Here is a 60,948-nt window from a genome sequence, read left to right as displayed (position 1 = left end):
TGTATATCCTACAACACATTAATTATTTATATCATACTTGACTGAATTTTAAATAGAAGTGTAGTGTACTATCCCAAAGTTACATACAAACCCGGAATACTAGAACGAATATACGTACCCGGCCTAAACGACACCGTTATCTTTCTAGAAGTCTTTTGAGCTACGATATTGCAGCTACTGGAAAACGTAAGATCATACTAAAATATTTTTTTGTAGTCGACCTGGATGAATATGAGTACACATTTGAACAAAAAATGAAACGGACGATACGGTTTCTTGGAGACCACATTCTTTATTAACAACTGATTATAATGGTAATGTTGAAATGTATTATCTTCATTACATAACTCAGTACAAAATGCAAATGTTTACGGCTTTGAGTACACACATGCACATGCAGACGCCATTAACGATATCTAGATAATGTCATTACAATTAGGAAATTGAGAAAGAGGGACATTATCAGTGATGCTGCCATTTTAAATCTAAAAACATGTATTTTAAAGTATATAAGGTCAAATAATGAGTATATTAACTAAATTAATTAAACACTTTAAAGTGTGTCCTTTGGAAATATTGGCCTAAACTCGCCATACCCATGGGTAAATTTGAAATTTCATATCATTTTGCACAAAACATCAGTTTAAGAATTCAACGGATATCTGTTCCAATCGATTCGTAAAGAGCAGAACAGTATAAAGGTAAGGACATATTTGTACCTGTCGGATGAGGTGCTTCAATACTGATATGTTGGAAGACAATTGGACAAGGGAGTTCATACGTCCTCCATTGGATGAGATAATAAAATGTTTTTTAATTGTTTGATGGAAACAAATACGCAACAGTAATATCAAATATTGAGTGTCATACATTGTATAAAAATACACGATTTTCACGTATTCGTGTAAACGATATAAATTCAAAGACGAATTCAGTCAAAAACGCCTCATAGCAGCAATATCCTTGTTTTGGATCGAAGTAAAAAAAAAGTAATATAGTAATAACAATTGTAATAATAATCATTTAACAAAATGTTTGTTTATCATTATCAGTCAGCGCTTCTCAGATGAAAGTTCAAAATATCAAAAAGAAGAGGAAATGTCAACTGTCTGGCAAAGGAATGACTGTAACTCGTCGAAATAAGGGTGATTGTTTTATATTGTGACAAACCATTACAAGACACATTTAGGCTCTTCTTAATCACAGAATTGACCAGTCAATTATGAGGGATAAAAGAGTTACGTCGTCTCAATAGTATGTAAAGTCACTCATATGTTGTTGCTGTATGACTGGTCAACGAGATCTAAATCCCTTCCTTGATATTCCGTAAAAATACATGATGCAAATACAGTAATTTTCTTGGCAGGCGCTACTTAGTGTACTTGGATTTCACCAAATTGACTAAGTTTTGCTTCATTATTTATAAGAGACATTGAAAGCATGGACACAAATATGATATCTTTTCCACTTTCACACATACCCTTACAGCACGCCAACTATCAGCTTGGACAAAGACATTGTAAAAACATATACATATATACCTCTTATGAGTATAATAAACATCGTTGTAGGGATAATTCCTTTTTGAGCAATCGTCCTTCTTAAAGATGCTCCACCGCCGACAGAGCATAAATGATATTCATCATTCGAACAATAATTTGTGTTTAATCGTGTATATATATGCCTAATTAACACAAAAAATAATATAAAATAATTTATTTTGCCTTTGATGCATGCGCAATCAGTACTTCATTTCATATAGAATATAGTGCCATGGAATTTTTTCGGGATGCAATTAATTATTTTTCATATTTTTAACTTTAAGTAGAATCAATAGCTCAAACTTTTCAATGGTGGCAATAGTGTAAAGTAAGTAACTTTAGCAACAGAACAAAAATATTAAATCGTCTGCTCCTGTTTTTGATAGTGAAAAAATACCATTTGTCAGCGGTGGAGCATCTTTAACAGTAAAGATTTTATCGATAATTGTGCTATTTTATCCGCTATGGCCGCTCCTATGGTCAAGACGGTTTCCCGTTACTGTTGCCAGTCTTGTCCACAAATACCTCCATTTCCTCCCGGTCAGCCTCAGTCGTTTCTTCCTTCGTCTGTAAATGAAGTAAGTATATATTATTTATTCGCTTATTCTTTGTGTTCACTTAGACGCTTTGAATTTCTTGCACATTTCATTTCCAGAATTCCAGTTTGAATGGCTAAAGAACTTTATATACCTGATGCTACTGACTTATTAAAGGGAATGTTCTTATACCTTCCTGACTAGAATAGTCTGTATTGGTAATTTTCCACACATCAGACCGATTTTAGATTTATAAATGTTCATGTACACACAGCAATACACTATACTATTCTCCGTCATTAAATGAAGCAAATAAAATAATACCTCAGTAACTTTGAATTTCGCGTCTTTATAACTGATAACGCAGATATACTATTCATATATCAAACAACAAAAGCCTAAATATTTATAAATTTAATACATGCGTGAGATACCTTAGAATAGTCCACACCAAATCGTAGAGGTTTGCGAACCTTCTCAGGTAGGAAAGGTAAGAAGACATCAAATATTGGGCACATCAGTCTAGGATCTACGGACTTGGGGTCTGTCTTCCCTGTTAAAATACACATATGTAAACATAATGTTTTAATAACATGGTATGTAAATGTTTCACTATACCTCACCGATTAGTCACAGTCGCTGATTGGTCGAGAGACGTCACGTGTGCGGGCGACAAAACATCGTGTATCCCGCTGAACGCCATGTTCAAAAATCATGTTTCCCCCATGCGGAGCCGTCGTAGTTTTGCAAGAGTTGTCGTTCGTGTAACGGAACTCTCCAAGGTATTCCGATAAACAAAAACAAAATGGAGTATGAAAGCGTAGTATGAAAGCAGACGACGCTTTCATATCCCATAGACTGAAGAAATTTCTAAAATTCTCAAGACGCAGAAAACACGAAAAAAGCGACGAAATGTGCCGTGAAATGTTTTCGGGATTTCCTTAGTGAATGTGGTAAGGACATTGACTTTGAAAACTACAACCGTGCTGAGCTGGATGAAATATTACAGCCCTTCTATTGTGGTGCACGAAAAACTGACCAAACTTATTTCAACAAGTCGGCGCTTCAGAATATCAGATACAGTCTGAATAGGCATACCAAGAAACAATGAACATGGACATCATCAAAGACACAGAATTTAGAGGAAGTGGTCAGGTATTCAAAGCTGTTACTACCGACTTAAAACGCAAAGGTTTAGTAGTGTTGACCATCATCGCCCCCCCTTTCTGAATAAGATTTGAAGAAACTGTATAATGGAGACACTCCTGTGTTTAACACTGAAACTCTTGTAGGTTTACAGCAAAAATGTTGGTTCGAGATCATGTTGTATCTGTGTCTACGAGGCAGACTATCGACATAAATAATTACTCCAAATGATATGAACATTGACAACAATGTAGTACACATTCAAGTGTCACAAAGGATTGATATTTATTACCAGAATATTGGTTGTTATTCTTGTGTAACTGTTGAAATGTTATATCTATTGATCTAATTAATAAATTAATTCAAATGTTTTTCTTCTTGTCTGTCTTTTTTCGGTATAATAAACAATTTATTGCCCTGGCGGTAGGGAGACATGAAGATTTGTTTACCCGCGGCAAGTCATGTTTCCCTCGGGCTACACCCTCGGGAAACATGACATGCCTTGGGTAAACAAATCGTCATGTCTCCCTCCCGCCAGGGCAATAAATGTATAATGTACATCATCTGATCAAATATATCATCATTGTCAAAGAACACATCAACATAATTTGTTTAAACTTCATACGGTGATAACATAGGATGTGGTACTACTTTGGATTTAATTTAAGGTCAATAGGTCGATTATAAAGGTCACTGTTAATAAAAAAGATATTTCAGAAATTTTATTGCCCTGCGATAATTTGGGAACAACTGAATTGTTCAAACTTCATAAAATGGTAGTATAACTAAGCAATAATGATAACATAACATGCCATAAATTAGAAAATGTAATTGACGGCAGGGGACGTGTGTTGCTTGCTTGCTTTCTTTATCGCAGGTTTTACGTACGTGTTCGACAATAAATATCAGCATACGGGAAATGTGTTATGTAGTTAATGAGGATGACTACGTACCTGTAGCGAAGCTGACGATGAGTCCCACACATATGACATAAAGCATAGCAGTAGCACTGTACCACAGGTAGGAAAGGGAATACAGGCGGACGAACGGATCCCTGTGAGAGGAAGAACAGATCACAGTTAAATGGACCATGCAGCTCTACGGTTTAAAATCATACCATAACCTCGTTGGCTACTCTATAGTCGTTTTCATTATTTCGAGGAGTTAAATTTCGATATATTTAAAAGAATATCGTGAAATTTTCTCTTACGTATTATTGTATAGTGAAGATCGTTACACATTGTCAAATTTTATTTAAACTTATAATGATTTCAAATTTTTCTTGTGACGTTCTTTTTAATAGTTACCATGTGGAATACTCTGTGGCAGTAGCGTTAGTTACAATCTCGACTAGTGGCTCTGTGAAGTTGGTGTCAGACATATCTCGGGTTAGGTTCCAGTTACATCCCACCAGACTGGTGGCGGAGAAGGGAGCCACCGGTGGCTTGTGGACCTGGTAACCCACGCCGATCCACAACATAAAGATCACACCGGAGGAGACAGCCGTTAGTGCGCCCTGGTGACAGCAGGGAAAACTTTAATAACTATTGATTTCTTGATTTCTTCTTTCTTTTTAACTATTTTGTCTCAGTGTATGATGAAATAGTATCTCACAAAGAATTGTTAAAGCCAATAAATCACTAAAAACTTCAAAAATGTTTCAGTGTATTAAAAAGTGGTATGGCCGTATAAGCCATTGGACCCCTTTGTAGATAAGCATTTTCCATCAGTTTGAATAGCATGCTTCTCTTATAATTATATAAATACCCGGTATGTAATTATGCAACTACAACTGCTCCTTTCCACATTCGTAACGATTTGCTAGTTTATTGTTCCTACCTTTTGATTGGCCCAAGGAAATAGGATTCCGAGGGTAAACACACCTAGAATAGGTCCGCCAAGCATACCGAACAGAGCAAGGGCAGCCTGACAAATAAAAATACATTGAAATGTTGATATGTACATTTTCAGTAAAGTCATTTGTACAGCATTAAGATGTTGTTTTTTGAATAATGATTTTAGTTGTGGATAAAAAACATTTCAGAAAATATAAGATTATATGAAAAATGCATTAAGTTACTAGTTGAGCAGGACCAGGAATATCAAAATACAGATTAAGTCTTCTAAGATATAAATAACCATGTGTAAATTATTCACGTCTCCAAATACATTTTTCTGGTTTAGAATAAATGAGTACATTGCATGTAATTTTTCCAGGTATTTTTGTTTCGGTAGAGGAACATATTGTTTACATATACATATACACAACTAGTGCCCTGACATTGTCGCACCTGTAAAACACCGCCCAACATTGAGGCCACATACGTCAGTCCGAGACAGATAAATCCGGCCACCAAAGCTGTCGGATAAAATCATAATATCAATGCTTAGCCAGAAATTTATTATCATCCATATACCATAAAATCATTAACATTATACAATAAAAGTATATATCATATCTTAACACCCATATTTGCAATACCCTATTTTGCTGTTTGTTTTTGAGAATTTGTACTTTGGCAACAGTTAGAGTTGTTCCGAAACATCGGTTTTTAGAAGGAAAACAAATCATAGCAGTGTGTAAAAGAATGATTGAAGATTTCAGTTAGACTCACTCCAATTTCTTAAATACTTTATATTTTTTTAAACTTAAATGTACGTCATTTTGTATATTATATAAAGTGAATAATATTTTAATAGTTGATTATCAGGAAATACTTTTAGTACTTCCTCCCACTTAAAATGTTCTAAAGAGTCAATTTATGTTTTGGAAGTTATTTTGTATTAATTCACGATCTGATTATTTTAATCCTGCCAGAAATTCCTTCATCTACACATCAGTGTTTCTGTACCAAGGGAGGCCTACCGATAAGTTTGGATGCGTTGGTTGCCCTTTGTTCACTGATGTCGGCTACACAGAAGACCTTGACCACATCCTCCAGCAGTACTGCGGCTATAGAGTTGAGACCGGACGATAGCGTGCTATAGTAACACATGGTGGGAGACAGTTGAGAATGTAAGCGACATTTAGAAATGCTTATTATCTCTTAAAGTTGTAAGTAAGGCTAAGGATATGATTTATACTTTTCAAATGTTATCAAAACAACAATTAGTAAATAATAAAAATGAATGAATAACACCTAGTTGCCCAGAACAAAATGTAACTGGAATAGTTTGTTCATTATTTCTATAAAATGCTTTGTTCGTCTTTTGCGTCTATATCCTTATTCATGTTAACTTGATTTTGCTGTCAGGTTCTCCAAAACGAGATGTCGGCTTTTGGCCGTTAAGGTATAGCCACAGTTATGATTAACAATTATTAACATCATTTAAGCAAATTATGATACCTAAATTATTGTTCCGTATGATGTTTATGTACTCCGTGTTTAGCTTAAAGCAATATGTTTATACCTTAGGGCCCCACTGAATATACAGGAGACAAATATTCCAGGAATGCCAGGCATCTTCCCTAACACATCCATGACAAAGAGAGGCAACAACTGAAATAACAGAAAAACAATCATCGATTAAAAATAAAACAAAACATCAAATAGACGCATAAATATATATATATCGGTCAACCTTGTTTACTCAGAACTCAAACACTGTATGCAAATCAAAATGTTCTATTAGACAAGGTCATCGTGTTCACTGTAAAGTCAGTATGTTGAATTCGAATACTTTGTTTATTCAAAGTCTCTAACATGGTCTCATCGAATTCGAATTAAGAAGGTTTGTGTAGTATTATCGAACGTGACACAGTAGGACGTAAATTTAATGAACAAATAAAAAACAAAAACAAAAACCCAATCAAATCGTAATACAGAATACGGACATCTTGACTAAAAATATTTTCATCAACACAAAAATGATTTTGTCAGAATTGCATTTTCTTTGAATTTTATACTTTTTAACAGAGTTTTAACCAGTAAATCTATGATACGCTTGATTTTCATTGCTTATAATACGGTTTTTTTAATTCCGAAAATCTATGAAACCATTTAAGATAAATATTTAAAGATACTTAAGCATAAGTATAACAAAGGAGAAGGTATGTTAAGACTCGAATATGGCCCCAAAATTAATTCTTCAATAAAGAACAACATATTTTGCCATATAACTGTTGAAAACATTTGCTCACACATTACATCCCGAAAATATCCCGCATGTGCCAATTATGTTCACTATGACGTCATCAACATGCAGTTTCCCGCCATTTTTCACAAAAATCCTTGAGTGGTTTTCTCTAAAAATGAATGTGTCCGCCTTCGTGGAGCAGAAAGAGATTTTCACACGTTGTGTATCGTGTATTTACGGATATCCATGCAAAATATAAAGTTGCTCTAAGGTGGCGGCCAAATCCATTTCAAGCCTTTTCTAACCTAAAGATGATGAATTTGACGAGAAGAGGAAAATCATCAATTTGATTACGTCATAGGTGGAGCACATCGTGTACATGGTTATAAAAAGTATTTTTTGATGAATGGCAAGTATAAGAGTATTTATTGATGTGAAATTGATGTGGATCAGAGTTAATATTTTTCGGCCTAAACAATTAAGGCCAAATACTGGTCCTATAGTTGATTAAAACATCATTGTCTGACGTGGATGCGAACCTGATCAGAGGCGTTTATTAGTCCAAACGTTTTGGGATCACATGTCCTGTAGAAGGCGTAGGCGACGGTTCCAATGAAACAACACAGGTACAGGATGACACATAATCCAGGGAAGTTAAACCAGTAGGCCCTACAATAAAGGATACGATTTTATAGGCCCTACAACAAAGGATACCATTAGGTAGGCTCTACAACATACGATACGATTAGATAGGCCCTACAACAAAGGATACCATAAGGTAGTCGCTACAACAAAAGATACCATTAGGTAGGCCCTACAACAAAGGATACTATTAGGTAGTCCCTACAACAAAAGATACCATTAGGTATGCCCTACAACAAAGGATACCATTAGGTAGTCCCTACAACATAGGATACCATTAGGTAGGCCCTACAACATAGGATACCATTAGGTAGGCCCTACAACAAAGGATACCATTAGGTAGGCCCTACAACAAAGGATACCACTAGGTAGGCTACAACAAAAGATACTATTAGGTAGGCCCTACAACAAAGGATACCATTAGGTAGTCCCTACAACAAAGGATACCATTAGGTAGGCCCAACAACAAAAGATACCATAATGTAGGCCCTACAACAAAGAATACCATTAAGTAGACCCTACAACAAAGGATACCATAAGGTAGGCCCTACAACAAAGGATACCATAAGGTAGGCCCTACAACAAAGAATACCATTCGGTACAATATAACATATAATGCTTGGAGGGGGGGGTGCGTTTTCGTGATCTTTAAATTTCATTTTCTATTGGTAGAAATCTCTTGGTTAGTTAGTCTCTGTAACCATTGTTGCATTATTACGAAAACAACGAAAGTTTCTACATACATTGCACGTTATACAGTATGAAATAAAAAGTGACATTGAAAAGGACCTATAACCTTCCTTGTAAATTAAGGTCATGTAAAATACTCGTAAGACTAAATGACATTAGGCAGACCTTGTAAGAGAGACAAAGAGCACTTCCTTATCTTTTGGATTAACATTTATATTCTTTTAATTTATTATTGTTTTAATACTATCAAATGACGCTACATTCACTATCCAAGTTGACTGCAAACTATATACGAGCATGCATAAATGTACTGTCATTAATTTTACACAAACATGAAGGTAAAAGCTGAGGGTGAACATAAACTGTATATTAGAATATTTTATTTTAAAGACTTTCGTAGATAGTAATTATAAACTAGGTCAAGCATATCCATTTAAATGAATCTACTTGACGATCCAGCAATGTTACACTCACATCTGTGCCTTCCTAAGTGTGGGACATGTGATGGCCCTCTGAATTTGGGCCTGGTTAGCACCATACACAGCTAGCCATGTAATTGCACCTCCAAATACACACGACCAGACGCTGTGGCGCACGATAGGGTCAGGGTTGAAGCTGAAAAATGTTAGGTGTCAAAATATATTCATTTATATGCAAACATTATTCTGTGAGGATTCACATTGAAAGTCCTTTACAGTTATGAATATCGAAAATTCTAGACTCTCTAGTCAATATTGGACGTATAAATCCACGAAGGCATTATAGCTTTGTTTTGGATTCATATTGAATTACCTCTTGTCCATAAAACAATTACATTCATGAGCACTGTCATTTGTTATTGTTGTGGATAATATTGTACTTATTAAAAGTCTCATATTACTTTGTGCATAACCATTCATCGCTATAATCAATAAATTCCCCAGTACACATTTTCAGAGAAATACCACCTACTCGTCAAACACGATCCTCCCACTATCGTAGGATATTTGCCAGGCTTTGGCAAACCCTCCGACCTCTATGGACCCCTGGATGAGGATTGTGATTAGGCCAGCCAACATCACGCCAACCTGGAAAGTGTCGGTCCATAGTACCGCCTTCATACCACCCTGTTATATAATAAGAATTTGTGGGTGAACATCAACGAACAAAGCTTTATTACCTAACTTCAAAGCAGACAAAAGCAAATGAAGCTACATATTATAAGTACGAGCTGAGCGCCGACACTTTGACACAGAGGCCGCACAATATCATAATGATTTGATTACATATTCTAAGCCAAGGATTGGTTTGAATTTTAACGCTCTATTAACAGCCAGGATCGATCATTTGATGACATACAAGGTTTAAGAGGTGAAGGAAAGCCAGAGTACCAGGAAAAAACACCATCAATCAACGGTCAGTGCCTGGCAACTGCCCCACATGGGATTCGGACTCGCAACCAAGAGGTATAGGGTTTATGGTAATACATTACATATTGGGATATCTTAACTATTCGCGGCCCCTAAATCTAGGAAAAAGAGTAAGACATTTATAACTGTCTAAAATGATTTGTTGTGTAGTAATCTCTTCATTACAATACAAATGTTGTGTAAACAGACATATTGGATATTTGTGATTGATATGGAGAAAACTGAAATAGCTTTGAAATGCGTAGGCGTTAGGGGTACTTACGATGGTTGTGTAGAAGATACAGACAAGTCCAACTGCCCACACAGATCCCCATAATGTGAAACCAGTTACTACAGAACAATAAAAAGAGTAATTAATATTGATATTAAAACAAGCATACGCATTTACGTATATACCTTGTGGCTTACCTACCATTTCACGTTTGAGAAATAATCAATGATGTTGAAGAGGATTGATTATGTTTACTTTTGCGGAGCGCCTGGTCGTACCACTACTGTTGTTTAAAGTGACCTCACTTTCTGATAGATAGTACAACAAGAGGCCCATGGGCCTTAACGGTCATCTGACTCATGACACAAAACAACAAAGTCACAGTATAAAGTAGTGGTTAACAATTAATATAAACAATACAAGGAACTCCTTAGTTGAATGTGCAAGTTTCTGAAATAGGTAAATGTCATTTGTTGAACAAACTTGGTAGCCCTTCATCCATATATGGTTGTAACCCATTCAAGGATTATATATGGAGTCAGATTTTAAAGCCTAATTTCAGCAAAGCTCCCATTTTTTTGACCTCCGCCGTACTATCCCCATGGGTCTTAGCTCAGTCCTTTATTAAATATGATTGTCCTCACCTAAAGTTCCCCCTTCTGAATCAATTAAAACCCATATAGACCAATTTTCATTGAGATATCGGAGATTGAACCCGAACACAAGAAGTGGGCCAGCGGCCATCTTGGAATACCAAAATATTTACGAAAATGTTTGCATGTTGTTCGGCATCAATTATAACCCCTATAGACCAATTTTCATTGAGATCAGAGACTAAAACCTTAAAACAGGAAGTGGGCCAGCGGCCATCTTGGAATACCAAAATCTTTACGAAAATGTTTGAATGTTGTTCCGCATCATTTAAAACCTCTATAGACCAATTTTCATTAAGATCGGAGACCGAAACCTGAAAACAGGAAGTTTGCCAGCTAAAATTAAGAATATTTCCCCATTTTGGGCCCCACCCCTCAGCCCTTAGGGGTCAGACCAGGCTCATTTATATAAAATATAATTACCTTTCCCCAATGATGTTTCACACCAAATATGGATGAAATCATCCCAAGGATGAAGGAGGAGTAGGATTTTAAAGCGTAAAATAAGAAAATTTGCCCTTTTGGGACCCCACCCCTCAGCCCCTAGGGGTCGGACCAGGCTCATTGATATAAAATATGATTGTCCTTCCCCAATGATGTTTCAAACAAAATATGGATGAAATCCATCAAAGGAGGAGTAGGCTTTTGTATAAATAGTCTTACGCACGGCGGACGGCGCACGACGACGGACAAAACACGATGACAATAGGTCATCCTGACCTTCGGTCAGATGACCTAAAAAGTATAGGATCGGGAGGGGGTTGGTAGTGATGGATCAAGGACGACCAAGATAATGGAGTAACCATTACTCAAAATTCTCTCCGATATCTAATGAACGCCGATATTTTATAATACTGTGGCAACCATACAATGTCGGCTTGTTGGTTTCTGCCATTATGTAGATTATAATTTATTGAAAATCAAATACGAAACTTCTCCAATGACCTTAACTTAACAATGTTCGAGAAGATATCAGCTGGTAAAAAGTATCCAGGGATTTTATCAGCATTCCAGTGACCATCTACTGCGGTGTTTGATCAATATGCTAACTTCTCATGAGTGTACCTGGTAAAATTCACACCACTTGAATTTGACCTAAATTTACATCTCGACTCCATGATGACATTTACGTAAATGTATTGTATTTTCTGTTCTTCTTTTAAATATATCCGTGTAAGTGAGTTCCATTTATTACTAAATATATCATCAGAACTTTAACTGTTTATGTTATGATAAAACCAACGAATTATATCAGATTTATTTGAAATGAACGAGTGTACTTTTCACATTGATAGGCTTATAGCGCAATAGCACACATACGCATACTATTAGTAAACTTGTTTATATAAAGCCTGGTCCAATCATATTTTATCACTATTGTAATAATAAAATGATCTCTGTGATAATGATATAGAATATATATCCTTCACTTTAATGTATTGAATGATTAACGTAAACATTACCAGCATTCATGGCTAGGGACGGGGCATACAGCACAATTGACATGTACAGCACCTGGGGAAATAAAACATATCCTATATCATTGTTCCTGTGGTTGAAATTGATGATATTTCTTATAAGTATTTGTATTTTATAAACAAATATATATATGTGATTGCATAAGAATAGATAATACAGTAAAACACCGATAGGTCGGTGTCAGCGGAAGCTGACAAAACATTCCAATTATCCTATGCGATAGACCGTACAGATTTTATTCAATAACGGAAAATGCTTTGCAGCAGTTATATATAGCAAAATTAAAGATATTATATCGTCGATTGAACTAATTAAAATACGTGTTTTTTTTCTTCAAATAAACGAACTCACCATCTGTATGACGTAGACTATGGAGATCAGCGAACGTGTCGCACTTCCAAATCTCATCTCTAGGTACTATAACAAAGGATATAGGTTTAGTGAACGAATTGAAAAACACACATAGGATAGCAAAAAGGTTATTAATGTCAAAATTGTCATACTGACATACCAAAAAGAAGTTTTAGTAATCTTTATATGATCAATACAAAAAGTACAGATGTTTGTCAAGTACATGTATTATACATCTTTGTCATTGGTTTTCAATGTTTTCCCCAGCATATTTCATAAACACTCGAACTTTTAAATAGATTTCAGACCGGAAATCAAAAGGTCGATATTTCTACCAATTATGGTACATAGAGCTTTAAAGAGAAAGACTGCACAGTTACATTGATGCTGAGGACCAAACATTGGGCATGGTATGAGACGACCTTTTGTAATCTTAAGAATTACATAAGAAAACTACAAACTAAAAAATATCCATAGTTGTATTGGTTATAGTTATAAACATACGAGACTATCAAACCTATCCGCAGTGTAAGACGTAAGAATTGTATCTGCTGCCCCTATTGCATAATCGTAAAAGGCGACTAAATTTAGGATCTTATCTTTTCTCTTCTTCCTAACTAACTTGGTTCTTCGTAGCGTCTCCCTCGACACCGCCTCACTTTTGGCCTAGAGTTGAACGTTCGCCCCTGTGAGGAAGGCTCTGGGTTCTGTCCCCTGACCGAGACACACCAAAATCTATAAAAGTGGTAGTTTCTGCTCCTGCTTAGCGCTCAGCATACAGGGTGTGGGACGACTGGTTCGCCCGTTGTCAGTATAATGTGACCGGGTGGGGTGTGTTGCTTGGTGTCTTCGGCGGCATTCTTCAGTGATATAGCACTATAAAAAGGGAAACAGTTCCACAATACAGGAAGACACAACATGAATATACTGCAGTCTCCCAAAACACACACCCCTCACAACATACACACAACACGCCGCATACATGGGAGGCCGTCCTTACATGACCATAGCTGTTAATAGTTCGTTAATTAATCAAACAAACAAATAAACTGCAGTGTAAATATGAAATATCATGTTTCAAATTATTTTCTGCAGAAGGCCATTAAAAAAAATAAATTGCATAACTTCTTGTGGATATGAAAATTCAATTATTGGACATGGAATATGTACATACATGTTGTGTGTATGAATGTTTTCATCAACTACTTTAATAGGTCATCCTTATAATTTACAATGGGGAATAGTTCACATGTGACTTAAGGGAGGAAAGTGTTCAGTGAACAAAGTTTCAAACGGGGAGTGGGACGACTGGTTCGCCCGTTGTCAGTAAAATGTGACCGGGTGGGGTGTGTTGCTTGGTGTCTTCGGCGGCATGCTTCAGTGATATAGCACTATAAAAAGGGCAATAGTTCCACTATACAAGAAGACATAACATGAATTTACCGCAGTCTCCCAAAACACGCACCTCGCACAACATACACGCAACACACCGCATACATGGGAGGCCGTCCTTACATGACCATAGCTGTTAATTGGACGTTAATTAATCAAACAAACAAACAAACAAATCCTTATCTTAATAGGTAGGCCGATGTAATGAAAGCCAAATACCAAGCCATTATAAACTAAAATAGAAGTGAACCACACACATGAACTGGGAAAACATAGGGCGGGTAGGATGGAGTGAAAAGTATATAAATAGATTTGTAACATTATCTAAAAAACTTATGAATAAAGGTTAAATCTATCTCTGATATTGTTTCCTGATATGAAGATATAGAAGCATTTATAAAGGGTTGAATTACTCTGGAGCCTACGTTTTATATCCAACGTGTCCCAACATTCCCTTCCAAAGGTCACTTTAATTTTGAACCGTTACATGTATTATAGTTGTATGAGATAAAGCAGGCAGATGATCTCTGATGTTAGAAAATAGGTCTGGTTAGTGTGATATCAAAGTCTTAGCACAACTAAATGTTTTTTCAGTAGTAACTTATTCAGTATTTAGCATGCTCTTGGTGCATAAACATGCACACACAAATAATGTGTACACGTTTTACAGTCACATCGTTACTTTCCCATATCCAGCTTTGGAATTACACACTGTGTGAAAGATCTTTAAAAGACGTGTTTTGTTACGCAGGAGTTGAAATTAACTTATGCATATAGGAACAGAGCCGAAAACCTAATAACTCTAATGTCTTGAGATACATTAAGTTTCTATTTTAGGAGGAATATTTACGATAAAATTACATATTTAGTCGCCTTTTCGGACATGCTATTGCGGCAACAATCTAAGGCCCTACTTGTAGGTTAATATTAGTATAGTACCAGTGAGCCTATAATACATTTAGTGGATAGTGCCTCAATATCAACAGTGTGACAGAGTGCTGAGATTTGTTCCTGAAAGCAGAATATTTTGTTTTGAGTATGCCAAGAAGTGTATTACAATTAAACGGTCTTTTTTTATAAAAACGTTGTATGTAGCAAGTACTTGATGATTTCATATCTGCTATTGTAGACAGGATATACAACTTATCTAAATAACGTTATATCGGATACAAGCTGTGCTTTAATTTCATCTGTATCATATGGGTGTTTTATATTGTACTTCTGGAAATATTTTGATTAAGCTACAAAATTCCCTTTAAATAATAAATCCTTTTAAATAATAAAGATAAAATGGTTGAAATATTTCATGGCATTGAATAGATGTCGTATACTAAAACAACGTCATATTCGATGTATTATAACAGACACATTGTCAAAACCCGTAATGTTTGTATATACGGATGTTTCATGTATAAGTAATCCAAATACCAACATGTACATGTATATAAAAACTAGGCGTTCAATTACATATTTCCAAAAACTTCTGATAACAGGAAATTCAAATTTCCGGGGGAAATCATTCATATATATTTATGTCATCATATTATAACACACTTCTGATCATACGGAATTGTTATCTAGCCTTCTGTTACAGTATTATTGCAGGTAGTAAATTTTAAAATGATCATCGCGCATCGTCTAAATATTTCAGTAATAAACGGGTGGCATATTTATCCATCTCACTAAAAATGCACTCATATCTAATATAGGCTAATATTTAATAACAGATTATCGGCTTTATTACATTAACATGTACATTTTCTGCAATGAAATACAAAAAAACGTTTAAAATCAGCGTCCATAAGCAAATGCAAGCACCGAAACAGCCTACGAAAAAACGAGGATATGAATTGGTTAAAATAATGATTCAGCGTTTTATCATGAATACATTGTACAAAGTTACTATTCATGCTGACTTTAGTTTTTGATTTGACCATTATACATATATGAAAATGGATTATTTTAATAGGTTTGATGCCGTTCTAACTCCTGACACACTTTCCTGTAATTAGTTCCATAGTTTCACTGCAGTGCTAACGTCTATATTTAAGCTATAGTTCGTTGGTTTGTCATAATGGGATGTACTGGTCGTAATTTGATAAGAAGCAGAGTAAATATTGGTCCTATAAGAAAATGTCAATATTCGGGACAATTTATTTCATCGGCGACCTTCAGTTGAAGATTCGTCCAACTGAATGTCAAGACTGCACTTTAAGCGAGGCATGGCTGCACATCTCAAGGTCGTTACGTAATTTTCGTAATTTTTCCTAGATATGTAAAAATGTCATTCATCACACTCCACCAACATGACGTCCGTAGCAGGGATATGCATGCCCATATGTTTAATAAATTTCAAAACAGACAAATCCTAAAGGAGGCCTGAAGTAGAATGAAGCCCTAGCTGTAATTTTGTAGCTCAAAAGAATTTTAGACAGATAATGGTGTCGTACGTACCCGGCCGAAAGGTATAGTAGGCTGGGTACGTATATTCGTTCTTAATGAAGCCCTAATCACAATGGCCGATGTATTCTATATATATACATATGGTGGTTTGACAGACAACTGTTATCAGGAACACACAGTAATCAACTTCATACTGACACAAAAGTACTTTTCCTTTTAGCTTATCTCTCAAATCTATATATCGTTACACGTGGAACAGGATATTGGAGCGCTGCCTATGCGCCTTGACACACTTACAGAGCTATATAAATCTTACCATGCATCCGCCTTTATTTTGATTATATAACGAAATCAATGTCACTCTTTATTACAACTGCAGTCAAAGTGTATCTTCACAACATGTAGGTATCCTCAAGTGCAAACATTTCAGAGCAATTTTGGCATAAGGTTTTATATGTAATGTCTTATCGACCTATATAATATCTGGGAACGCCTTCCATGAGAAGTCCCTCCCAGAAGTGAGTTACCCCCTGGAATCGTGATAACAGTATGTATTATGCCGACTCTGGCAGATTGTTTGCAGGTCGTTTCCTCCTTTCGATGACCTTATCCATAAACAGGGTCATTCACCGCAGCGTGTAATACCTAAACCCGCTGTTCGTTAACATAAAAACAACACTCTCAAAACAGCCTTGTCCTCATAGTGTGTCGTCCTTGAACATAGCAGAGCACGGCAAAGTGCAAACTACAGCGTTAAAGCTGAACGTTGTATCCGTGCGGAGAGCATGTGTTTATTTTCAAAATATTTGAGATTTTTGGAAACTGCAAAAGCTTAGTGAGGAACTGTAACACGCACGTTTTATGGTTCTATGTTCAAAACGGAACTATAAATACACGCGCATTTAGGTCCATTTCATACTGCTTTGTATGAAGTTAGAAAAACTAGTGTGTCGATCCTGTGACTTCAATACCGATATATGGTCGCGCACATTAGGTTATTTTGCACTTTATAAAGACCAGTAACTTAGTACACTATGCCTAAAGAGTAGATTTCAGGCAAAAGATATATGGTAATCAAAACATGTAACCTGACTGATTCATTTACCAGGTGGATAAACATTTTAACTTTATTAGGAAAAAGTTTTCTTGAATCTTGGAAAGACATATTGAGTTGTACCCAATCACCAAGAAAATATTCCCCTTCATATTTAGGTACATGAGTGCTAACCTCATTTATGCTTTTCTTTAGAGATATGATATTGCTTTTTGTAACAATTGTCACTATACCCCACAAAAGTTATTAATGCCGAAATCATCTACACTCTTTCTGCTATCAACTTTGTGTCAGCAACTGACATTGACCTTGATTTACCTGATATGCGCTGGTCACCCGAAGTCTATAAAATACGGGTATATAAATGTGAGCAGCAGCGCCGATTGTGAAGAAGTAGCCAAGTCCTATCCAGTAGTAGATGGTCGTAAAGTTATACATCTCAGCTGGCGTCCCTAGCAACGTAATGGCCGACATGAAACTGGCCAGGAGGGACAGAGCCACAGGGATGGCGCTCATGTTCCCTCCCGCCAACAGGAAATCCTTAACATTCTGCTTCTTTCTGTCCTTGATGGCATAGAACAACCCAATACTTGCAGACACACAGAGAAGCAGTCCAAACAGAACATAATCCACTATTCCGAAAGTATTTCTCTCTCCCGTTTGGAAGCTGTATTTCCTTTCGTCTTCCATGTTGTCTGTACAGTGTATAAAATCACTAGTTAACTATCACAAATTATATATAGGCTTATCTTTATGAGCGTTGCACTCTAACTGCTCCCTTTTCTGCAGGCCTTAAAACCTCATTCAAAATTTCTCTTGTTCTCCGTTGTGCTTCCTACACGCACCAGTTTTACGTATAAATTGCACACAGGGAAGGAAGGAAATCCGACAGCCTCTCTAGCTTCGCACACTGACCTAGTCCGCGCGGGACGCATACGGCACGAGTTATTTATTGTTTTAGAATGAAACTGAATGATCTAGATTTAAGTCAGGGGTCGTGCTAGTCCATGTAACGGCAACATTATAGAACACACCACGTGTAAGGCAACGCTGAGTGGTTTCGGTATTTAGTCCGGAGATATGTAAAGTAATTTCGCTTATCATTAGATAGCTAGCGACATGTGTAGGACACCTTGTAAACTGCTGGGGATTATACTATAGGTATCATCCGTGGTCAGAGTGTCCGTCAAAACAAGGACGATAAGAGGGTTGTAACCTAGTATGACAAGTGACGAAGGAAGAGCCTTATATCCGGGTATCTCTTCTTTAAGATTATAATCTATAGCTTATGTTATATATTCTAATAAGTGTACGGTATCTAAAGCTTTGATAGAAGGGTTATTATAGGGAGATAATAGTAGGTGTAAAATGGCTAAAATAACATTATATATATATTTGTATCTATAACAGTTGATAATATATGTCGGCGACTCTCCATGGATACCACCAAATAAAATTATCCTTATAGATATTTGTATACATTTGGAACATCTAATGGCCAATATGATTCAGCGCAATGATTATGTGTTTGTTTATTTAACATATTTACAGTTCCTAAAGTCATGTGCTTATGAAATGACCATGAATTGCCATCATAAACTCTATTTCTTGTAAAATAAGCAGGTAACAGTGATACCAAACTCTTTATGGGACGAAGCTATGTGGCCCGTCAGTATTCATCACAGTATAAATTCATACATCAGTCATATGAATTTCCATACCATCATATCAGACACGTAGTGTGTACATACAGTTAAAGTTATTTCTCATGGAAATAAGCAAATCAAATCCTTGGAGATAAATTTTAGTAGACGTGAAAGTGCATTAAGTCGAATGCTGTAATTAATGAAAAAATCCGACAATTATGATAAAAACAGACCAAACTGTTTTGAGAGTTACTGTTAATTAATTAGGTCAAAGACTTAAGCAAGGAAACATGATTACTGAAAATACAAACAAACGTATGCTAGCCATTGTAATCTTAAAAAAAGAATCAAATTAACGTTGGTTGTTGCCTTCCAATGACCTCCTCACTTCTGCTTAACAGCCATAGTTCACCGGGGCTAATCGTACAAACCGGGCTACGCTATTTACGCTCGTAGAAACGCTTCTTTTACATAGAAAATGACTTACGGCCAATAATCCAAATATACAAGGTATCTACGGAACAGCAAAGTGTTTCACCAATACTAAGAAGCAAAATTGATGTTTTATTGTATTATATTTTGTCCTGTATTCCGTGCATAGTATAGCGGGTATCGTTAAAAAGTGTGAGTTTTGTCATATATTCAAAGAAATGTAGATATCTAATCGAGAGGAAGGGATGAAACTGGATTCAGTTCAAAAATTATCACAGATTTCAATGATAATTTGACTTATTCTAGTTGAATGTTACTAATATAACTATTTTTCTTAATTACGCATGCGAAAACGCTGCAGATTGGTATTGCTGTACGCATATGGAACATTCAAAAATAAACATGACAGTGGTGATTAATTCTTGAGATATAATTACTTCAGTTGAAAGTCATTTCCGTGAAAACAGCACGAACCTTACGTCAAATTGAATACGACGTTTCGTTGAGGTCTCGTTTGACAGTTTCAAGTTCTAATATGCTTATCATTCATGTTAAATACTTCATGCTTAGAATGTGGTTGGCTCACAGAGAAAAAACCCAGAATGTTCCCCAAAACTTTAATTTTGATGTTCACAGTTTTGAACTGTTTTCAGTTGACTATATAATCAGAATATAGGGTGAATTACAATGCGAAAACGTGAATTGAATTTATTCTTTATACACTATTTCAATTAAAAACTGTAAATCTTTACTCAGATTCTACTGAAAATGAGAAATGATTTAGGAACTATGACGTATCCACTGCCTTGTATGTTGTATATTGTACACCGACTAGTGTTTTCGCATGCGTAATTAGGAAAATATAGTTATAACAGTACCATTCAGCAAGAAAATGGCACATACTCATTGCAACATTAGATAATTTTATGACCTAAATCCAGTTTTAGCCCTGTTTCTCGTTTAGATATATATCTGTTTGAATATATAACAAAAATCACACTTTTTAACAATGATATGGCATACCCGCTATACTGTGTGCGAAATAAGGAAAAAGTATAATACAATAAAACATCAATTTTGCTTCTACGCATTGGTAAAACACTCTACTGTTCCGTTGGCAACTTGTATATTTCGATTCTTGGCCGTGAGTTGAACACCGACGAAATATTTATCACGTACGTTCTCCCAGACGACATTTTTCTATGTAAAAGAAGCGTTTCCACGAGCGTAAATAGCGTAGCCCGGTTTGTACGATTAGCCTTGGTGAAGTTTGTATTCTATTAGATTATATGGGCCATAAATGGGTGGAAGTTTTGACGTGTTATCTTTTCTTAAGTAATAATTAAGCTGTGAAAATCAACAGACAGCCAAACATTGATGATGCCATGTAAACATAGTTACAACACTGAATTTATGCACTTTAAAATTCTTACTTGTTATGCCTTATGTATGTTTAGATGGAACCATACCTGCAGAAATCACTTTACAAATACCAATTACACTTTAATGAACTACACAACTTGGCTTCATGGTCTGACTGCATGCACTCATTTCACTGTACTGTTGATTTAAAAGTTATTAATTTCGGCAGTACTGCAATCTCTAATTTGTACTTATAACATTAAAACCTTTTCGTGGTGAAGAACATATCAAAAGTTCTTCTTGATACGTGGGCATGAAGATTAGGAAGGCTTAGAAAGAAAAGGGTTTTAAGTAAAATCTTAGTAAAGCGTCCTATGTAGACCTCTCCTTTTGGTCAACTGAGTTCCATTATTGGTGTGAACCGTTTATCAATTATATATCAAGTGTACTGATATTCGACAGCTGTGGAGGAAAGTGAACGCGCAGAGCTGACACTGGAACGTACGCACGGATATAACAGTTTATCAGATTCAATTTGGGGTATAATTCTTGTCACAGGTAAAACAAATCAAAAGGAAGATAGGGTATTGTTTATTTGAGGTGGCCATGCGCTTTAACATTACTTGTTATGTGTTGATAGATATATACAAATAAATCTGATTAGGAGCTGGCCGCGAAAACAATTAATCGTACTTTCATATAAAATATTTATAAACCTGAATAATTGAATACCTTATCTAGGGCCTTATAACTCATAATGTGTTTACGCATTTGGAGTTATCCCTCTTAAACACCAAAAGTGTTTCGTTTACTTTTCTATTCACATACAGAAATGTATTTCACCGCAGCAGATGTATTATAATTGATATTTATTCCTATGTCACAGGTCGAAAACAACTAGGCTTCAGTAAGCCTACGGAATATAAGCACGATGACAACTGCGCTTGTACTTTCGATTTTAGATTCGTAATATGTGATAACTTACAAATTTTGAATAATTTGGATATAATACGATGATCTGGAAATTGGTTTTTTTTTAGGAACAACCATCTCGTTACTCAGCCTCCCGTGTATATGGTGTCTTGTTAGATTGAAGTGTGCTGCAGGTAGGACTTTTTAAAAATTTTACCTGCTGCCCCTATTGCATGATAGTAAAAGGCGACTAAATTTAAGATCTTATAATTTTCTCTTCATCCTAACTTAATTTGTTCTTTCTAACGTCTCCCTTCATACCACCTCACTTTTGGCCTTCTGTTGAGCGCTCGCCAATGTGAAATAGACTCTGGGTTCTGTCCCCTGGCCGAAACACACCAATTCTATAAAAATGGTAGTTTCTGCTCCTGCTTAGCGCTCAGTATACAGTGAATAGGACGAATGGTTCGCCTGTTTTCAGTATAATGTGACCGGGTGTTTTTCAGTTCTATTCAATTCTTTTATTTCCTGAAGTTTACAAATTATTGGAATTGTAAGACATACCAAAATACACGCACACACATATGTTTATTATACAATCACATATTAATAAGTACAATATCAAAGACAAGTTACAATTCTAATATACATTGAAATCTTAAATTTGTATTTGTCCATCGGAGTTGTATGAACATATTATATGCAGACACTTCGTATGATTTAAAAATGACCTCAAATAATACCAGTTTACTATATAAAGGCTACACAACTTACAGGTTAAGTATACAATACTAAAATAACTATACTGAAATTATTGGAGGCGGGATGGTATTTTCATGGCCTAAAATGTAAATTTTGCTAATTTACGTAGATCACTAATGTTTTCGCAACATAACAATTGTATCAACTTGTACATAGATGGTTTATGCCAATAAAAAGGTTTTACACATTTCTTTCTTAAATCATGATAATTTATACATATCAAAATAAAGTGATATTCGTCTTCAACATCTAAATTGCAACCAGGGCATAGTCTAAATTCTCTCGCAATATTGATATATATCTACCTGTTTCGATGGCCAAATTATGAGCAAATAGGCGAAATTTGAATAAAACAATTCGGTATTTAGGAGGTGTATATTTGGTTAAATAGTATTGTATAGTAAAATGATTCACAATATGCTCATATGATATGCATTTTGAGGAGGAACCCAATAAGCCTCTCAAATGTTTCACTGATATAGCACTATAAGAAGTGCAACAGTTCCACTATACAAGAAGACATACGATGTCAAAGGTGAACATTAAGCCAATATTAGAGGGCAAAACGGTAATTTCTATTCATCATGTAAGTAGGACATTGTATTTAATTCCTACCCCTACGTACATCAGTGACATATGCGTGGCAGTTTTATATATGGCTTAGTGATACTTAGTGGTATGCTTCGTTACAGGTTGGACGGCGTTTTTGGCATCAATGTAACAAACTGACGCACTATTGGGGGCAATTTAGCAATGCATTTTAACAATGCATTGACGTTATAGCACTGACAAAAAATAACAAGTAGCAACTTGCATTATCAGGTACGGTACTTCATTAATAGCGTTACAATAAACGAAGTCTTGATATAAATTAGGCTTGCTGAAGCCGCGTCGAATGGAAATGATAGTATTATCATGAAAACATGTTTGTACAGTACACATTGATAAAAACGTTATCATGGCAGCAACAAGTACACTGCTCCCCCTTCCTGTTCACGTGCTTGTAACGTGCAACTAGATTTATCCCCCTTGCTATATAAGACGTTTCTGTTTCTATGCTTTTGCTTTCTTTGAAGATTTTCATTTTTAAATGTATAAACTTTAAATATTTTAGGACCCCAAAGCTGTTATATGTGCCATAAATGAAACTTTTGATAGTTATTTTTTTCTTCATTAATATATTGAAAGCTAAATGAAATAAGCTGTTGTCTAAATTTACACTCACAAACATTGTATTATTCTTTATTCTTATTGAACATTAGTGACGCAGACTTTTCACAATGTGAAGTTCTTGTTGATGATACATGTATTCTTTTGCATGTTAAGATAATTTTTAAAGAAATCTGTTTTGAGGGGTGTTTACACGTTTTATTCCACAGTAGATATCGATGTAAATATGAATTTTGACAATAATGTCAAGTTTCATATTAAAGCAAAGGACTTGTTTGAAAATATCAATATACAATGATAACTTTGAGTGTTGTGTAACGCATGAACACATTCTTTAATACATGTATTAAGACAACTCTGATAAATGCTTTATCACACATTAACATGAATTTGGAAATCAAAGATCTAGCTGTCATTATTTACACCGTTATAGATTCACGGGAGCATATAAAACTCGACCATTAAATCGTTATGTCAGTGGGTTCGAATAGTAAATTTTAATGGAATCTCAGAAGGCACGATCTATTTGTGTTAAATTGTACTGATAAAGTAAATAACGCAATCTGAAAAATGATAAACAATATTATAACTTAACGGATATTTTGGAAGAAATATTTCTCTTATTGATTAACTAGGTTTATTGGCAATTTGCTTATTAATTCATTTAATGACAGCTCCAACAGATTCTTATGTAATTATGATGCGTGTGTGACAATAATGCGTGTGCGATTTTGTAGATTATTATTATGTGCGTGTTTGATAGGGTAAATTAAAACAGTACATCATATCTAGTATTATAATGCACATTGACTTTATACTACATATATTGTGTTGCTGTTTATTTTTCAATATATATTTTAAAATGGTGTTTATGACCATTTGCTCTGTTTACTGAATTTTATTTTTTAATGTATACCTTTTACTTATATTTTAATGCATAAAATAAGTTGAGAGGCAGAAGCTAAAATACATGTTCAAAATAACAGTTCTATCTTGGTCAATTGTACGTTTTATTTACCTGATATACACTGGTGATACGAAGGTTGTAGAAGACTGGAATGTAGACATGAGAAGCAAGTGCTAAGGTGAAGAAATAGCCCGCTCCGATCCACCAGTACATCGATGTGAAGTTATACATTTCTGACGGCGTCCCTAGCAACGTAATAGCCGACATGAAACTGGCCAGGAGGGACAGAGACACAGGGATTGCGCTCATGTTTCCTCCTGCCAGCAGAAAATCTTTAAGATTTTGCTTCTTTCTGTCTTTGATGGCATAGAATAATCCGATACCTGCAGATACGCATAGAAGTAATGCGAACAGTACATAATCCACCACTCCGAACGTATTCTTCGTTCCTGTCTGGAAACTGTATCCTTCATTGTTATCCATGGTATGATTCAGCAGATTGTTTGTAAATATTCACGCGTCAAATATATAATTCTATCTCATTTCTAAGTAATTAGAAAGTAACGGTTTAGGCACACATGGGGTATGTTTGCTAGTGTAATCGGGACTAAGGCAATAAGTTACTTGCGCGCGAATGTTACCTATCCACGTGGTTTAGATAAAATGTATGTCACTGTACTAAAACCCATACAGATAAACGCACGAGAAGGGACTGAATGTCAAAGTAAATAAGACAACATACCGATCTGTATGCAGCCTGCTGTTATGTACCTCAGTCATAACAGCATATCAACTATATACACTTGGTACTATAACCGATGAACTTATATACAAGTACCCGTTCAAAGGAAAATATCGCTACGTATCATGTATTGCGTTAACAATGATTACCTTAGTCAATTAAATACAACGAAATACATCACAAAGTTATAAATAAAAGTATGAAAAACAAACAACGGAACACTATATTTGTCATGTAGACATACGTTTGGCAAGTCTTGTGCCTTATAATTACAGTAACAGTCAACACGTAAAAACAAACACCGCGACACTCTAACCATGACATTCATTACCTCGGCTATCTGACCTTGGCCTCGACGGTCTACGAGTGCCTACGTGTGATAAGACAGACCCCAGTTTAAGAAAAATACAAGTTTTGTTCCAATACCTAAATAGGTGTGATATGTTACGGGCTTTATTGTCCCATCAAAGACAGTGTTATAGGAACATCTATGGAATAGACCAAGAAGAGCTGGGAACATTAGTTTGAAAATGACTCTTACTTTGATTGTGTTGTGGACAAAGAGCGTTGATTCTCCAGGCGCTCTTCCCGATATACTTCGTTTGTAATCGATCTCGAGTTTGAATAATGACCTCTGACGTCCCAATTATTTGCGTATTTGATACAATAATTGTAGTTTCTGTGTATATATAACAAGGAAATTAAATGCACTCAAATAAAACATGATCAGGTAAAAATATTATTTAAGTGATATGTGGATTCATAACGAAATTATTTTAGAAGCCACCAAAAAATTCAAAGTCCAATTGGAAATGTAGAGCACTTGGATTGTCACTCTGAAATATACTTAAGTTATGTAGATTCGTGGAAAATTTATTTAAAATAAAATTACACACCGCCAGACCTAATCATACCAGTTAAATCATACAAATATACACTAGTTTAACTAATTGTCCCTCCAACATAGACATATGGGATCTGTGCACAATGTGAACGAATCAACACACACAAATCATTTATAATCTGGTCGTCACATTCAAACAATGCAGAATTTGATAACTGATTGAATCGCCCCACTCAAACACACGGTACCGATACACACGTGTATTGTCGATGTAACATGCTGTTTGACAATGTAACGCATGCACATGATGAACCTGCATCCATTTACATACGTATGGTTCCGTCATTGCTCATACACGTGTTAGCCTTGCGGACAGATAATATGCTTTGTGTTTTGCGCTCTCAGCATATTTCCGGGTAATTTCATTCAGTGCATCTATGACAAGCATGCCGATGTCTGTTGTCTCACAATAAACGTCGTCCTGTCTCATTACCCTTGGTGTGGATGGGTATACGAGTACAAGTTTCCTTTACTGTTTTGTGGTTTATAATGATACATACGTTATACCTATGATACAAATGTTATTAAAATATGATTTTGTAATTGATGTTGTGAAGCAGGTTTTTGACCTAACATTATCTTATTTACCCCTAAAAATTCATAATGAACTCTTCCAGCATTTAAATTGGAAGAGTTCAAATGTTTTTCAGGGGTGAATGAGTTATAATCAATAGTTCTATAGACGTTAAATTATCACGAACTATCAAATAGTGAAATATAATTTTATTTTAATTCTTATTATACAAAAAGTAAGTACAAAAACAGAAAATGTTTTATCATGTGCGACAACGCGACGATAGATAAAAAACAAAATATAAATCTTTTAACTCATAATACATATTAAGAAAGCACGAAAGAATGTTGTTTATGTAACAATGAAACAATATAGCGGAACAAAAATAATATATTAAATGTCACACATCACTGTCAGATTAGCACGTCGTCCCACCGGACTGTTAATGAAGCACACATAACACCTGGTATTGGTGCCTCTTTCTACATGAATGGATATTTAGATATCGCATTTCAAATAAACAACAACATACAGGTATTATGTTGTTGAGGAACTTGAACATCAAAAACAATCATCTGGTTTCAATTAGTTCGAATAAATGTTTAAATGACGAACTATAGTATTAAAAATTGGCGTTGGGAAATTTAAAAGTGTTTTGAGTATCTTTTCAACTTTATTACAACTAAACGACAAACTATCGTTTTTTAACACTGTACAATTAGATGTAAAAATGATAAAGTTCTATCACAGATCGGTAAACAATTCAAAAAAATAAAAATATCTGGGAAAACAAATGATCTGTGTTAGCCAATAAGGAGCTTGTTCAAACTTTCACATTTGTCTATCCTATAACTATGCATGTATTACAATGAAACACATGATAACTCATAACAGGTTATTATTATCGTTTATGTTTACACAGCGCGAACTACTTTTTGAATTGAATTTATTACAGGTAGATTGCTTATTTCAAGTATAAACAAGAGAGTATTGGCTCTCTATTTAGGATCTATATTTTATGGCAGGTTTATATAATGCAATATGTGGTGGTTAGTTTCCAGGTATATAGACGAAAAACAACTGATCACCACGGTTAAAAGTATGGGTTAAACGATTCTCCCCACAAGTGACTGTTATTTACCAGTTTATCTAAACTCTCGTTAATTAATTTTCATGTTTTGAAGAGACACTCTCTAAAGTTCGTGTCTTTTTGATTGATAAGTTAATAATTAACTTACTAAGGTCTGAAAATCATCAGAAACAAGTGTCACTTGTTGGGGAACCTCAATGTATTATACACTACAAACAAAAATTATCACTTACCAAAGTTATCAAAATTGCATGCATGGAGTAATGATACCTTTGATAAATGAGTACAGTAAAATGAACACATCTGGTTATTTCCGGAATCTACAAATATAAGTATTACAAAATATACTCAATACATGTAACATATTATGCGGATTTCTAACACTTTACGATATGTTCTGATTCATAATTTAGTAAATCTTGGATGAGCATTTTTCTCGTCACCGGAAATGACGTATGCCTGGTTGCTGACGCCATTTTCTGTTTGGTACGTTCCATTTTTAGTTCGTGGTGCGTCCTTATTTACTGCGAGCTCTACATCATTAACAGGTTCGTCGTCTTTCACCTGTCGATAAACAAATAGGACATTATAATGATCACTTTCTTATTGGAATATGATGTTAAACATTACATTTGCGTATCTTATCAGACATAGTAGGTTTATTATTTGGTTTGTCGATAATATTGAACGCCAACCTGCATACTAACCACTAAACCCCAGAACTATAGTTCTCATAAAATATTTTTGCTGATTATGTTGCCGTAGGACATGCTCAATCTGAATCTCAGTGAAGGCACATCGTGATCGGAATATCTTAATTAAGGAATCAAATATTCCAGATGACCGCCACGAACGTTGTCGAAATATGTTTCAATAAATTATGGCTCACTGTTACTTAATAAGAGGCAGCAGGTAAAACATGCTAAAGTTCTACCTGCATGGCAAACGTGTTTAAACTTTGACAATGGGCATTTTTTTATTTAAAATAGATTTGTAGAATTCTCAATAAAATAAATCATTTATAAAGGATAACCCGTACTCTACATTTAAGTTTTGAAAACGCTAACGAATGAGCAGTGTTATCAATAATCATGGCGTACCTCGTCGTGTCTGACACCGAACCACAGACGGCGCCTCCATCTCTTAGGCAGGAAGGGCATCAACACATCAAAGATAGGACAGATGAGTCGGGGGTCGAGCGTCTTAGGATCAGTCCGACCTAAACATAAGACAGGACTCGATAAACAAGAACACAAATTAATTTTATTTTATAACGGGGATTCAAAATCAATCATTTTCACCTTCGATTATGTAGTTGAGGAAAGTAAGCTTAAATTTTTAATGAGCTCCATTAGATTTTTGTCTTTGCTTTGTCTGAGGTCAACCTTAGGACGAAAGCAGATTATCATAGACAATTATGATTTCTTCTAACATCATTTCAAAATACGCCGATTCATCTGCCATGGAACTGATATTGAATCTTACCTGTTATCAAGCTGACGATCAGACCCAATCCTATGACGAAGATCATGGCTGTTGCACTGTACCAGAGATAGGATAGGGAGTACAGTCTCATTAAAAGGTCTCTGTGTAGAAATATAAGAGACAATTTTAAATGTTAACACTCGTGTTGATTAAATAATAAACAGATGCGAAGTAGTCTTCTTTTTATATCATACACATGCATCTAAGTTTTACAAAATGTAGTTCTTTTCTTAATAGTACTTATGTGGTCTGTTGTATGGAAGATTTTACAGAGAGAGTAAAGAACGCTCGATATTTCAGAACAGCTGTGTCTTTTCAAGTGTTCCTTGCTTGTTTTCCTAATATAAAATCGATACCAGTTTAAAGTTTTGATTGGTTTATCAAATTATTAGTCCCTTTCCGGTGAATTCGCACTATAAAAAGGGCAACAGTTCCACTATACAAGAAGACACTACATGAATATACCGCAGTCTTCCAAAACATGCACCTCGCACAATATACACGCAACACACTGCATACATGGGAGGCCGTCCTAACATGACCAAAGCTGTTAATAGGACGTTAATTAATCAAACAAACAAACGGAGGGGACTATAACTTTTACGTCCGTTTATCTGTCCGTCTGTTAGGATGTTGGTTTCCAGACTATAACTTAAGATCGGATTGAAACATTTGGTTCGGTTAGATTTGGTTTATTGTATTTAAGTCAAGGTCATTAAGGACGGCCTCCCGTGTATGTGGTGTGTTGTGTGTATGAAATACGAGGTCATGTTTTAGGAGACTGTGGTATATTCATGTCTTCTTGTAAAGTAAGACGCTTGATCTTTATATAGTGCTATATCACTGAAGCAGCATATCCCACCGAGTCTTCATACAATGGTACTTTATGAGATAACGCAGTTTGGGATTAAGTTTGGGATCAATATTGCATCTGCAAAGGTCAGTGTTATTAAAAATATATTGTTGTGGCAAATGTTGGCTTCCAGACGATAACTTAAAACGGATTCATGGATTTCATAAACTTTATACAATGGCACATTGCCTGTGACGCCGCTGAACGGCTTGGCTTGGAGTCCCGGAACTTCACACGCCCGGGTCTGGATTTTACTGGATTTTAGAAAGTTCGCATGTTTTTAATAACACACGTCTTAAATTGCATCTAGGATGCCTCTATTGTACAAATACGGGACATGCCACAACGATGTAAGTAAAATCAATTGTAATTTGTTTAGGACATTTAATTTCAGTGAATACTCCCTCTGTTTCGTCACAGCGTCACACTTATGACCTCTTTGTTAACATTTCTAAGAAAATTTGTTTTTTTCTTCCTGTACTTTCAGCATTTACAGCTATCTACGAATAAAATTACTGCGAACATGGAGTGTGTTTTTGGTAGAAGCGACACAGTAAATGATTGTTACCAGACTGTCCCCAGTGAAAACCCATGTTGCGACCGCAGGTAACAACCCGTATACAGCATCAGATGTACAATTGACCTAGCCAGCCCACAATAGATGTAAAGGACTTCATTTCGGCTCTTTGCAAAACTTGAACGAGTTTGAATATAGACTATGTTACTGTAGTGGTGACATCATATGATAAACACCCCCCCCCCCCAGATGTGAACTTTGAATACAGTTCAAGAGACTGGACTCTGTGAATAATCCAAGAGTTGACATTTCATTTAGTAAAGCTGATTAAATTTTAGAGATAATTATCAGCTACATAATTAGGGAATCATTTCTATTTCAAAATAACAAGGCTTTGATTTCTGAACAAGTTTAAATTTAGAACTTAGAAATTGAACTTTTGAACACAAATCAGAACAAACATTTCCATTATTGCCCAGTAGGCAAAGGTTTCATGTGTTGAGCATATTTTATCGAAATTGATTTGTTGTGTCATTTAATCATTTGATCGATAGGCAAAGGTTTCATGTGTTGAATTTGAGAAACATTTTATATCCTTTCATTGTGTGTTTAATTGTACATACATATCTGCATAGAAAGACTACTTCATTAATGATCAGTCACACAAAGAACATAGTTAAAAGTAGCTCACAGGTTCAAATCCACATTTGAATTGAAATCAGAATAAGGTATTTCATGTGACGACTTTGAATTTCATTGCAATTTATAATCATTTATTTATCGATTAGTGGTTTTACAGACATTGAGTTATTTGATTTTTAGTGATATTATTACCATTGAATGTTGAACTTTGGTTACTATGTAAATTTATCATGTTGTATGTTTAATGCTTAGTTACTATAGAATTAGTGTAAATTTGTTGCCTATACCTTTAGTGTGTACATAAATAAAACATTCGAAAATGTCTCACGGTAAGCCCGAAATCGTGATCGATCCCTCCGACTCGATAAATCAGGCCGCATCAAATGATGATTTAGGTTCGAATGATAGAATAAGCTATTCTGAGACTTCGCGAGTGCGTAGGTTAACTGAACAAGTTTAAGAACTATTTCGACAGAATTTAAATGAATTATGTTATAAAGCTGACCAAAAACGGTTCGTGATAGAAAATATTGTATTTGATTATAAGGAGTCCGAACTAGAAGTCAGAACATTACGACAAATGAAAACTGATGTACAAAAAGTGAAAAAGGAATTTTTGGATAAGTCTAACGCAGTGTCGGAAATTCTTAACAGAATTAGGTTAGAGGAAAGTGTAGATGAACTTAAAACACACGAAGAACAAATGGAACGAAAGGTAAAGATAATTGCCAGACTCGCTAAACGAATAGAGGACGCATTGTTAGACAGGACGGAGACTGCCTCAAGAAGCTCCAGTTCATCAAAGGTAACAATTCATAAAAGGGAGGTAACACTCGCGAGAACACGATTAGATTTTCTAAGTAGGGAAGTTGAAATAAAATAAGAACAACTGAAGCTCAAGAGTGAAATGGAAATTTTAAAGCAAAGCGAAGTTGTCGCGCGAGCTGAAATTGAGGCTGAAGACGCTGACGATACAGATAACAGTAGTCACTTTATTTCACCAAGGGTTGAAACCATGACTGGACATCAAAAGGTACAGAGTTATTTAGATGAGCTTCCTCCCATTAGTCAACCTACAGTCACGGAGCAAACTGGATTTCCGTTCAAAACTATTCTCATATAACCCCAACGCAACGACATTTCAACAAAAAAAAGCATTTTAAGGTACGCGTTGCCTAATCCTACGCATACTGTTACGACGGCGCCAACAGGGTTATTCACCATTCACCATAACGTCAACCGTTAGTAATCCAGTTAAACCGATAGACAATTGAACTGTATTCTCAAACTACCTCATGAAGAAAGAGTTGATGATTTAAAGATTTACAAACTTTACCAATGAACCAGAATCATAATGCATGGAAAATGAACTTTCAATCTATTGTGCGTGATCGGTCGGTTTTTCCGTTCGAAGAGCTACAACTTCTTGTCCGGTAGCTTGGACCAGTTCGCGTGCAATATACGTCAAGCTAATGTGGAAAACCCGTCTGAAGGGGTTCAAATGATTTGGAATCGACTGAACGATAGATACGGAGCTCGTAGACAGTTCCCTAAGAAGTAAATTGGAAAAGTTTTCGTCGCTGACCGTCAAAGATACTAAAAAACTTTTCGACTTAGCCGATATTCTTACCCAGATTGATGAGATCAAAACAAATCCGCAATATGGCACTATGTTCTCGTATTATGACTCGCCTGTAGGAATCATACCAATCATCTCTAAGTTACCTCACCCTTGGCGCGAAAAGTGGACGACAAGAGCTTCCGACTACAAAGGAAAATACGGAGTGCCATATCCACCGTTTACCGTCTTAGTTCAGTTTGTATAAGACCTCAGTCGTACCTGCAATCGTTTGTTTTTGGTAGAAGCGACACATTGCTTATGATTACACATAGTTTGGGATTGATTGGCCCTGTAGGTAGGGCGTTAGAATTGTACCTGCTGCCACTATTGTATGATCTTTAAAGGCGACTAGTTTTAGGATTTTATCTTCTCTCCTAATGCCTTCCTTGGCACCGCCGCACTTTAGGCCTTAAGTTGAGCGTTCACCCCTGTGAGTAAGGTTCTGCGTTCTGTCCCCTGGCCGAGACACACCAAAATCTATAAAAGTGGTAGTTTCTGCCCCTGCTTAAAGCTCAGCATACAGGGAGTGGGACGACAGGTTCGCCTGTTGTCAGTACAATGTGACCGGTTAGGGTATGTTGCTTGGTGTCTTCGGCGGCATGCTTCTATGATATAGCACTATAAAAAGGACAACAGTTCCACTACACAAGAAGACACAACACGAACATACCACAGTCTCCCAAAACACGCACCCCGCACTCCACACACGCTACACACTGCATACATGGGAGGTCGTCCTTACATGACCCTTGCTGTTAATAGGACTTTAAAATAAACAACAAACAAACCAATCTAATTAAAAAAGATCCTTATAACCTCTATGTTTAATAAAGGATCTGACTACGTCCCATCAGAGGTCATGTTCGGATGACCTTTTTACCACGTGTTACAGATCAAATTCATTTTCTTTAGCTCACCTGGCCCGAAGGGCCGGTGAGCTTATGTCATGGCGCAGCGTCCGTCGTCCGTCCGTCAACATTTCCTTAAAATCGCTACTTGTCTGAACATGAGTTCTGCATGGATTCAAACCCAATTTGGCCAGAAACATCCTTGGGGGAAGGGGATCATAGTTTGTATAAATTTTGGCTCAGACTCCCCGGGGGCAGAGCCCAATAGCGGAAATAGGTAAATCCTATAAATCGCTACTAGTCCTAGTGTTCTGCATGGATTGAAACCAAATTTGGTCACAAACTTCCTTGAAGGAAGGGAAACAGGCTTTGGATAACTTTTGGCTCTGACCCCCGGGGGCAGGAGGGGTGTGACCCAATAGGGGAAATAGAGGTAAATCCTATAAATTGCTACTAGTCCTAGAGTTCTGAATGGATTGAAACCAAATTTGGACAGCAAAATCCTTGGGGAAAGGCGAACAGAGTTTATATACATTTTGGCTCTGTCCCTCCGGGGTCAGGAGGGGTAGGGGCCAAATAGGGGAAATAGAGGTAAATCCTATAAATCGCTACTAGTCCTTGTGTTCTGCATAGATTGAAACCAAATTTGGCTAAAATCATTCTTTGGGGAAGGGGAACAGAGTTTGTAGAAATTTTGACTGACCCCCCGGGGGCAGGAGGGGCGTGGTCCAATAGAGGAAATAGAGGTAAATCCTATAAATCGCTACTTGTTCTAGAATTCTGCATGAATTGAAACCAAATTTGGCCAAAAACATCCTTGGGGAAAGAGGAACAAAGTTTGTATAAATTTTGGCTCTGACCCCCCGGGGTAGGAGGGGCGGGGCTGAATCGGGGAAATCGAGGTAAATCCTATAAATCGCTTCTATTCCTAGAGTTCTGCATGGATTGAAACCAAATTTGGTCAGAAACATCTTTAGGGGAAGGGGAACAGAGTTTATATAACTATTAGCTCTGACCACCTTACCCCCCCCCACCCCAAGGGACAGTAGGGGTGGTGCCTAATAGTGGAAGTAGAGGTAAATATTCAATTTTCTTTCAGGAAAGAACAATGAACCTGTATTCAGAACATTGCAAACCAGGCGAGCGATACAGGCCCTCTGGGCCTCTTGTTTTGTCAATTTCGTCCCAGTATACATATACATTAAGCTTTGTTGTGCTCTTTGAGCGATATGACTATATACAGGAATTAATTCTGGTAGCTTTTTCAAACTATTTCGTCTCTAGTCAAGATTCTTGCAGCAGCAATTTGATTGGTCATTTCCAAAGGTCACCAGAATGTCCCTAATGGGATGTTGTCATATCCTCTTATCAATGTAGTGATAATAAGGATCTGTATTTTTGTCAGATTGACAAACAAACAAAATTATTGATTGGGGTCAAACTATGACGGTCACTGTTACTAACAGTAGCTCAAGTCAATGTAATAACATGTGGGAACCGGCAACAATAGTCTCATAATGCTTCTCATACAAAACAAAAAACTCACGTTCCAGTATCCTGTGCAGCTGGTGTGGTTGTGGCTAAGCCCGCGACTGTTGTTGTGACGATGGCGGAGGTGACGCTGGCTGGAGTGGTGGTGAGGTTCCAATTACATCCGGTAACGTTTATGGGAGAGAAAGTTGCTACCTTCGGTTTATGGATCTGATAACCGATACTGATCCACAGCATGAATGCCAGACTAGTGACCATTCCTGTGACAGCACCCTTAAATTTACAAAAAATGTCTTTGTAAATCTACGCTTTTCTGAGAAATAGCCACGATATCCACAAACGCCAAGCACTCACTGATCGTATTCAATCAAATTCCGTGACTTTGATATTTCACTTCATGATGTAATATAAATTTAGGCAAGCCTAATAGAAAGCGAAGATATAAATCAACTGTTTTGGTTTTGTAAATTCTTACCAAATAGTAGGATATAATTGGCATGCTTCAGTGATATAGCACTATAAAAAGGGCAACAGTTCCACTATACAAGAAGACACAACACGAATATACCGCAGTCTCCCAAAACACGCACCTCGCACAACATACACGCAACACACTGCATACATGGGAGGCCGTCCTTACATGACCATAGCTGTTAATAGGACGTTAATTAATCAAACAAACAAACAAACAAATGTAAATTCTTACCAAATAGTAGGATATAATTGTAATGAATGCAGTTTAGATGACAGATAAATATGGTTTCCAATAACTGTCAGATGATTAGTTTCTTATTAACGTTAATGCTAATTGCGGTGCATTGAATTACTGCTAGAGCTAGAAACCAATCCTAGCCTTGCGAATTCGTGACATTGAATAAATAACCCAAAACAACTACATGTATATACCATTAAACATTTTTACTTTTACTATAAGCGGAAATAGGCGACTGTGTTTATATATATTTCAACGTCATTCTTTGTTGATATGCAGAAAATTACGAAGCGGTAGAGTCACCTAAAGTTGAGATTTAAAACAAAAAGTCAATGTAAAATTACGTTTACAATCATTTTTCAAGGTTTAGTTTCTATGAATGTTTTAGTTTTAACACGGATCACGTGGGCCTTAAAGGCCACCTGATTATGACATATGATACAAAGCTGTTAACAGGATTGTTTCAACAAATTTTTCACAGGTTTCTGACATGTTTGTTTGTTTGATAAATCAAACAAACAAACAAACAAAAATTAACGTCCTATTAACAGCTATGGTTATGTAAAGACGGCCTCCCATGTATGCAGTGTGTTGCGTGTATGTTGTGCGGGGTGTGGTTTTGGGAGACTGCGGTATATTCATGTTGTGTCTTCTTGTATAGTGGAACTGTTGCCCTTTTTATAGTGTTATATCACTGAAACATGCCGCCGAAGACACCAACAACACATCCCACCCGGTCACAGTATACTGACAACAGGCGAACCAGTCGTCCCACTCTCTGTACGCTGAACGCTAAGCAGGAGCAGAAACTACCACTTTTATAGACTTTGGTGTGTCTCGGCCAGGGGACAGAACCCAGAGTCTTCCTCACAGCGGCGAACGCTCAACTCAAGGCCAAAGTTTCTGACAAACCATTTACGAACTCCTTTGATCGGGTGGTGTTTGTGGTTAAGCCGCACATCTTTCACCTAGCCTGCCGGGGTTCGATCCTCGGCAAGGACCTCAAAAGGTTACATGAGTCACCTGCCTGATTAAATCCGGGCAATCTAGAGTTGTATAACTTGTTTTGCAATCGATGTAAAGTAATATTTATTTATAAACTCTTCCAAGACGCTACTGATGTTAGGCAGCAAATTATTGTGTTGACAATGTAAAACAAATTATTATTTACAAAAGGCTACCTATAGAGTTTCATTAAGCTCGATAATATCTTATAGTGAGGTCCAAAAGTGTTTATTATTGCAAAGCAAAATAAACTATCGAAAGTTATATTTTTGAACTCGTCCGAGATCTTACCAATGTGAGTCTGCATACTTAGTTTCATTCAGCTCGGTGAATATTTACCCAAGTTATCGTATTCACAAGCAATAGTTAATGGAAGACGACGGACAACCAATTATCACAATAGATCACCATGATTTTAACCTTATTTCTGATTGGCCAATGCAACGCCAGAATGGCATTTCCTGTTTGATCACTAATGCAATTACGTAACGTATTTACCTTTTGATTGGCCCAAGGGAACAGCATGCCAAGTGTAAACACCCCTAACAGTGGTCCTCCAATGACCCCAAAGAGGGCTAGGGCTGCCTGAAAAATCCCATCAAAGCAAAACATGGTGTGACAAGCGATAACAACATGTTTTAATAAAAGGTAAGAACTTTACCAAATTGATTTGAGCCATCAGAGATTTAATCGCTGACAGGAACACAGAATTATTTCTTAGATAAATACACTAATCTGGGATTCTGTATCTCAGTCTCGCTTGGTTTTCTTGACATTAAACTCACAGAATGCACGGCTTCCTTATATTTAATCTAAAGAAACCAATGATAATCATAAAAAGATACCTATAATGATGCTTACCTGTAAAACACTTCCCAAGAGTGAGGCTACGTACGTCAATCCGATACAGATAAACCCGAACACGACGGCTATTAAATGTAAAGGCAGATTATCAAATGTATTGTTTTAAAACTTGATTGCAATACGTGATTTTCAAACAAAAAGACATAAATGTTCTATTTTTAATATACATTATCATTACAGTACGTGGCTGAGAACACAAAAAGGCAGATAATTAAATGTACTGTTTTTAATATTCATTATGAATATATAATTCCCTCTTTAGAATATGATGAGATGTTAAGTTGAATGTTAATCTTTTTGTTCTTGTCATACATGAACATTTCATTATTATTTATGTTTTTAAAAAAAGTCATATCCCAAGATAATGTAAGAGTGTAAATAAAGTATATTATAACGAGATGCCAATATGGCTAAATATATATGTATTTTATCATTGCAATCGCGTTTTGTCCGTCACCATCCGTTATGTGTCCATACACAATTACATTTTCGAACTCTTCTCAAAAACCGCTTAAGTCAATGAAATTTCAAATCAACTAATTCAGTACATACCAAGAATCTTAGAAGCAAATGTAGCTCTCATCTCTGACATTTCTTTGAAACAGAAAAGTTTTACACAGTCTTCCAGAATGACAGCGGCGATGGAATTTAAACCGGAGGAGAGGGTGCTGCGACATGGGAATAACATTATGTTTAAAATGGAATGCAGAAATTCGAGAAAAGATGTAGTATTGGAAACGTTTAACTTGTATGACAAAACATCTACTCTCAGTAGATTACTGTACAAATTCGTAGGGTCCATTTATCACAGTTTCGGTAACTGAACCAATTTTCGGAGGATTACTTTCGCGGTACACTGATTCATCTATGCAAATATGGTACTAACGTAAGAGTCTAATATTTCCCTAGTGTTCTGAATTCCTTGATTTCAGTCAAACATAAAATAAAACGCCAGAAATATTTGCCTGCTACACATGCATTATCAGTTATGGAATACAATTCATTGTTTAAGTTTGATTATTCTATCAGGAGTTTCGCAGAGTAAAAACTCACAAGAACAGTTATGGAATTAAAACTCTCTATATTATTGACGGTTATTTCATTAGAAGTGACAATGCCTAAAGTAGTAGGGTGTGTTGCTTGGTGTCTTCGGCGGCATGCGTCAGTGATATAGCACTATAAAAAGGGCAACAGTTCCACTATACAAGAAGACACAACATGAATATACCGTAGTCTCCAAAACCACGCATCTTGCAAACATACACGCAACACACCACATACATGGGAGGCCATCCTTACATGACCATGGCTGTTCATAGGACGTTAATTAAACAAACAAACAAACAAACAAAGCCTAAAGGAGACTGGGGAAGGAAATGATCAATACATATAACTATAATATGTAAAACTTACCTGAGGGCACCACTGAAGAGACATGATATAAAAAGTCCAGGAATACCGGGTATGTGACCGAGCACGTCCATTACAAACAGGGGAAGTAACTGCAACATCAATGGTATATCATTTAGACAATCTATGAAAGATTAAAGTAAGATGAATAATCTTCACATCATGTAATTAATATTTTTAAAACAAATTTCTTTATCCCCTAATTGATTTGATTACAGACAGCAAATTGAAGGCAAAAAACCAATTATGTTGTTATGAATTGAACCCCTGATAAAGGATACAACCACTGAAATTGTATAAATGAATATAACGAGAAGTTATTGGGAGAACCTCCTTATGAAACATGTGGTTTGCACTAAATAACCTAAACATTTTTATATATTTCTTTAAACTATATCATATAAAGCTGACTCAATACAAATCTATATCTCCCAGTGAAATAAATATAGGGGATGTGGATGTGGCACAGTGGTAGAAGGCGCATGTCTGTTTGCCTAGGCGACTGGGTGCCGTAGATCGTGAGTTCGAGGCCCGGAGAGGGCACGAGTCAATAAATTGTCATGCTTTGTTAAATTGAGTTTCTTTCTATATATATATATATACTTGAATTATGCCCCTTTAGCTGTATGAACTTGGTTTGTGCAAAAATCTCTTTCTAAACAAAAGTCTGATTTGTTTTTTTTCAACAGAGATCTTTGTATATAAATTCTGCATTATATTATAATAAAATTTCAAAAGTTTAGCAGCTAGTTGTCTGTAGGTTTCATTATCGACTGCTATCATTTGTCAATACATAATTTCATGATACAAATGATTGCATAATTGTTGCCATAGAACCAGTTTTATTTCTCTTTCAACTGCAATCTGGACATGAAATTCTTGATGGCACCTCGGCAAAATGCATTGACAAGATCCTCAGAAATGTCGAGGATAGGGGAGATGCTTTATAAAAAAAAAAAAAAAATTTAGAATGATCACTGATTGGCAATAGTTAGTAAACTGCATTTATACGGAGCTGATTCAATGCAAATATAATTAGAAATGGAATTATTAAGAATCACGTATAGGCAATAGTGCAAGGTGTTGCGGCCTGTGCATGTCTGTTTTTGGGAGGCTACGGTATATTCGTGTTGTGGCTACATGTAATTGTTGAACTCGTACCCTTTTTTACCAAACTTAATGCTTTTACACTACCATTAGTATAAAGTATCCATACTTCAGGCATATATACCATATATTGGAGTTTTTCTAGAAATATCCTCACTTTAAGATTAGATTTGAGAAAGATACATAGTACAGTATAAACCGCATTACATAGTTGAGACAATTAGTATGAAATCAATTACATATCAAGTATTTTTGTTTTGCGTATGAATTCAGAGACACATTGTATGATACAAAGGTTTAATTTATCGCTGCAAAATTTCCTGTATAAGGCGATTTCTAATTTAAATGATCATGATCCACTGATAATTATAAATAATATAAAGTTTTAGTTCTTCGATCATAACGATTATACTAGTTTTTATTGATATGTTGACGACAAGGACAAGCTGGATATTCTCTATGGTGGTAGTGATAAAGATATAATTACTGGTTTGGATACGTAATTGATATTAAAATGGTACATCTTTCCATAATATTTAAATATCGTTGAAATATTTGCAGTAGAAAAAATGCTGTAAGTTTGAATGTTGTCTTATTTCGAAAAGCAAAACAGAACTAAGTAAGAATGCATAAAAAAGAGTCTTTCTCTTACCGCGGACAGGGATACCCGCATTTTTTCTATCTCGCCCTGTTATGGTAAAGATAAAATACACGAGATCTTTGCACGTGCTCACACAGGGCAAGATAAAAAGAATCATTCGCCCTCTCTGGGGTGAGACAGGAGGTCTCAACACTCGGGACAAGATCCTTAAGCTGTGAAATACTCGTCATAGCCTCGTGTTTGACAACATAAGAATCTTACCCTCGGACTAAGATTTCGAGTTCTCTCACGGGAGAGCTCGAACGCGAATTCTAAATGTTTCGCGAATAATAGTACAAAATACATTTATGGATACACGATTGTCAGTTAGTAACTGTTGTAAATAACGAAAATGAGAAATGTTGTATATCATAGTATATAAACTCGAGTACTTACCTGATCAGAAGCGCTGGTTAGACCGAAGGACGTGTGCGCTCTAAACACGAGGACTTACCTGATCAGAAGCGCTGGTGAGACCGAAGGACGTGTGCGCTCCAAACACGAGGACTTACCTGATCAGAAGCGCTGATTAGACCGAAGGACTTGGGATCACAGGTCTCGTAGAAAGCATATATAACAGTACCAATGAGAGCACAGAGAATGAGGATCACACACAGGCCAGGGAAGTTAAACCAATAGGCACTGTAAAATATTTAATACAGAAAAAATATAACTTAGAGCACCCCAACACACAGACCAGGGAATATAAACCAATATGGACCTCGTACAATACATAATACAGAAAATATATATAGGATCTTACATGAGGGTTTATTTCTTACGAGATTTTTTGAAACGGTTCTAAGAAATTTTTTTGCGAGCCTTGGCGAGCAAAAATTAAAACTTCGAGACGAGTTTCATAAAATCTAATATGAAATGTACACAAATTGGAGATACTTTTTATCGTATATGTACAGATACCTACATAACAAAGAATTCCACGTCAAAATGTATTCCGAAAATCGAGCAGAGGCCGCCTTTTAGTCCTGACGTCACGTCATTTTTTCTGACATTTTATTATTGTTGTTGTCTGACGTCACAATGATTTCTAGCCAATGAAAATCGCCCAGGTCATATTACACTAGTGACATACACAAAAATATTACACGGGCGAAATCACTGGCGGATTATGTGATAAAACTTTTTTTATGTGATAAAAATTTGAGCATATCTAAATATATATCCTAGGAATTTTAATAGCCGAGAAGAAAATATAAAATTATTGAGTGTGTGTGAATTGTAACGAAATGAGATGCAGAAATCGACATTTAAAAAAGGAACATTGCTATCAAAGGATTACACAAAACAATAAAATTCGATGTTTAAGATCTTTTAATTATAAGCGGTTTATTAAGTACATTATATGTTTTTTGTTATATCTCCATAAAACAGTTGAATATATTCAATCGAATACCGTACAATTCCAGCTTCCATGAGAGACTATTTTTTCATTGAAATCATTGCAACGTTCTATTAGAGGCGACGTTACAAATGACGTATGTATTTTTTACGCTATTGAAAGAAAATGCTCGATACTAGCAAAGCTTAATTATTTAATAAGTTTTATAAGCGTTTTATTTGTCCTATTTTCCTCCAATATGATTATAGCGGTACTGCACGAACTGCATCCTCACTTGGTGATTAAGTTAAAAATGGTATTTAAAGACATATTTGTATTTGCATTTAATGTTATCGCAGTCAACCTGTCTAAATACCACATATGGAACAAAAATAACTGTTTCTTAACGTCTACCAAGGCAAGTTGTTTTAATCCTTTAATATATGGCTATCGAAACGTAAGAGAGCGTAATATTTGCATTAAAAGGAATTACATGTATTTATTTCTTTATTGCTGTTACCTTGATAACGAAATATTTCATAATTAAAAAGTCCTTTACTTGATATTATCGCAAAAAAGTTCTCAACATGATTCGATTTTCATTTGGTTTCTAAGCAGTTTTATCTCTTCAGTTAAGCATGTTATATTAGTTTTTTTTCATAATATGAAGTCAATGAGAATCTAGGTCAAATTTTTGTTGAGCCGAACTCTAAAAATAAGAATTAGCATCATAACAACACATTACAGATTTATATCACAATACACGTGATACCTTTTATCGGATTAGATTAAGAAGTAATATCAATACTCACTATTGTGCCTTCCTCACAGTAGGGCAGGTAATGGCTCGTTGAATCTGAGCCTGATTAGCACCGTAAACAGACAACCAGGTAAAGGCACCCCCGAATATACACGTCCAAAAACTGTGGCGCACGATCGGGTCAGGATCAAAGCTGTAACGTAGATATTTCATATTTGAGAAGGATAATAATACTAGAAAAATAATATTAATAGTTTGTTTACCCCGTTTACCAATGCATTGAGATACTTGTTGCCAATTCTGTTATACGTCGTTGATACTAATGGCATTTCACGTGGTAAATGCAGGTGAGACCAAAAAATTGAAAATCAATTGACCAAAGATCAAAATAAGGAACCTATATATCACATATTGGTCATACATATGATAGAGAGTCGCCAATATTATGCTTAATTTAAACTTTATGATCAAAATTAAAACAGAAATGTAGTCAGAAGTCGAAAGTGATATGCAACCAATCGAATTCAAGAGCTGTAGATGGCAAATGAGGTGCTGTAGGTGTTAAACTATTATGGAATTTAGCGCTTGAGTTTCCATGAACTATATGTATAGTTATGGGATAACGAAGAATTTAATTGGATAATAGTAATATCATTTGTTAATCAATAACAATTAGTCTCATTTTACTTTGAGAATAGTTCAGTGCAGGTGAATATTCACTAAATTTAAAAGTTGTTTAGTAAATGTACTCACTCTGTAAACCATATTCTTCCGCTAGCACGAGATATCTCCCAGGCCTTGCTGAATCCTCCTACCTCGATAGAGCCTTGGATAAGGACAGCCAGGAGCCCTGCTATCATCATAGTGACTTGGAACGTGTCGGTCCATAACACCGCCTTCATACCACCCTGGTCAAATAAAGGCAAAACAACATATTAACATACAAAAATAAGTGTAAACATACAAATACATACAATTGTTTGCTTGATTAAATTAACGTCTATCAACCGCCAGTGTCATGTAAGGACGGCCTACTATGTATGGTGGTGTGTGCGTATTTGAAGTGCGTGGTGCGTTATATTAGTGTTGTGTCTTCTTGTATAGCGGGACCCCCCCCCCCCTTTTTTTTATAGTGCTATATCACCGAAACATGCCGTCAAGGACAGCAAGTATAACATCCCATCTCGGACACATTATGCTGAACACGGGCGAACCAGTCGTCCCACTCCCTTTATGTTGAGCAATATGCAAGAGAAAAAACGGCCACTTTTTATAGACTATGGTGTGTTTCGGCCGGGGGACGAAACCCAGAGACATGCAAATACAAACGATCTATGAGAACATACAAACGATCAATGAGAACATACAAACACATGCAAAAGGTATGAGAACATACAAACGATCAATGAGAACATACAAACACATGCAAAAGGTTTACATGTTTGGTTTGGTTTGTTAGCTTTAACATCCTATTGACAGCTATAATCATGTAAGGACGGCCTCATATGTGTACAATGTGTTATGCATGTTTTGGGAGGCTGCAGTATATATCCGTGCTGTTTCAACTTGTCACAGTGGAATCATTGATTTTTGTATAGTGCTATCTCACTGATGCATGCTGCCGAAGACACCAAACAGGTACATCCAATCCGGTCACAATACACTGACAACGGAAATTTAAAAAAAAACCGAGAAAATGCACCAACATAACAACGAATAAATAACACTAGCTTTATAAATTTTTAGGTGTCACGTGAGAATCGACATGATTAATGAAATCACAATCACAAGCCAGAACCACGGCAATGTTAACAGACATCAATACACTTTGTGTAGACATCATCGTATGCACTACACCTACTGTAACGTTTAATATAAGTGAAAACTGACTTAAACTATCACAAAATGGAAGGAAGAAATACAAAAAATATAAATAACAACTAAAGAAAGGGAGATATAATAAACAAAAAAGAAATTAAGAAAACAATGAACAATAATATTTAGTACAAGTTACCGCTATGACTAGTTACGACGCAATGCTCCTTGTGATTATTGTGTAATATGCATGTAGGCGTATTGTTCTCATCACATGATCATTATACGACTCATCCCGTGTTATCATATGTCAATTAAAAAGTCTAATACTAATTATTTGATATAAAAAGCAAGTTAAGTCTTATTTTCTAATTATATTTCCTTGTAAATGCGATGAGTAATACTTGTAGTAAGAAAGGAGTTAATACAGGACGTTATGCGTAATTTTAACACCTCTTACCGTTCATGGAAGTTATCATCTTAGTTTTAAAGATGCTCCACCACTGACAAATGGTATATTTTCACTATCAAAAACAGGATACGATTTAGTATTTTTCTTCAGTTACAAAAGTTTCGTACTTTACACCATTACCACAATTGAAAAGTTTGAGCTTATAATTTTACTTCAAGTTGAAAAATGAAAAATAATTAATTGCATCCCGAAAAAAAAATCCATGGCAATATATCCTTAATGAAGTACTGATCTCGCATGCACTAAAGGCAAATTGATTGTTTTATATTACTTTTTGTGTTACATATATATACACGATTAGACACCAATTATTGTTAAAATGATGATTATCATATATTTTTCGGTGGAGCATCTTTAACTTAAATTCGGGTCCCTTTTCCGCTATGTACGTATGTATGCTGGGAAGTAGTGAATATTGGTATAGACATATTTTATGATGACACCTATTGTTGTGTACAGTATTGTTATACTTACCAATGTTGTGTAGAAGATGCAGACGAGTCCAACAGCCCAAATGGCGCCCCACAAACTAAAATCCGTCACTATGGAAACAAAGAAATAACGATGAATTGATTGCTGTACAGTCGGTTTTATTCGCGGGCGATAATATTTCGTTAAGTGATTTTCGCCAACTTAACCTGCAGACTGTATATTTTATTACTGTTAAAATAGGCGGTGCGCGAACAATGCCTTCCACGAAAATAAACCACTACACCGCATTCTTTTAAACATTGGAAGATGACGATAAAAGTAAAAAATATCGGAAAACGGAATTCCGACGGATTACGGAATTTTTAACGACTTCGCAGTATGTCTTGTAACTAACCTGCATTGATGGCAAGGGAAGGTGCGTAGAGTACAATTGACATGTAGAGAATCTGTAATTATATATAAAAAGGGATTTCAACTTTATTGCATAATAGTCATCGTCATCCATCTGATATTTTATTTCTATTTACATATTTTACTTCCTGATAACATACTTGTTTCTAAATCGTTAATCGTATCGTTATATGCTTTGATGGTGGAACTCGGAAAAACCGGTTTTGTAATTCTCTTGTTATTTTTAGATAAATAGACGAAACATGGAACGTGACATAAGTCACAGTGCATGAGATTGTCAATATCTCCTGACACACACCCCGGTTGTTAAAGTCAGGTGTAAATCTTTCAAGGTCATGAGCACCTGGATTGAAGGACAATCAATTGCTCAAGCACAAGATATTATCAACAAATTACGCAGCTTACCATTTGTATTATGTAGATGATGGAGGCGATACTTCGTGTCACCAAGCCAAACCGTATACCAAGATACTAAAACAGTAAGGTGTAAACATACATCAATGATAACATTCATAACACTTAGGCAACTTCTTGAATAATAAAATATGTATTTCACTGAAAAATCATGGGAAATCAGAAAAATTGTGTAAACAGATGAATAATGTATTACAAAGCTACATTTTGATGATTTATTCAACTCAAAATTAAACATACAAATATATATTGGAATTGTGAAACTTCGGTTTTTGCAATATGTTGCGATGTATGAATGCCAGTATGCTTTGGAGACTGTGGTATATTGGTGTTGTATCTCGTTGTGATAGTGGAAATCTTGACCTTATTTATAGTGTTACCTAACTGAAGCATACCACCAAAGACATCGGACCGCATACCTCATCCGGTCAATTGATAATAAGAAGGGGCAAACCAGACGTCCCACTCACTTTAACTACCAATTTTATATACCGTGGTGTGTCTCGGCCAGGGGATAGAACCCAGAACCTTCCTCAAAGGGCTGAGGGCGAGAGTCGGTCTCAGATTGGGCGTTAGAAAGAAGAGAGTCAGTTAGGAAGAAGAGGTCAAACAAGATTCTAAATAAATCGCCTTTTACGATCATGGCATAGGGGCAGCCGGTACAATTCTAACGCCCTACTTGCAAGGTAAAGTATAATGAATCAATCAGTTATCATTGTTGACTACTATTGTTTTTAAGTTAATTGGAATAACAATAACAAGCTACAAGTAAATAACTGCAGCTCCAATTTTTCAAGATGACGGTGGAATCGTTCAAAAGATTATATATTTTAACAGGAAAAAAGTGGTATACATCAACAGGCAAACAAAAGGATATACGTCTTAAATCCTTTGTTGTAACGGGTTCTAACCAACACTTCCTGATATGCGATAAACCAGGTCGTAATAGATAATAGATTAACAGTACAGATACGCTTGATGAAAGCCGTAAGCGACATGTAATAATACGTTTTGTTTGTTTGTTTGATTAAATTAACGTCCTATTAACAGCCAGAGTGGTCATGTAGTGTGTGCAATGGGAGACTGCGGTATGTCGGCTTTTTCACTGAAAGTTCTGACAAATCAAAAGAGTACAAGTATGCAAATATTTTTATTTTTAAATAAAATCACCCAACTCACTTCTGCTCAATAAGAAACGTTAAATAGGTTAATCAATATGGTAATTAAAGAACAGCCTATAGTGTATCGATGTTGCGTGTTTGAATGTCTGCATATTTCGGAAGGCTTTGGTATATTAAAATTCCTGTTGTGTCTTCTTGCAATAATGTTCTTCTTGGTTTTTTTTAATGTTCTATCTCACTGAAGCATGCCGCCAAAGCTTTTAAGGTTACTTGATGTCTTTGGCGGCATGCTTCAGTAATATAGCACTATAGAAAGTGCATCAGTTCCACTATACAAGAAGACACAATACCAATACCACAGTCTCCCAAAACACGCACCCCGCCCTTTACACTCGCAAAAAACCACAAATACGGGAGGCCGTCCTTAAATGGCCTTGTCATGACTGTTATAGGACGTAACTATAATAAACCAAATCAAAGTGACATCCCATCCGACGGATGGTCTCTTTATTCCATAGAAAAGAAATATGACCGACGCGACAATTAATGTACAACTTACGTAACCAGAATAATGAAAACAGACCCAGATGGTAAACAGGATATTTACATGTAGACTGACGCTTTGATGTAAACAGAGTAAAGACGTTTTATGCGAATTGTCACCAGGTATGAAGGTACAGTGTCAGGTTTGGCCTTGGTGTAAGTAGGTGGAGGCACATGGGTACATTGGTATAAACAAGGGAACATAGTAGTCATTCAGACGACGTCCAAGAATAGGACGATCGGTCTGTGAACATATTGCTTAATACAAAGCGGGTAGGTTTGTATGAATATTTAGTATTCCTAATCACAGAAATTCCCACTTGAACCGAACAAAACGATGTGTATAATGTATTACTGCCTGTTGGGATGTAACGCTTAGTGTCAACACTCTCCCCACCAAAAAACTGCAAGGCAGGCTGGCAGATTTAAATAAATTAAAATGCTATTCACATATGTTACTGTCAGCTAAGTCTCCGAACGCGTGATTACGAGATAAACTTATATTATGTACATGGCGATGTCTTTTAAGAGTGTTAACTTTATTTATTGATCGAGAATGAGTGACAAGTGGTATATAACCTACTCCCCATTGCCCACTCATGTAAGACGGGAATAAGAGTACAGTGGGAGAAAAGTGAATAAACTGGAGAAAACCAATAGAACCATTTGCCTTATAACGGTCATCTGCATGCTCTTCAAAAATGCTTCTTTATACAGTACATGCATGTTTGTTTGTTTGATTAATTTACGTCCTATTAACAGCTATGATCATGTAAAGACGGCCTCCAATGTATGCGGTGTGTTGCGTGTATATAGTGCGAGGTGTGTGTTTTTGGGAGACTGCGGTATATTCATGTTGTTGGAACTGTTGCCCTTTTTAAAGTGCTATATTACCGAAGTATGCCACCGAAGACACCAAGCAACACACCCCACCCGGTCACATTATACTGACAACGGGCGAACCAGTCGTCCCACTCCCTGTATGCTGAGCAGGAGCAGTAACTACCACTTTCATAGACTTTGGTGTGTCCCGGCCTGGGGACAGAACCCAGAGCCTTCCTCACAGGGGCGAACGCTCAACCCTAGGCCAAAAGTGAGGCGGTGCCAAGGGAGGCATTAGGAAAGATAAAGTCAGTTAGGAAGAAGAGAAAAGATAAGATCCTAAATTTAGTCGCCTTTACGATCATGCAATAGGGCAGCAGGTACAATACTTACCGCCCTACCTGCAGGGCATGTAATCATGTGGAGAGGGCATATAAAGGCTTTGCCTGCTGGCAGATTCAAAATTGATTCTTTGATTTAATAAAATATTTTGAAATGAAATGTATGTTTGTCTGACCATTTGAACGATTTTCACAACCTAATTGATTATTCTTTATAGATTACCGGAAAAAAAGACACAAAATTCTCGTCCAGTTACGGCACATGAATCTTTATGGCTGAACTCTGAGCAGGAGCAGAAACACTACCACTTTTATAGACTATGGTGTCTGAGCCAGGGGAAAGAACCCATAGTCTTTCTCAAAGAGGTTGCTTTATTAGACTTAAAATCCTTTGAAAAGTTCCTTAGGTCATCTCAAGTTTGTCTCACCTGTATGCAATATGTAACGTGTGTGTACGTCGGTATGTTTTGGGAGGCTGCGGTAATATTCGTATTGTGTCTTCTTAAACTTCACTTTTTATATCACTATGTGACCAAAGATATCAAACACTCACTCGGTCACATTATACTGGCTAGGAGTAAACCAGTCGTTACACCGTCTTTATGTCCTAAGAAGGAACACTTTTATAGACTATGGTGTGTCTCGGCCATGGGATTGAGTCCAGAGCCTTCAGCACAAGAGCGAGCGTTCAACTCAATACCTACATTGATGCGCTATGTCTTAAGGAAGACGTTAGGAAAAAAGAAATGATTCCACATTTAGTCACCCTGTACCTTCATTCGACACCTTACCTGCCTTTTAAAGTGTTATATTTCTGAACCGTCTTAAGGAAGACGTTAGGAAAAAAGAAATGATTCCACATTTAGTCACCCTGTACCTTCATTCGACACCTTACCTGCCTTTTAAAGTGTTATATTTCTGAACCGTGCTGCAAAATACTCCGAAAAGCACATCACATCCGGTCACATTATACTGACAACTATCAAACCAGTCGTCCTGCTCTTTTATGCGTTGAACATGATAATAATGAAATATACTACATCTTTTATAGACGTGTTGCTTATGCGTGCAAAGACCAATTGTTTTTATAATTCTTCTGCATCCAAAGTTGTATACAAAAGATCTCCGAAATGGTAAGAGATATGACATAAACGTATTGCCATATTTTAGGCGTGACCTCACATCCTGTTTTAAACTAACACTTTTCTGTCAAATATCAACCTCTGGGTCAAAGTTCAAAAGTGCAATTTTTCGAGAAAAAATTCATTAGAAATAGTCTTAGCTATACATGTATTAAGGAGATAAGTCTCAAACTGTATCATATGTATGAGAGAATACAACTACGAGGTCCACTAACTGTGTTTTAAGAAAGGCCTAGAGATCTGGTATTGGGTATGCTAAGACAACCAAGTTTGTTAATATGAATGACGTTGATCTACATACGAGATAACTGGGGCCAAAACACTTAAATACGACTTCTTCATCGTTCTAACGTCTTATATGCAAGGCATGCTTTGTAAGCAAGCCCGTGTGTTAGTGTCTTCATGGAATGATAGCTCTCTCTTCTAATAATTTGGTTTATTATGAATAACGTCATATTGCCAGACGTAGTGTTATGTTCAAAGTTTGTAAGCTAGTGTCAGACATTCGGAAAAAAATGGAGATCTCAAGGGAGATTAGAAAGGCCGAAATCTAAATTTTAGTCACCTTTTAGGACTTGATACATACCTCATATGCGCTAGTGATTCTGAGCCTAAAGAACACTGGGATATAGATATGAGCGGCAAGTGCTATGGTGATCATGTAACCGACACCTATCCACCAGTATATAGTCGTATAGTTGTACATCTCTGCCGGCGTCCCTAGCAACGTAATGGCTGACATGAAACTGGCCAAGAGGGAGAGAGCGACGGGGATGGCGCTCATGTTCCCTCCCGCCAGAAGATATTCCTTTGTATTCCCTCGTTTTCGGTCTTTGATTGCATAGAACAGTCCGATTCCTGCACATATGACCAACAGAGCACCAAACAAGACATAGTCCACAGGATGGAATGTGTTCCGCACACCAGTCTGAAAACTATACTGGCGCGTCATGGGTGAATCTGAAAAATATTTTATGAAGAAAATCTAGTCAACAGCTTCACTTTCCGATGCGATCAGTCGACATTACTGACTAAATAATGAAGATCTGTGGGAGGCAATGTGTTATCTTATAGACGGAAATTACAATGATGCATTTCTTTTTATTAATTGACGTCATAGCGTGACAGTTATTTTACATATGTACCTGTTAGCAATCGTAGTACCTTGATTATAATTAACTTACCTGTGTTTTCTACACTCACATTCACCAAAAGATTTGAACACTGCCGTCACGTCCTGATGCAAACCACAAAAACAAGCTCGCGTAGTCGGAACCTGTCGTGAATAGACAGCGTCACAAACCTGTTACTGCTAACACAACTCGTGCTTTTGTTAAAATATGGTGACAAACTTCTCAGTCCATGTACCGGAGAAAGTCAACCTGAAACTAACGTAAAATTATGTTGTCAATTCTGATGAAATCTCCCTTTGACGATAGATGGATAATGTAACTATTGGTAGGGGCGGAGCTTTTTATACTCTTACCTGTAGCGTCACATATATGGGACAGTTATAATAAGCCGAGAACAGGAGGAGTGCTAACTATTTTGGATGATGTACAAATGTGCTCGTCTTAGTACATTAACATATTGTAGCTTGCGGGGATCATGTGTATGGTTTGACCTTGCTTAACCTTTTTAGTATGACGTTTGTGTACAGTGTTGTATTTGTAACCAAACCCGCCGAGGTTGGGTTCACCCATGTTTATCCAAATTGAAATCATTCAAAAAGCTCAATCTTTACAAAACCGGCTGGAAGATTTAGGGGTTCATAAGATCTGGGTCATTGTATTTCAGTGTCAGATCTACGAGATTTTAACATAAAGTTTGTATCAAATGCCAATCAATGGCAACGTGTGTAGTCGATATCATTTCATGACAGGAATAAGAATCCCAATAACACATTCACTGCCCGAAAGGTAAAGCCATATACTATTTACAGGTGTTTAACGTTATATATCCGTATTGGACGTTTACTGTTAACAAGTGTTTGTAAACAGACGTTACCTTTCAGTGGTATGTGACATGTCTGTATGAGCCAGGGCTACATCACAGCTAACACTCGTCAATGCACCAGATACTATTTGCAGCGCAGAATACGGCACTCTTACACCAGGTATGATCGCCTCCAGGAGATAACACAAGACAAATTTGATGTAATTCGTCTTTCAAGGACTCTATTAAATATTCCTTTAAGGTCGTATTGAGCTAGAAATTAAGAAGGTATAAAGCACTCAAATTCAAAAAAGTATTATATTCAATTTGGACTCAAATGTATGCAGTACATTTTCAAAGAACAAGTAGTGCACCCGTGTTTTGTGAATATTTACTATTGGTGTGTATAAAAACGCAACAGAAAGGCTACATCAGTCATCGGGTCTAAAAACACAATACTATTGGTTTGTTTGTTTGTTTGATTAATTAACGTCCTATTAACAGCTACAGAACGGTTGGGTTTGTGAGGTTTAATGTCCTATAGCACTATAAAAAGGGCAACAGTTCCACTATACAAGAAGACACAACATGAATACACCGCAGTCTCCCAAAACACGCACCTCTCACAACATACACACAGCACACTGCATACAGGGGAGGCCGTCCTTACATGACCATAGCTGTTAATAGGACGTTAATTAATCAAACAAACAAACAAAGTCCTATTTAATAACCAGGGTCATTTAAGAACGGTCTCCCATGTGTGCATTATCTTGCATTATGTTATGCTTTAGTCACAACCCCTTCCAATAAGGCTTGGAATGAACTGGCATGATTTGTCGCACGAATATTTGATATTCGGTCGATAAGTGTTAGATGTTTAATCGATATTAACCGCATGGCCGGTCACCGAAAACATTACGATTTTAACAGGAGAGGAGAAAATGTAATGGCCAGACCGGGATTCGAACCCGGGACCCTCCGAACACTAGCCGAGTGCTCTACCGACCGAGTTACCTGGTCATCGATAAGCGACCCAGTCCAAAACCGCTACACGATTACCACACCACACGGCCCCCGGACGTTGTCCGATGTCAGAAGTAGCCAGATACCGGCCAAACTTTGTGATCATAGAATTATGCTTTGCTCACAACCTCTTCCGATTAGGCTTAGGATGTACTCCCTACATGATTTTTAGACATTTTGGCCTGGTTCCCGCTGGACAGCAGACATGACCGGCCGGAGGCCGGGTCTCTTGAGCAGCATCGGGGAGGTGACCGATACGAAGTAAAAATATCTCCGGTGTTCCGTAGATTTTCATAACCGGCCACATCATATATGCCGATATGCGATCGGAAATAAAGGAGCAATAACATCGCCAGACATTCGGCCGGGCCTGGTTCAACTGTCGTTCATTGACAGTGGCTCGGGCGATGTTCGTACGCTGTCCGGCCCTGCGTTAGTGATCGTAAAAGGCGACTAAATTTAGGATCTTATTAGGTCACCTGAGACGAATCTCAAGTGACCTATTCTTATTGCCTTTTGTCCGTCGTCGTCCGTCTTATGGCGATAAACAATTTACTTTTTCGACTTCTTCTACAAAACTACTAAACCCAATTTGTTAAAATTTTGCAGAAACCTTCCATAGCCAAAGGTCAACCAAAATTGTGAATTATATGGTTCCATCCCCAAGGGCAGGAGGGGTGGGGCCAAAAGGGGTCAAATAAGCTAAACTTCAAAAATCTTCTTCTGAAATAATTTCATAGATTGAAAGGTCTTGAGGTCCTTTACAAAAATTGTGAATTATATGACCCTGGGTTCTCGTGTTTCCCCCTGAGGAGGGGGTCAAGTTTACCCTAGTTTATACAGGAAAAGCACATTTATGAACGTTATTTTCTTATTTTTCATAGGAAATTAGTCAAACTGGTTTAGAATTTTTAGCCTGAGATAGCATTTTATCGTCATATCCATATTTGTTCTGGCCGACCCCCAGGGGCTTTAGGGGCAGGGCCAAAAGGGGTCAAATAGGCTAAAACTTCAAATATTCTTCTGAATTCACAGATTTAATGGAACTAGATACTCTTCATAGATGGGAAAGTCTTAAGGCCCTTTACAAAAATTGTTAATTTCATGGCCCTGGGATCTCAGATTTTCCCCCTGGGGAGGTGGTCAAATTTACTATAGTTTATATAGGAAAAACACAATATGAATGTTATTTGCTTAGTTTTAACAGGAAATGAGTCAAACTGGGTTAGAATTATTAGCCTGAAATATCATTTTAACACCATATCCATATTGGTCCTGGCTGACCCCCGGGACAAGACCCAAAGGTTGTTTGTTTGTTTGATTAATTAACCCATTAACAGCTATGGTCATGTAAGGACGGCCTCCCATGTATGCGGTGTGTTGCAGGAACTAGAGGGGCGGGGCCAAAATAGCTGAAATTTCAAAAATCTTCTTCTACAGGTTTTCTTCTTTCACAGGTTTGATGGACCAATAATCTTCATAGATTAAAATGTGAAAATTATAAAATCACTGACACTGACTGACTTCTAGTTTGGATTTGTTGTTTAAAGGATTGGTGCAGTCAAAAATGATAATTTCAGTTTATGCTGGAAATGGCTTTATTAGACCATGTAGAAACATCTCCGTGCCGCGCGCGACCGGAATAACCTGTAAACCACCGATATCGAGGTCAAATTTTCTGACCACCCGATTATGCATATTTTCTAGCCCTAAACCGTGTGACGTCATAATAGTCCGTGGCTTATACAAGCTGTACTATAACTGATGTGCTATCACTTACATCGACGGTCACAGGAAAAGCCGATCAAAGATTTTTTTTATGATTACTTTTGAGTGAAGTTAATCGTACAATAACTTTATCTCAAATATAAATAACTAAAAGAGTGAAATTCGATGTTTCAAAAGCTCAAATTTATGCTCTAATATCAGGTATCTTCGTGTAATTATGAAAGAAAATCCACACAGAAATAAAAGTTTCAGATTTTTTGTCGAGGAGTTCAGCAACGAATACGCTTTAATTAGATAATATTTTCCTGTAGTCTGTATCTTTGATACATTGTGAATTGCAAAGTTTGTGACTGTAAAATGAAATTTTACGTAACAATTTAAGAAATCCTTGATTAAAGCATCAAGGATATGATGCTTGACATACGTACACACCGATGATTGATCATTACAAACATTGTGTTGTGTGTTGCTAACCGAATAAATCGAGATACATTTATTACAATACCGCAAAACGTTTCAACATGTGGTAGAAAGAATTTACTTTTGATATTATAAAAGATCTTAATATTGAGATATTAAGCAAAACAAACTATTTTTTCAGACTGTGCGGTCGCTTTCAATTTTTAATCGATATACGAGTAAATACACCGATATTATAGATATATAATTAGCCATGCCTTTGGTTTGATGGTTATGTAATACCTTGACCAGGATGTTGTTCAACAAAAAATTGCTGAACAGGGAAGAAAAGCTTTGTTTTCTATAACAGGAGCGTCTAAGAAAACCTATTTTAATGTTGAAACCCAACTTAATATTTTTGATACATATGTAAGTAGTATTTTTAATTATGGAGCTGAAGTTTGGGGGTTTCATAAGGCTCTGACATTGAAAAATCATTAGGGTTTTGTATCTACAGCAAATTTTGTGATTTCAAGAATTAGGGAATGTTTTAGAAATAGGGAGAAAATTAAAAATTTCAATATTGGATAAAATTAAAACAGGACAATTGTGTTTTGAATGCCTGCTATCTTTGGGATCTATTGAAAAACTATATCATTTTATAAATGTAAATATGTGGCAGGAATTAAAGAAAAAATTTCATCTTCGAAGTATTCATTGTACGTTTGTTGGCCAAAATTTCTGCTTACAACCTTGGTGTCATGAATTTAAAAAAATAACAAAAATACATTGCACAAATTAAATATTGAACATGCAGCAGTATTGTGATAGTGAGGACATTGAAGATGAATTTCATTTTATTTTAAAATGTGAATGCTATTTAACTTTAAGAAAGCGTTTTATTAAGAAATATTATTTCATTAGACCAAGTATGTATAAATTTATTCAACTTTTAGAAACAGAGAACAAAAAAGAGTTAGCAAATTTAGCAAAATACATTAAATTATGTTATAAAATAAGAAATAACATGTTATAAGCTACAATTATCATAATCCCTCTACACTAGTCTCATGTATACTTAAGAGGGTTGTTGTGTGTCAGTGTACATGTATGTATGATGAGAGTGAGTGTGTGTTGCATGGATGCACGTGTGTATTCTGTGTTTTGTGTTGGTATATATGTTTTGTTTCAAACCGATGAGCCGAAAGGCTCAAGGTAATAAAATAATTGAATTGAATTGAACCTGTACACAACGCCATTCATCGAACTCACCTGTAATTACCTGGCCGCGGGCAATTTGCTATTCGGTGGACTATATCGGGTATTTGCTATTGTCTTACTGTCAATCAGGTTAGGACATCCGTTAATTGGATTGTGATTTGAATTATGGAACCCCCGTACATCTATGCTCTAGGTTTTTTATTGTCACCTCCATTTTTAAAATGAAGATGTAAAAGCAAATGGAAATAAAATATACCTGATCATACCTAGGAATATATATTACATACACATATATATATATGTCGTACACAGGTAAAACAAAAAATGGAAGGTGACTTATTCAGAAACAAAAATGGTTCTAAGAACTATTTCAACTAAAGGTTTAACCTTAAAAATTATTCCAGTCTAGTACTGTAATTACGGAATCGTGGCATATAGCAATCTTCCGTAATTTCTAAGGTATTAGTAAAAATTCTAAGCATGTATTTTCACCGTTTCGAATCTAAATGTACATGTATAGTCATACAAGAAGGGTTACAACATTATCACACTAAATATACTTATTTAAATATCACTTAGTATATTTTTAAAAAGGTACAAGATATTATATCTATTTTTAATGCCTGTATACAAGTAATTTCAATTTTCATTTAAACACTTTATGTGGTTACTTTTTGGATTATACGATAAATGTTCATATATCATACTATTAAATCTCGGTATGATATACAAAACGGTCGACAATGAATATACTATTTTAAGGATTTAGTATAATTTTGAAATAATGAATTTAAATCTACACTTAAACTGTAATATAGGAACATATGTCAGAAATACCATTGATGTATTTCTGCTTTTTAGTAAACGTTATGGATAAAGTTTCAAAGGCAACAATATAGATATACATATTATTTTCGGTATAAGTTCGGTACTGTAACTCCAATATCACATAACTGATAACCGTCCACATTTTATTTTTACTCAAAAACTGTGCCGTGTTTGCATCGTTATAGCAGAAGTTTGAATGAAATAAAAACACGGATTCTAGATATATTCATGCTAAATTTAGGGATTTTACTCGTAAAAAGATAGTGTTACATTATACTGGGTTTTTTTTTATTACACTGAAATTTACATCATATGCTATCTAAATCTCAGTCCAGACTGATCCGAACATCATTTTGATATCGCTATAAAATTGGACTGATTATCTAATCTAAAGTTAGATATATGCTTGTTTGAATTTTTGAAGTGGTGTAAATGGAATGTTTTGAAACTGAAAATATCTACATCATAAAGCTAGAATAACAATTTACTCGAAAAACTCAAATTATAAATCTAACGTATACGTATATATGCTGTATACATGTATAGTACTAGGCTTACCTTGTGTAGCCGCCTACTCTGACATCACAAGACCACGTGACCACCTAGCTCATTATCTCTGAACCGTAGTCGACACTACCCGTAAATCACGACCAAAACCAACCGATAGCGCTAAAAGCTAGGCGATTCGTTGGGTGGGACTTAATTTTTCATTCGTCCAAAGCAATATCCTGACGTATTATCAAAAACAATTTTTGGCTGCACAAATCCTTTAACGTTGGCAAAGCAAATTGGAATTTTAAGCATAAGGTTTTGTAACATAATACACTAACTATCAAAACGAAAAAAAAATAATACCAAGGTTCAAACTTTAATTTCAATTCTAATACGTAAATACTTTTTTTACAGATTTGAACCAACTTTGCCATTCTCTTTCTGTATCAGCACTCAGGTGACCGTCAATGCCTCTTGTCTTTTCCCTTCTTTCTAACTGACTTTGTCTTTCCTAATGCCTCCCTTGGCACCACCTCACTTTTGGCCTTGAGTCCTTGTGAGAAAGGCTCTGGGTTCTGTCCCCTGACCGAGACACACCCAAGTCTATAAAAGTGAAATTTCTCTTCCTGTTTGGCGCTCAACATACAGGGAGTGGGACGACTGGTTCGCTCGTCAGTATAATGTGACCGGTTGTGTTGTGTGGCTTGGTGTCTTCGGCGGCACGCTTCATGCTAGCACTATAAAAAGGGCAACAGTTCCACTATACAAGAAGACACAACACGAACATACCACAGTCTCCCAAAACACACACTTCGCACTTCACACACGCTACATACTGCATATATGGGAGGTCGTCCTTACATGACCCTGGCTGTTAATAGGACGTTAAAATAATCAATCAAACAAACAAAACGGTGAGTAAGCCGGTTATCGCCCGGGCATGATAATCGACCAATTAGAATTAGATGTTCGGTCGGTATTCGCTGCCCGTCGGCTTCCAAAGAAATTATCGTTGGAGACAGACGTCATACGTTTAATGCACAGCCTCCACTTTATGCAAATGATGTGTGAAACATTTTGACGGTTGTTGTCCGATGTCGGAAAAATTGCCAAACCAGCGGTGTAATCCCGACTACCCCCTATTAATGGATATCGACCGATCATTGTGAATATAGCATTGATGTCTGCATGTTTTTCCCCACTCTCTTATGCTGAGGGCTAAGTAGAAACTGATACTTTTAAAGAATATCGTGTATCTCGGCCAGGGGATTTAATGGATACCGATATGTAAGCATTCAAAAAAAGAACCACTAATGCAACAAACGTCTGTTTTGTTCTTTAATCACTAGTAAATGATTATTGAAATGTTAAGGTGTCGGTGTCGTAAGACTATGAAAGAAAATTAAACTGGAAAGTATATCCGTCAAATGAACCTGGTATTGTGAGATATTGGTTAAAAAAATAGATTAAGGGAATTGTAAAGACAAAAAAACACCTTTATAAATAGGAACCCTGTAGGTAAGGGCATAAGAATATTGTCAACATACCTGCTGCCTCTGTTGCCTTATCGTAAAAGGCTACTAAGTTAAGGACCTTTTCTTTCTTCCTACCTTACTTTCTTTTTCCTAACGTCTCTTTTGACACCACATCACGTTTGGTCTTTAGTTGATCGCTCGTCCATGTGAGGAAGGCTTTGGGTTCTGTCCCCTCGCCGAGGCACACCATAGTCAATATAAGTGGTAGTTTCTTCTCTTGCTTAGCGCTCAGCATAAAAGGAAGATGACTAATTCGTCCGTTTTCAGTATAATGTGACCGGGTGTGGCGTGTTGCTTTGAGTCTTTTTGTGAGTTTTTGTTTCACGGCCCATCGACAGCCAAGATCATTTAGGGCCAAACTACAGGCCAAGCATGAGTTGGAAGATTCAAATGAAGTATATATAATGATTGCATCTAAACGATAAGGATAAGAATACGCAGGTAAGTGCTAAGGCACGGATTGAAACTCGTGCACAACGTTGATGGAACGATAATGCTGAGTTGATACGATAATAGGATGGGAAAACGTTCATATTTTGGCGGCATGATTCATTGATATAGCACTATAAAGAGTTCCACTATACAAGAATTACAACATGAATATACCGCAGTCTTCCAAACACGCACTACACACTTCATACACTCTACACACTGCATACATGGGAGGCCGTCCCTACATGACCCTAGCTGTTAATAGGACGTTAATTGGATCAAACAAACAAAACAAACAACATAAAAAAATGTCCTTCTGACTGCTTTTTAGGTCATCTGACCCGAAGGGTCAGGATAACCTATTGTCATCATGGACCGTCCGTCGTCGTGCGCCATCCGCCGTGCGTAAACTTTTCATTCAAACGACTTCTTCTCAATAACCGAAAGGCCCAGGGTACTGATATTTGGCCTGTTGGCATGCTGGGATGAAGGGCTACCAAGTTTGTTCAAATGAATGTCC

General features: G+C 36.3%; 2 protein-coding genes across 4 annotated transcripts; both read right to left on the bottom strand.

The window, feature by feature from the left end:
* Positions 1–272: 272 nt before the first annotated feature.
* On the bottom strand, positions 273–26,995 carry LOC138323098 (sodium-coupled monocarboxylate transporter 1-like). Of its 2 annotated transcripts, none has more exons than XM_069267445.1 (15): positions 24,887–26,995; positions 12,736–12,801; positions 12,369–12,420; positions 10,304–10,371; positions 9,584–9,738; positions 9,107–9,247; positions 7,840–7,969; positions 6,635–6,723; positions 6,090–6,205; positions 5,515–5,582; positions 5,063–5,149; positions 4,531–4,739; positions 4,177–4,277; positions 2,512–2,630; positions 273–2,108 (listed from the first exon to the last, which is right to left on the bottom strand). In XM_069267445.1, the coding sequence occupies exons 1-15, from the start codon at positions 25,256–25,258 to the stop codon at positions 2,022–2,024; spliced, it is 1,860 nt and encodes a 619-aa protein (XP_069123546.1). In that variant the 5' UTR covers positions 25,259–26,995; the 3' UTR covers positions 273–2,021. The 2 variants fall into 2 exon arrangements, with proteins under 2 accessions (XP_069123546.1, XP_069123545.1); XM_069267444.1 differs by lacking the exon at positions 24,887–26,995 and adding an exon at positions 17,903–18,698.
* Positions 26,996–27,129: 134 nt separating this feature from the next.
* LOC138323096 (sodium-coupled monocarboxylate transporter 2-like) lies at positions 27,130–52,465 on the bottom strand. Of its 2 annotated transcripts, XM_069267443.1 has the most exons (17): positions 52,319–52,465; positions 52,017–52,220; positions 51,419–51,792; positions 46,855–46,920; positions 46,433–46,484; positions 46,081–46,148; positions 44,073–44,227; positions 43,372–43,512; positions 41,733–41,862; positions 39,477–39,565; positions 38,616–38,731; positions 38,061–38,128; positions 37,698–37,784; positions 35,538–35,755; positions 29,511–29,611; positions 29,126–29,244; positions 27,130–28,589 (listed from the first exon to the last, which is right to left on the bottom strand). In XM_069267443.1, exons 3-17 carry the CDS (start codon positions 51,782–51,784, stop codon positions 28,428–28,430), a joined length of 1,938 nt encoding a protein of 645 aa, XP_069123544.1. In that variant the 5' UTR covers positions 51,785–51,792; positions 52,017–52,220; positions 52,319–52,465; the 3' UTR covers positions 27,130–28,427. The 2 variants fall into 2 exon arrangements, with proteins under 2 accessions (XP_069123544.1, XP_069123543.1); XM_069267442.1 differs by lacking the exon at positions 52,319–52,465 and having other exon boundaries at positions 52,017–52,286.
* Between the last annotated feature and the right edge of the window lie 8,483 nt (positions 52,466–60,948).

This window comes from Argopecten irradians, chromosome 5 (genome assembly GCF_041381155.1).
Source record: "Argopecten irradians isolate NY chromosome 5, Ai_NY, whole genome shotgun sequence".
Taxonomy (NCBI): Eukaryota; Metazoa; Mollusca; class Bivalvia; order Pectinida; family Pectinidae; genus Argopecten; species Argopecten irradians.
Note: the sequence above shows the minus strand (reverse complement) of the source record. Positions and strands in the feature narration are given on the sequence as shown.

Excerpts from the sequence above, each read along its gene's own strand:
- LOC138323096 (XM_069267443.1), bottom strand. The coding sequence starts at position 51,784 with ATGACGCGCCAGTATAGTTTTCAGACTGGTGTGCGGAACACATTCCAT. Across the intron at positions 41,863-43,371 it reads ACTGTGAGGAAGGCACAATA|TGCCTATTGGTTTAACTTCC; the intron begins GTGAGTATTGAT and ends AATATTTTACAG. Across the intron at positions 28,590-29,125 it reads TCGGTGTCAGACACGACGAG|GTGAAAGACGACGAACCTGT; the intron begins GTACGCCATGAT and ends GTTTATCGACAG.
- LOC138323098 (XM_069267445.1), bottom strand. The coding sequence starts at position 25,258 with ATGGATAACAATGAAGGATACAGTTTCCAGACAGGAACGAAGAATACG. Across the intron at positions 12,802-24,886 it reads GTATCACCAGTGTATATCAG|TACCTAGAGATGAGATTTGG; the intron begins GTAAATAAAACG and ends CCTTTGTTATAG. Across the intron at positions 9,248-9,583 it reads GGGAGGATCGTGTTTGACGA|CTTCAACCCTGACCCTATCG; the intron begins GTAGGTGGTATT and ends AACATTTTTCAG.